General features: G+C 36.8%; 1 pseudogene; it reads left to right on the forward strand.

Moving 5' to 3' along the window:
• The first annotated feature begins 26,069 nt into the window (after window positions 1–26,069).
• Window positions 26,070–33,060, forward strand: LOC149183220 (alpha-amylase isozyme 3D-like; annotated as a pseudogene).
• The last annotated feature ends 39,029 nt before the right edge of the window (window positions 33,061–72,089 follow it).

Here is a 72,089-nt window from a genome sequence, read left to right on the forward strand (position 1 = left end):
TTATGTGTGATGAGTCGACTTTCGACGAAGAGCGAGTGTGTTTGGTTAAACATTCCTCGAAAAGTATGTGATGATGAGTTGTATGGCGACGAGTTTTGCAATGGTGCGATGAGCTAGTTGGAGAGTAAAAAAACCAAGATGTGGAAAACCGGCTAAGTATGAGCACACACACGACGAGCTATAGGGAGTGTCGAAAAATCAACGAGTTCATGGGCCAACGTGTGGATTTGGAGACCCTAGGTGGGCTGACTTACAGAGGTAGACGAGTTGGTTGGCCAACATATTATTTTGTATTATCATATGTGATTTGTATGGTCGACGTGGGTAGGTTGACCCACCATAACACATGGAGGACGCATATATATTTGAGATGGCAACTTGGGAGAAGGAGGCATCAAATTCCAAGCATAAAGCATTGAGATAACACTTGGGCGAGCAAGGCGAGAAGTAATTGAAGCGAATGTAAGGTGTAGGCAGACCAAGTGCCATAGTACTGAGTCAAGGAAGGAGAAACGAGTTATAGGTTTTAGGTAAACAGTGCTGCAGTTGGGCGGATCTACATGGTGGGTGTACCGACGAGCTGAAAAATGGGTACAAGCAGGTCTACATGGTGGGTGACCTGAAAAACTATGGAAGGCGACCTGGCGAGGTGGGCACCTCTGCCAGTCGTTACGAGCTGCGGAGGGTGACCTGGCGGATTGGGCACTCCAGCCCGATGCACTCAGTTGTGGAGGGCACTAAGTTATGAAAAGTTGTGGATGAGCTATGGGCAAGTATGCCCTGTGTGATGAGCTATGGATGGAAATGAGTTGTGACAAGTTGCGGACAAGTTGTGGGCAAGTCTGCCTGGTGTGACGAGCTATGGAGGGTGACCTGACCCGTCGGGGTAGGCACCTCTCCCGGGTATCACGAGTTTCATGACATGACATGGATGTGGGTAGCCCTGAACATAAGCATAGAGTGGGCGCTGCTGAACGAAGGGTGACTTGACCCTATGAGGTAAGCGACTCGACACGAGCAGGCTGAAACTGCTGAAAATTAGAAAGCTTGCTAAGGTGATATTCGAAGTTTCCTAGCAAGGTTTTAATTGTAAAAAGAATGAATTATTATTATTGGGAAGACTCTAATATGGGAGTTTCCCCTCCCATTAAAATAAAGTAATTCCATTGTGCATATTTATGATATGATGATGATGATGATGCAAATGTTATTCCATTGTGTAAATGATGAATTCTTAGTAGAAGTAAATAAAAATAACTAAGTGTTGAATGTTAGGCATGTTGAGCCCTAAAACTACCTCTCTTCTACATACCTTCCTAGACCTTTTTCCCACACCAGTGCCTCATAAGCTATCAAATATCATTACATATTGATTTTAGGAGTGCATTTAAGTGGTTTTCTAACTATATTTTTGTGTTTGTTATTTGACTTAGATTTTGTTCATCAGCTGTGGAATGCAGCCACCTTCCGTAGCTGACTTGTGATTCCATAGCTATTTTTATTTATCTATAGGTTACAGGTGTTGGAAAGTAAAATGAGGCAAGTGGGTAGCTTAGGAATGATCTAGACATGGGCAAGGTCCTATCTGTTCAGTCGAATTCGTAAAGGAAAGCCTTGGTCAAAAGACGGTCAAACAAGGATTCCTATAGCAAATAGGTCTCTGTTTTCAACACGTGAAAGGTCCGAGACCATTCCTAGATTCTTGGATCCCTCTTGACAGTTGTAGACCATCTCCATGATGAAAATCCAACATCCACCTTTTGTAGATTGAATGATCATGGCAACCAAGACACTGAGCTCACGGGTTCTGTCTTTTTACATGTCCTCTGCTGAAGATTCCTCACAGAAAAACAATTATTCAATTTTCTCAATAAATAACGCGTTTGTAAATGCAAATAGTTGGTCTTGTTGTTAGTATTTATGTTGTTGCTATAACGTTATCCCTATTGTTGTAACAAGAAGACATTTCCTCTATTTTGCAATATAAAACTTTGTTTTTTTTTATCACGGTGTAAGTGTGATTTTGGGTTGGGATTTTATTAGCCAAGGCCGTGCAGAGGGCCCCTGCTGGCTAGGGTTTTGTTTTTCATTTCTGTAAAGTTTTCATGCATCATTTTCCTATTTCTATTATATACATTTCATAGTTCGTTTAACTGTATATGTTTCATAATTAATTTATGGTGTTAATCTTTCATCACTGTACATGATCTTCTAGCATTCCATACTTTTACTAACACTGATCAGTGTGTTTCAAAATAGGTTATGCTCAAGCTTTTTCATAAAATTTTTGCATCAAATAGTGACATGATATTTGCCTCTCTGCTGAACTTTGTTTTTAAGCTTTTCAATTTTAGTTATTCTTTGATTTCAGTCTTATTTATTTGTTGTTGTTAGTTAGTTTAGATATCAAATTCTTCATGTTATTTGACATTATCTCTGGAGCCATGGATTAACCCCAAAAATCTACTTGGTGAGCTATCATATTATAAGTGAAGTGATTTGATTTTACTTTCGTTCTGCAAGTAGGTAGTTTATATATCAAGTTCTTCATGTTATTTGACGTTATCTCTGGAGCCATGGCTTATCCCTGAAAATATACTTGGCGAGCTATCAAATTATAAGTGAAGTGATTTGATTTTACTTTCATTCTGCAAGTAGGTAGTTTAGATATCAAGTTCTTCATGTTATTTGACGTTATCTCTGGAGCCATGGCTTAACCCCGAAAAGCTACCTGGTGAGCTATCAGATTATAAGTGAAGTGATTTGATTTCACTTTCATTAATCTGCAAGTAGGTAATTCAGATATCAATTCTTCATGTTATTTGACGTTATCTTCGGTGGCATGGCTTAACCCCGAAAAGCTACTTTGCAAGCTATCGGATTATAAGTGAAGTAAATTGATCTTGCTTTCATTAGTCTACAATTTTTGGTTTGTTTGAGTGCAATAGTTTAGATTTTATTTATGTATTTAGATGGGCAGCAGAGACAGTGATTTCGTGATCAGTATTTCATCTTTTGTTTGATTTAAATAGTTGCACGTTTACATCCCTATTCAAGTACTAATTTTATCAGTAGCATGTTTTGAGATCTTTTTGAAGTGCTAAGTTCTGGAAGTTATCATAAGAGACATAAGCCTTGTCTTAGATCTACATCCATACTTTCTCTCTAAAAGTATTCTTAAAACTTAGGGATAGAATTTCCATTTGTATTAGGAGACCGACAAGGACAAAACCCCAAAAACAAGATAAAATTGAAAACAATAAAAAGTAAGAAAGAGGTTGTCTTGCACATATACTGCGCCACACTTCATCAGTTTACGACTCTCGGATTTATAATTAATGTAGAAATTTAGGACATACTAAATTGACTAAACATTTTGGCACCGTTCATAGGGAAGTGTAACTAGGTAGCCAATCTCTTAAAAAAAAGGGGAAAAATTGATAACTTCTTGAAGTATTCTCTCCTCTTGCATGTAGTGTGATCTGGAGGATCAGAAAAGAGAGTTATTAGTTCAATAATTTCTTGAGTATGCTCTCTTCTTGCACCCATTGTGATCTAGAAGATCAGAAAAAGAATTACTAGCCCAACTAAAAAATCATTTAAAAAATTAAAAAAAAATTGACATGCATAGAGCAAGAGATTCTAAGGGAAGGTTTATAGCTAGGGCCAAAAGTTCGATTTTCACAACTCCAGCTACTTCAAGGCATAGACAAGATACACCTCCATCCCAGACTCATACTCCCAACCTTAGGTTTCCTGGAATTCAAGGGGCAGCAACTGAATTAGAAGATTCTCCCACACCATCTACTAAATCTGATCTAGGATAAGAACCTTTCTTCACTTCTATAGGGGAACATATTGCAGTTGAAGAAGTAGAATCACGTGGAGAAGAAGGAAAGGAAGAGACTCTCTCTCATCAGCCATTAATAGATGTACCAAAATACCCTAAGGAAACTATCATGGCAGAAGAAGTACTAGATGGGGAATATTCTCTATTTGGAGGAGCGGGTAGAGGTAGAGGTAGAGGAAATAATGGAGATGGTGGTAGAGGAAACAATGGAGGTAACAATGGAGGAGGTAGAGGTAATAATGGGGGAAATAGGGAAGGAGATAACTCATTTGGATTCCCTATAGCGATGAGGAAGCCGATACAAAAATGAAAAACATTTCACCATCTGTCCTCCCAAACTTTTATGGGTTTCGAAGTGACGATCCTAAAACATTTCTATTTGAGTTTGAAGTCTTGTGCCGAACCTATGACTATATGGAAGACTCTCAAAAACCCAAACTATTTCCTTCAACATTTAAAGGAGCTGATTTGAAATGGTTCATGGGATTAGTCACTCAGTCTATTAGGACTTGGAATGAAATGAAGCAAACATTTTTGGATAGATATCTGGATTATTGTATGCCCACTAATCATAAGGATGAGGTATTCAAAAATGATGCAAAAATAAGATGAGAACTTGGAGGATTTACTTGAAAGATTTCAATAAAACTTAAAGAAAACAAAAATTAGTAATTTAGACGAGGAAACATTGAAAGCCCTTCTATTGAAAGCCCTTCTATTGAAAGCCATTAGAGATGAATGTATAGATATTTTAAACATGATGGGGAAGGGAGATATTTCTCAACTTCCACTACATGACATAGCAGAACTATGTGTCCATCTCTCAAGGGGAAAATCTAAAACCGGAAAGGGGCCTAGAGATCCTTCTCTTATTAGAGAAAAAAAATATGCAACTGGATCAGTAAGTAGGGCAGAGATTGGCAATATGCTTGATGAGTTCAAAACTAATATTCTAGGGAGTCTTAGTGAACAGCTAGACACCCTTAAAATTCAAAAAAAGCAGAAAGCAGAAGCTGATGCCTTAGCCATCTTTTGCCCAAAATGTAGAAAGAAACATGCTCTAAGGGAATGCCCCTTGGATTCAAAATTTGTAGAAACATGTATGATTTTTTCAAAAAGTCATGAGACCAAGGATTGTCCTTCAATTCCCGAGCTCAAAGCTATCTTTCAAGAAGATCCGAATTCAGTAGAATCCCTTTTTTTTGTTTCAAAAAGACCTTGGCAATGCCAACAAAATCAAGGATTTAACAATCCTATGAATTTTCAGCTCCCACCAAATTGGAATTCTTGGCAACAACCTTGGCCCCAAAATCAAAATCCGTATCAATCATGGGAACAAGGGGTACGAAATCCTTACGGGAGATTTGCTCAATTTTACCAATATCCTCCATCTTTTCAAAATCAACAACAAAATCCACAACTTCCAAATCAAAACCCACAACTTTCATTTCCATTTACGCAACAACAACCTCCTCAACAAAATCAAAATTCTCAACTCTTGCTTCCATTTCAACAAAAGCCAAATCAACTACCAGCCCAACCATTACCAAATCCCAACAACAAAAATTCTCAAAATGCTTACATGGTAGAAGGACAACAATTTCCTACCTATATGATTGTTCCTCTTAATGATGTTCAACTCAGGTCTGGTAGAGTTTTAGAAAAGGAAAAACCTTCTATAGATGTTCAAGAGCAAGATGTCTTTGAGGAGGATTCTCTTAAAGTCAATAAAGGTTCTGAGTAAGCATCCATTAAAAATCAAATCATTCAAAAAGAAAAACAAAAAGAGTCAACCCCCACAACTCCTATAGTTGAGAAACCTGCATCTTTATCCACACCTCCTTTCCCTAAAAGATTACAAATTGACAAAGGGTGAAAAAACAAATCTTGTTGCCTGACTATGATTTCCTAGATGAATTAAAGAATGTGTATATCAAGATTCCATGGCTACAAGCCATTAGAGAGATTCTTATTCCAACAAAAACAATAAAGGAGTTGAGTTTCAAAAGACCAGGTAGGAAACCAAGAGATACAAAAAGAATCCACCTGGTAGGAAAAATTGCAGATATCATGATGGGAAAGATTACCATGCAGAAATATGTTGATCCAAGTAGTCCAATTGTCAAGACACACATAACTGGGATAGAAATTCCAGATACTTTGATTGACTTAGCGGCTGCTATAAAAATTATGAGTAGACAAACTATGGAATAGCTTAAACTTCCTAATCTTCCTTTTACACCCACCTTACTGCAACTTGCAGATAGATCAATAATAAAACTAGATGGTGTAATAGAAGATATTTTAGTCTCCTTAGATTCTTGGGAATATCCAGTAGATTTCATGATTTTGACTCCCAAGAGTAATCTAGGAGGGCACCCACTCATCTTAGGAAGACCTTGGCTAGCCATAGCTGATGCTTTCATTAGTTGTAGATCTGGGGATATGTACATTTCTTATGGTAGTTCAACAAAGAAATTCAATTTGTATCCTCCACAAAAAGAAACTAGAGAAATAGGGGACAATGAATGGGTCAATGATGAAGATATTATACAACCTGTCTTTACTATCTCTGATGTTAGTGAAGATAGTCAAATTTTGAACACATTATAAAATTTTGAAGCATATTTAGAATATGACCACACACAATTTCAGTTAGATTCTGATATTGAATATTTGTCATCAAGACCAATGTCTCTTTACTCTATGGAAGAGGTTGGTAGTTCTACAATTGAAAGTTTTCCAGGTAAAACATTGAATATGAACAAAAATTTGGAAAATTTACAACAGGAAAAGCTGACCAAAATCTTGCAAAAACATTCTGCTACATTTGCATGGGAGTATACTGATATGAAAGGTATTGACCCTAAGACTTGCATCCATAATATCTATATCGAGGAAAACAGTAGACCAATCAGACAACCTTAGAGAAGGATGAATCCAAATCTTAGGGAGATTGTGAAAGAAGAGCTCCAAAAACTACTCAATGTAAACTTCATTTACCCAATTTCAGATAGCCGATGGGTTTATCCCTTGGTTATAGTACCCAAAAAAGAATGGTAAATGGAGGGTGTGCATTGATTATATGGAATTGAATAAAGAAATTTTGAAGGATCACTTTCCTTTTCCCTCTATCGATCAAGTATTAAATACAATAGTAGGCAAAAAGTACTTTTCATTTCTGGATGGTTTTAGTGGTTATAATCAAATTCAGGTAGCACCTAAGGATCAAGATAAGACCACATTTACCTGTCCATGGGGAACTTTTTCATATCAAGTGCTTCCTTTTGGATTAGGTAATGCACCCGCAACATTCCAAAGAGTAGTACTAGGAATTTTTTCTGATCTAATCCATGATTATGTAGAGATATATATGGATGATTTTACATTTTATGGCAATTCATTTGAAGAGGCATTAGAAAATTTGGAAAAAGTCCTTGTAAGATGTAAAGAAACAAACCTTTCATTAAGCAATGAAAAATGTTTTATGATGTTTACTGAAGGTATTGTTTTAGGACATCATATTTCAGGGGATGGGATTAAAGTTGATAGATCAAAAGTTGAAGTCATCTCCAAATTACCTATTCCAAATCGTAAAAAAGATGTCAAAAGTTTTTTGGGATTTACTGGATATTGTAGAAGATTTATAGAAAACTTCACCGAAATAGCATCTCTACTCTTTAAAATACTTACAAAAGACTATGAATTCAAATGGATTTCCGATTGCCAATCAGCATTTGAAGCTTTGAAAACAAGAATATTTGAAGCGCCTATCTTGAGAGTACCAAATTGGAAACTTCCTTTCCATATTTCTACAGATGTTTTAGATACAGCTCTAGGGGCTGTGTTGGGACAAAAAGATTTAGTTCCTTATGCCATTTACTCTACCATTAAAATTTTAACTCCCCCTGACTTGAATTATACTGTAACTGAAAAAGAGTTCTTAGTTGTTGTTCATGCAATCAATAAGTTCAGACATTATATAATAGGCTATGAAACTTTTATTCATACTGATCATTCTACAATTAGATATCTAATGAAAAACCCATTACTAATGGTAGAGTTACAAGGTGGCTCCTACTTTTACAGGAATTCAATATTACTGTGTTAGATAGAGCAGGGAAACAAAACACAGTAGCTGATTTCTTGTCTAGGATTCAGAATACTAAAGAAGATTCACTTGTAGAGGACAAGTTTCCTGATGAATATTTATTTGTAGTAACTACTAAGACTCCTTGGTATGCAGATATAGATAACTATTTGGTTACAGGGAAACTACCTCCACATTTATTTCCTAGTGAAAGAAGAAAGATTATTTAGGAGAGTTCAAAATATTCATGGATTTCTAACGAATTGTTTAAAACAGCGCCAAATCTTGTGATCGGAAGATGTGTCAGGGAAGATGAAATGCCTGATATTCTCAAAGAATTTCATGATGAACCGTGCGGTGGACACTTTGTTGACAAAAGGATAGCCTATAGAATCCTTTCTTTAGGATATTATTGGTGGTCCCTCTTCAAAGATGCAAAACAATATGTCAAAAGGTGTGACAGCTGCCAAAGAGTAGGGAAACGTACCCTCTCAAATGAGATGCCATTACAACCACAAGTACTCATTGAACCCTTTGAAAAATGGGCTTCATACTTTATTGGACCTATTAATCCACCATCTAAACAGAAAAAAGTATATATTGGTATGTACTGATTATGTCACTAAATGGGTAGAAGCCAAAGCATTATTTTCTATTACAGAGCATTTAGTTGTTAGTTTTCTTTATGAGGATATTTTTACTCGCTTTTGTGTTCCAAGAGAAATTGTGACAGATCACGGAGGTCAATTCACATCCAAACTAGTGGAGAAGCTAATGGAAGAGTACACAAGGTCAAGCACAGAAAATATACTCCTTACCATCCGCAAGCCAATGGTCAAGTAGAGTCCACAAACAAAGTAATTGAAGGCATCATTACCAAGACTGTTCATCTACAAAGAAGAGATTAGGCAGAAAGGCTTCCTGAAGCCTTATGGGCCTACAGAACTACATGGAGGAACACAACAAGACATTCTCCCTATGAAGTTGTTTATGGGAAAGAAGTTCTTTTCCCCATTGAGTTCAAAGTTAGGACCTTCAAGATGGCAGTTCAATTGGGAATGGATCTATCAAAAGCTCAAAAGCATAGAATGGAGCAGTTGAATGACCTAGATAAGATAAGACAAGAAGAAATCCTAAGAACTTATCTAGTTCAATATCAAAGAACTAAGTGGCATGACAAATAGATCAAGGAGAAAAAATTTTGAGAAGGAGATTCGACATTGCTATTTGATTCCAAGTTCAAATATTTCAAAGGTAAATTTCAGACTCATTGGCTTGGGCCATATGAGATTAAAAATTTGTTTAGCAATGGAGCGGTAAGAATCAAAACCATTGATGAGTATCAAACTCCTCTCATTGTGAATGGTCACAGATTGAAGATCTATCATAAGCCACTCTCAAAGGAGGAATTTGTCAAAATCATTCAAGATAATTATACAATAAGGCTAGAGAAGAAGAATTCTTCTTCTCCACCAGCCTAGTCTTTGTTCTTCTCATTGTTAAAAATAAAAAATAAAATTAATTAATTAATTAATTAAAAAAAAATGTATAAGCCTGAAATCCAATCACTGATTGGTAGTCTTATACAGAAAATACAGGGCGAAAATCAGAAACTTTTAACGCCCTATATTTTCCAAAAAAAAATCCCTCTCATTTCATTCATAGTTGTTCCATTTCATGTCATTTCACTTCACTTCATTTCATTCCATTTCTCCATCACATTTCGCCAATAAAAGTCCTTTCATGTCTAGTTTTCATATATCATTCATTCAGTCATCATTCATTTCCATCTATCTCCATTCACTTGACCAAGACATATGTTCACTGTGTTAGTTTCCGCAGCTGAATTCTGATTCCGCAGCTGAATACTGATTCCACAGCTGATTGTTAATTCCACAGCTAATACTCGGTTACTCTACAGTGACAGTCAGATGTTAGCCAAGTAATGATGAAAAGCAAATGCAGGTATGGAAGAGGAAGATATTTTCAAGATGTTAGCACCTAAAGCACCAACAATAAGCAAGCAATCAAAGGTCAGTGAACGGAAGTGGTAAGATTCTAAGGTATGAGAAAAATTAATTTCAAATAGCATTTTAAAACAGATAACCTGTATAGTTGTAAAACCACCGGCTCCATTATGTGTAATTATTTGAATTGATAGCTTCCATAGCTCCTCCATGACCATTGCATAATTCCACCACGAACTCCGCATCAATTTCCAACGGCCTCATGATCAGCTTCCGAATCTAACTCATACTTAATTGTACGTCTACATTCCACCCGTTGAACTGGTTAATTATGAAGATGTAATCCTATTTGACCACGACTCTCCTCTGCCGGACTACTCCATAGTCATTTATGAATTCGCTAACGTCCACTCCATAGCCTTTTAATTCAAAATTCTTCCAAGACTCGCTCTATTTCCATACTCTCTCATTGAGTTTACGACTGGCAGTACTAGTCTGTTTATACAAACCTCCGCTCCATGAACTCATTTTCATTACATACTCTGTATTATTTCCCTTTGTTTTTGTAACTACTAATCCTCCTCCATCTTCCGCTCACACAACCATTCCACCTCCGTCAATCCATCACTTACAGTCCATCACTTACAGAGGTATTTTCAAAGCAGGAGGAAGGAATGGGCCTTCTAGTAAGAACAGAACTGGACGGGCCTAAATTCATGGAGGGTTATCCATAGTTCAAAAGCACATTAAGGAAAGTTTTGTGGCTGCAGTTTATCCAGAAATTCAAAGGTCACAATAAGGAAGTCACGAAGACATTCGCAAGGTCTTTTAATGGCATGGAAGTTGAGGTTGGAGATCTCAAATTTTCAGTCACAGAGGCATCCATTGCAGTAGCAACAGAGCTCCCACAGGAGGGAGAACGGTGGTTCAAAAACAAAGACTTTGATGAGAGGGCCTGGAGAATTAGTCTGCATAACCTAGGTATGGATATAACTATTTTCAAACGTGGAATCCCTGTTTCTACTCTAGAGGAAAAGTGGACTAGTTTATTATTGATAATTCAAAAGTTTATTACATGTGAAGGAAGGTTTGGGTCCATGTACATGTACCATATCAGGTTACTAATGAATTTTCTGGAAAATCAAACCATCAATTTGCCTTATTTCCTGTTGAATAGCCTGAAAAAGATGTCCACAACTGTACAAAAGAATCTGGATGACGTAAAGCCTCACCTTTACCATCACAGCCTTGTCAAAATTCTAGTTGAAAATCAATTAAAGGAAAGAAAGGACACATGGGAACAGTTCCTGATTAGAAACTTTTTTTAGGACCCACCTGAAACACCTGAATGTAGCTCGGCAAGGAAAAGTAGGAGAAGAAAAACAAGTGTAAACATTGAGGATACTCCTACTAGCATAGCTAAAGAAACTAGTAAGGAAGAAAAGCTATCTAAAAGTTTGACTGAGGTTAGGAAGCAAGTGAAACTAAAGGGGAAAAGAAATGTTGAAGATGTCTATCAAACCCCAGAACCTTCCTCAAAAGAGGATCAGATACTTACTGAAAGACTAATCCACCTGAAAGAAAAATTAGCTAAAGCCAAGGAAAAAGGGAAAGAAAAACAGAGTGTGGAAAAAGGAGACACCAGCTCACAGAATCTAAGGAGGAACTCTAGACTTAAAGGTAAATTGAAGAAAGTGAAAACTAAAGGGGCCCACTTCATAGACTTAGGAGGGGAAACACCAGAACACTCACCAGCAATCCTTTCTAACCATAGCCCACAACATTCTCCTTTTTCTCAACGAAATTTTGAGATCATGCCAAGAAAGTCTCCACTTGAAATAGATCTATCTCAACAATAAATGTATGATTTTATTGAATCATTGGAGAAAACTACAACAGACCAAGGCACTTCATCTACTCAGCCTAATCCAACCCAGGAAGTTTTCATCCAATCACTAAAACAAGAAGTTTTTGAACTAGAAGTCCTGAATAGACACATCAAAAGGGAAAATGAAACATTGAAAGAACAGAATAGGTTGGATAAAATTATCCATGACAACACCATGTTGCATCTGGGATTGTGGCACAAGAAAAACAGGAAATTGAAGAAAAATAACAGGAGGTTGAGCAAAGCCCTTATCAACCTCAAATACATGTGCCTAATGAGGAAGCCCAGGATGATAATGACACCGAGGAAGAAGAAAAGAAGGCTATATGTACTCGCAAAGGTCTCAGAACAAATGATCTGAAGGGAGGATGGTCATAGTTTTGGTTGCATGAGTACATGCAACACCTTCACAGTGGGGGTATGTTGAGCCCTGAAACTACCTCTCTTCTACATACTTTCCTAGACCTTTTTCCCACACCAATGCCTCATAAGTTATCAAAGATCATTACATATTGATTCTAGGAGTGCATTTAAGTGGTTTCTAACTATATTTTTGGGTTTGCTATTTGATTTATATTTTGTTCATCAGCTGCAGAATGCAGCCACTTTCCGCAGCTAAGTCGTTATTCCATAGCTATTTTTATTGATCTATAGGTTATAGGTGCCGGCAAGTAAAACGAGGAATGTGGGCAACTCAAGAATGATCTATACATGGACAAGGTCCTATTTGTTCAGTCAAATTCGTAAAGCAAAGCCTTAGTCAAAGGATGGTCAAACAAGGAGTCCTACAGCAAATAGGTCTCTGTTTTCAGCACGTGAAGGTCCGAGACCATTCCTAGATTCATGGATCCCTCTTGACAGTTGCAGACCATCTCCACGACGCAAATCCAACATCCAACTTTTGTAGATTGAATGATCATGGCAACCAAGACGTTGAGCTCACAGATTATATCTTTCTACGTGTCCTCTGCTGAAGATTCCTCACAGAAAAAAGTTATGCAATTTCCTCTATAAATAATGTGTTTGCAAACGAAAATAGTTGGTCTTGTTGTTAGTCTCTATGCTGTTGTTGTATCATTAGCCTTGCTGTTGTAGCAAGAAGACATTTCCTCTGTTTTGCAATATAAAACTCCGTTTTTTTTTATGACGGTGTAAGCGTGATTTTGGGTTGACAGCGTATTAACCAAGGTCGTGCAGAGGGTCTCTACTAGCTGAGGTTTTGGTTTTCATTTCTGTAAAGTTTTCATGCATCATTTTCTTATTTCTATTGTATATATTTCATATTTTGTTTAACTGTATATGTTTCATAATTCATTTATGGTGTTAATCTTTCATTCCTATACATGATCTTCCAACATTGCATACTTTTACTAACACTGATCAATGTCTTTCAGGATAGGTTATGCTCAGGCTTTTTCATATAATTTTTGCATCAAATAGTGACATGAGATTTGCCTCTCTGCTGAACTTTGTTTTTAAGCTTTTCAATTTCAGTTATGCTTTGATTTCAGTCTTATTTATTTGTTGTTGTTAGCTAGTTTAGATATCAAATTCTTCATGTTATTTGACGTTATCTCTGGAGCCATGGCTTAACCCTGAAAAGCTACCTGGCGAGCTATCGAATTATAAGTGAAGTGATTTGATTTTACTTTCGTTCTGCAAGTAGGTAGTTTAGATATCAAGTTCTTCATGTTATTTGACGTTATCTCCAGAGCCATGGCTTAACCCCGAAAAGCTACTTGGCGAGCTATTGGATTATAAGTGAAGTGATTTCATTTTACTTTCATTCTGCAAGTAGGTAGTTTAGATATCAAGTTCTTCATGTTATTTGAATTTATCTCCGGAGCCATGGCTTAACCCCAAAAAGCTACTTGGCGAGCTATCGGATTATAAATGAAGTGATTTGATTTTAATTTCATTAATCTACAAGTAGGTAATTCAGATATCAATTCTTCATGTTATTTGATGTTATCTCCGGTGCCATGGCTTAACCCCAAAATGCTACTTGGCGAGCTATCATATTATAAGTGAAGTAAATTGATCTTACTTTCATTAGTCTGCAATTTTTGGTTTGTTTGAGTGCAATAGTTTAGATTTTATTGTTGTATTTAGATGGGCAGTAGAGACAGTGATTTCATCATCAGCATTTCATCCTTTGTTTGATTTAAGTAGTTGCACATTTACATCCTTGTTCATGTACTAATTTTATCACTAGCATGTTTTGAGATCCTTTTGAAGTGCTAAGTTCTGGAAGTTATCATAAGAGACATAAACCTTGTCTTAAATCTACATCCATACTTGCTCTCTAAAAGTATTCTTAAAACTTAGGGATCAAATTTCCATTTGTATTAGGAGACCAACAAAGACAAGACCCCAAAAACAAAATAAAATTGAAAACAATAAAATGTAAGAAAGAGGTTGTCTTGCACATATAGTGCGCCACACTTCATCAGTTTACGACTCCCAGATTGATAATTAATGTAGCAATTTAGGACATACTAAATTGACTAAACAAGGCGTATCCCGTACTCATAAGTATGGGTGAAAAGAAAGTGGATAGTGGTGCCACACCTGCATATGTACGGTTGAAAGAAAACCACTAGGAGGGGCATGACAGATGGTGTCAAAGCTCTGGATTCTATAGGTTTTGGATGATTTGCAAACTAAAGTGAACATTTCGTGACAGTGGACATCTTTTGGTAGCAGTTGGTATTGGGTTTTGAAGCTTGATGACCATTGAGGGTAAATCAGGTGTTGGAGACTTTCTGAACAGATGAAGATGGTCGAAAGGGCATTTCAAACACTTGAAGACATGACAGATTATTGGGAAGACGAAATGCATAAACTCTATGAAGCACTTATGCTAGAGTGGGAACTCTTGATACACATGGGGGACAAGATAGTGGACATGCGGAAGGACTTGGGTAATGTTGATGGAAGGAGTGCTGAACTCGATGCACTTGATGAGAACATATGACAAGGTAATCCAAGACTCAAAGAACTCATGGATGAGTGAGTTTTACTAAGGGAGAAAATCACCATGTTGCAGGTGAAAGTCAAGGGTGTTGAGGACGAAATTAAGAGGGACTTTCTTGGTCGGAAGCACGTTGTTATAGAGCAATATGAACTCGATTACATTGACATACTTAGGGACTATCTTTGAGCCACGAAGGAAGATGTTCGGATGATTGGATCACTTAAAGTGGAAGAAGTTAATGTGTGCCAAGTAGGTGCACTTAAGCAAAAAGTGACAAAGGAGAAGCTTGATGGAGCTCAAGCTAAGCCAAGATTGAGTTTCTTAGATGAACCAAACATGGAATTGAAGTACATTAAGAAGGAATTCAAATCGAAACTTAAGTCAAAAGACTCTTCTAAGGTCGAGTTATTGGAGATGGTTGCACAGATAAGATGCAAGATCAAGCCTAGAGAGGATGATGATGCCTTAAGGCTGCGTTTTGTGCAGGTAACCATACATGACAAGAAGTTTGTTGCATTGGTTGACACGGGGGCTACTCATAGCTTCCTTAGCAGGAAAGTGACAACATCTTTTCAAAAGAAATCTGAAGTGCAGAAAGAGTCGATTGCTTCCAAGGTAGTGAACTCTACCACGAAAGTTGTGACTGGTGTTTTGAAGGACACTCAGGTGAGAGTGGGTCCATGGTTTGGGAAGTTGGACTTGAGGGTGACCGACTTGGATGATCATACTATGGTACTGGGGTAGGATTTTTTGAAAGTTGCATAAGCCATACCAATGGTGGACTGAGACATTCTCTTGATTACAGTTGGAGGAAAAACTATGATGGTTTCGATGAATAGGAAGAGTTACTTGGGATATAGACCAAGGATTGCTTCGACGTATTTATATTCCAAAGGATCTGAATGTGAAGCACGATTATTTGGAGCAAAGGGGAATTGGATGCATGAATAAAAAAACAAAGGAAATGAGGATAATTTACTTTGTTGTGAGAGCTAGAAGGAAAGATGAGGGTGGAAAGGAAGTTTCACACATCTTGAGACACTTGACAGGTGCATATTCTATGAAGGAGCTTCACCATTGACTTACTAATCAAGGAAGTTCGAGTACTTCTTCTAAGGTAGTGGCTGGGGAAGATTATGCAAGTAGAGATCAGACTGGCATAGTGGATTTTTACAGGTATCCCATGGGCATATATGACTTTCAGTTGACAGGAGACAAGCTTGGGAAGCTTGGTTGCACACATGAGGAGGTTGAAGTTTTGCACAAGTATTTGAGGAGGTAGTACCAATCGGATGCATGGGTGGATGAGAGTCAGGGAGGAAACTTCCTAGCCCTTGCTTCTAAATGGACCTTGGAGGATAGGTGTGTACAAGTCCTTGATGTTCAAGAGGACTGCACCACCATTACAAGGGGGCGTTAGAGATGAGGCTTATTTTCTTTATGGGGGTATGATGCTTGGATGAATGCGACTGTATGACAACATATTGGCATTAACTTCATGGGAAACATGTTGTAGATGGGATGATGGACTATGTCATGGACCTGAGCATGGATTATTTACACTTGGAGATGGACTCTTGATCGAGTTGAGATTGTGATAGGATGCTGAGAAATAATCAACAGTGACATGGGCAGGTTCATTCTCACGGGTTGAGCGCTACAGTTGGATTAGATACCCAAATAGTTCAATGACATGGGGGTATGCAGCGCACCTAGTTTGTGTCAGATATATGTCTTAGTTATGACTGAGATGGTGTGTTGGATGGAGTATTATGTAGTGATTCACATGATTATGATACATGATGGGGTCAGACACGATATATGTTGCACTGATGGCATGTAGTCAAGTTGGAGGGACTAACCTTCCATGATGGGGCAACATGTGAGATTGCGACAAATGTGGTTGATGGTCATGGATTGAGGAGACTTCCAGTTCATGAAATCATGAACCTTGGTGGTTTATGCAATGATTGAGCAAATATGGGTAGCATGGACATTTTGCAGATGTTGGAGCTGGCGACACTTTTTGATGATGTATGATGAAGTTGTGAGGACAACAACCATTTAAAGTGGGGGAGTATGTCACAACCACGAGCTGAGCGCACTCATATGCGATGGACGACAGTGGGAGACAAACTTCAGCTATGTGCGACGAGTCGAATTTTGACAATGAGCGGGTGCATTCAGTTAAACATGCCCCTACAAGTGTGCGGCAATGAGTTGTGTGAGTACGAGTTGTGCGACGGTGCTACATGATACTTGGAGAGTAGAAAAACCAAGATGTGTAAAATTGACTAAGTATGGGCACACGCACGAAAAGTTATAGGGAGTGTCAAAAAACTGACAAGTTGGTGGGCCAATGTGTGGAGTTGGATTCCTTAGGCTGGCTAACATGCAGAAGTGGACAAGTTGGTTGGCTGACATATTATTTTGGTATTCTCATGTGTGATTTGTATGGTTGGCTTGGGTAGGCCGACCCACCGTAACACATGGAGGACGCATATATATTGGAGATGGCAACTTGGGAGAAGGAGGTATCGAACTCCAAGCATAAAGCATTAAGCTAAAACTTGGGTGAGTAAGGCGACAAGCAATTGAAATGAAGTCAAGGTGTAGGTCGGCCGAGGGCCACAGTACCAAGCCGAGGAAGGAGAAATGACTTATAGGTTTCAGGTGGAGAATTATGTGGTTGGGCGGGTCTACATGGTGGGAAGACAGGCAATCTGAACAGTGGGCACAGGGAGGTATGCATAATGGGTCAACAGAAGAACTGCAGACAAGTTGCGGTAGCTGACTTGACGAGGTGGGCGCCTATGCCCGGCACGATGAGCTGCGGAGGGTAAACTGACAGATTGGGCGCTCCTTCCTGGCGCGACGAGCTACAGAGGGCACTGAGTTATGATGATTTTCTAATGAGTTGTGGGCAATTTTGTCCAGTCTGAGGAGCTGTAGAGGGTGGCGAGTTGCGGCGAGCTACGAAGGGTGACTCAACCCAACAGGGTGGGCACCTCTACCCGGTGTGACAAGCTACACAACATCAAATGGACGTGGGAAGCTTTGAACGAAGGCAAAAAGTGGGCGCTATTGAATGAAAGGCGACCCGATCCAATGAGGTCGGTGACCCGACACAAGCATACCGAAACTGTTGAAAGCTGCAAAGCTTGCTAAGGTGAAATTTGGAGTTTCCTAGCAATTTTGTACTTGTAATTGTACTTTTAAAAAGACTGAATTCCTATTATTGGGCAAACTCTAATCTGGGAGTTGCCCTTCCCATTAAAAGAAAGTAATTTCGCTTTGAATATTTATGATATCATGATGATGATGTAAATGTTATTTCGTTTTGTAAATGATGAAGGCTTAGTAGAAGTAAGGAAAAATAACTAAGTGTTCAATGTTAGGCATAGCCCATACTCATAAGTATTGGTGAAAAGAAACTGGGTAGCGGTGTCGCACCTGCCTATGTGCGGTTGAAATACCACCGCCAAGTTAGGAGCATCACACTAGGGGTGGTAGGGCCGATTTCAGGAATTGTCCCTACCACCCCTGGGACAGTTGGGCCGTGGGGGTGGGCAAGGAGGGAACTGACAGGTGACAATTTATTTTGTTTTTATTTTTATTTTTTCTTTAATATAAACGTTTTAATATAAAAATTTTAATTTTTTTTTTTTTTGTTTAATTTCAATGTTTTCTTTAAATTTTTTTTTAACTTAATATATATATATATATATATATATATATATATATATATATATATATTGTAAATTATGTGTTTTTTTGAAATATCCTCCCCATTTTTATTTTTTTTTTTGTTTGTTTGAGTTTTTTATTTTTACAAGTTAATTTTATTTTTTTACATTTTTTTAGTTTTTTTTAATATATATTTTATATACTTGATTTTCGTTTGTCATGTTTTTTAATTTATTTTTATTTTATTACTTGTTATTATTTTTTAATATTTTTTGTGTTTTTTTTTCAATATTTGAGTTTTTGTTTTGTTTTGTATTTTGTATTTTTATTTATTTATTTATTATTTAACTTTTTATTTATTATTATTAATATTAATATTTTTTTTCTCTACAAGGTTTGAGTAAATGCTCGATTAGCAACCTAATCCCATTATGTGCAATTTGATAATTGATTTTAAAATTTTTGTTATAATGAATTGAGTCTACTCCCACAATGCGTCAATTTCATGCTTGGTCTTTAAGTTCTCATTACAATGGGTCGAGTTCACATACACTGCATGCCAATTTGATGGTTGCTTTTAAATTTTTTGTTGCAATGTATCAAGTTGTCTTAGGCTAAGATTTTAAAATCACTATACATTTAGCATTTAAGAAAAAATTACTCTTGGTATAATAACTCTTTCATTTAGGTGTTCATTTTTAAAGTTTTTTTAGTCATAATTTTTTTCCATAATGTCATGCTTGAAATATTTTGAAAACTTAAGATTTTTTTTGTAGTCATAATCTTTAGTTTTAATTCAACGGTTGAAAAATTGTCAGATTTGAATGTTTTTCTAAGTCCTGATATTTTATCTTTAATGATATGGTTGCAGATAGTTATAAGTATTTTTCCTTTAGTGCCATGCCTGAAAATTGTTGTAATTTTAAGGTTTTTTAAAGACATAATATTTTATCTTGGATTTGTCATTAGTAAGACTTTTTGGAAGCTTTTTCGGTGGGCTTTCCTAGTCTAATTTCCCTAAAATATGATAGGAATTTAGAGAAATCACAAGCTTGATGGTAACCCCTGCACAATCGAAGTGCCCTAGTGGATTTTAAGGGTGTTGAATCCATATAAATAGTCAAAAAACCGGTTTAAATAACACAAATCAAGATTTCACCTCAAATTTTTTTTGTCGGATTCTGGCATCGGAATGTCCAAAACATTGTACTAAAGACAACTCCTTTTATATTTAATTTCATGCCTAAAAATTGTCGAAATTTTAAGGCTTTTCAAAGACATGATATTTAATCCTTAATGTCATGCTTGAAAATCATTGGAAATTAAAAGTTTTTCGGAGTCATGATATTTTATTTTTGACATCATTATTAAAAAATGTTGAAAATTTACCTTGAAGAAAAGAAAAAGAAAAAAAAGATGTTATTCCAGCATCAACACTTTTCGCTTTCAGGGTGTCTTTCACACAAAAAAATGGTTTTACTAGCATTTTTAAAAAATGTTAAAAATTTACCTAGAAAAAAATATATGTTATTTGAGCATCAACACTTTTTGTTTTCAGCCTATTTTTTCATGTTTTTTGGGGGATTTTTGGCTAGAGTTCTCATTTTGAGGTAATAGTTCTCATTTGATCAGTAACTTTGTTCAAATATTATAGTAAGTGACAAAGATCCTATTTTCACTGGAAATTTTTGGACATAATTATTTTCTTGTCTTAGTACTCAATTGGCTCATATCTCATCTTATCATCCTCAATCTGATCGAAGACCCGAGATAGTGAACAAATGTTTGGAAGGATATCTTCATTGATTTGTATATGATAAACAAACACAATGGGTCAAGTGGTTACCTCTAGTTGAATGGTGGTATAACAATTCCTTCCATAGTACAGCAAAAATGACCCCATTTATGGCACTTTATGGATATCACCCACTATCCATCACATCATCTTTAAGATAAAATTCAAAGGTTCAAGCAATGGAATATCACATTGAGCATCAACAACAAGTTCTCCAACTCATAAAGGATAAATTTACTCAGGCGCAAAATCAAATGAAACAATAGCCAAATCAACACCACAATGAAAGATGTTTTGATGTAGGTGACTGGGTATTTTTACGGCTACAACAATACAAACAAATGTCTCTCAAGCAAGCTAAGAAGGATAATATATTATGACCCAAGTACTACTATCCTTACAAGGTGTTGCAAAAGATTGGTACTATGGCATACAAATCAGAGCTACCTACATCTTCCCAAGTACAACCAGTTTTCCATATTTCATGCTTAAGGAAGATTATCGGTGACAAGCTTCTAGTTCAAACAATGTTGCCAGAACTTGACGAAGAAGGAAAAATCATATTTGAGCTTCAAGCAATCATAGGAAAAAGACCCTGATATCTACAAAATCAATCAATTTCAGTGTATCTCATTAAGTGGAAGAACTTACCCGCTGAATATTCCACATGGGAGAATGAGAATTTTACACAAAAGAATCTATAACTACTCAAGCATTGTTGACAACATTTTTTTGAAGGAGAGGGGCATGTTAAGACCCTATAATACTAGTGTATCCCCCTTATTGTTATTGTTCTGCCCATGTAGCCCCCATATTTTTATTGTTATGCCCCATAAAAGCCCACTATTGTTGTTGTTGTTCCCTTACATTATTATTGTTCTATAGCCTTTGATTAGATTGTCACCCCTTAGACTCCTATATATACAAAGGAGGTCTTTTAATTTGTATCATCCAAGAATTGTTCATTTATGTAATGTAAAGGAGGTTTCCCCCTCGAAGAGGATAATTTTTAAGTCATTGATCTATCTTTTTGTGAGTTGGTTGCATAACATTGAGACTTCAACTCATTAAATCGCATTGAGTGTTCTTAACTTAGTGAAAAGAGCCATGCCACCTCGATTAACTCCTCAAAGTTGTTTACATATGTGGAATTTCGAATTTTCTTATTTTAATCAAGGAAAAATCTTAATTGAGACTTTCTTGCTACATTTTGAACATTAAGGTAGCTTTTTGGACCCTCAAATTTTGATGTTTTGCAGTCTAAATATCCTTATACTCATTCTAATGTTTCATTGTACCCAAAACCTAGTTTAATTAATGGAGATCAATGATTTTTGATAATCTTATCTAATGTTTCTGATCCATTTACAAATTTTAAGTTCAGATCCAAGTGTGTCTTATAATTCTCAAGGTCCTTTCTCAACGACACAATTTCTGATTCCAATTTATCACGATATCTCTCTTTCTCTTGTAATTATTTCACTAAGACTTCCTCCACTCATTTGGCTTATTCTAAATGAACTCTTAAAAGCACCATCTTTTCACCCGTGTTATTCTCTTCATATTCATAAGCTCATATATCTTCTTTCTAGTTTTTTTTTATTCTTCTGAGCCTATCTATTTTGACTAATGCACTTAGAAGTTCACTTTTCATGTCAACAACTGCTTCAAATTCTTCTAATTCAGTTTTATATAGACTAGATATTTGAATTTCAAGTGCCACAAGAAGCTTCTCATCAAGGTTTGAGTTAGATTCATAATCTATTTCATATTCTAATGAGTTGCAACTATCTTCTTGTGAATACAAACTTTTCCTTTTAGAAAACTTCTTCTTGGGAGTTTTCTTAGATGTTTCCTTTCCTTTCTCTTCCTTTTTTGGCATTATTAGTTTCTCTATAAGGACATTCTGAAGCAAAGTTCACTATTCTATCACATTGAAAACATTTGAATGGTAACATACCTTTGTATTTTCCAGTGCCCTTTTGTAGTCCTCTAACAAAGTTTTCTTCCTCTTCGTCTGAAATGTGGTTGGAGTTGTCTTGGTCTTGATATTGCTTTGACTTTCTTGATACTTTAAAAGAAACTTATCTAAGTTCCAGTTGATCCATTTCATTCTAATTTTACATTTTTTATGTATTTCATGAAGATTCTCCAAGGGCAGTTCATTTCAGTCATGCATTTCTTTGTTTGTTGAGACTTTGACATCAAACCTAGGAGTAAGAAATCATAACACTTTTTGGACTATTGTAGAATCCTTGATTTTATCACCTATTCCTTTTATGGTGTTTACTGTCTCATCCATTCAAAGAAATAAACTTCCCATGCTCTCATCCTCATTCATCTTTAGATTTTCATATTGTATCTTGTATGTTTGTAGTTTTACATTTTTGACCTTGGTGTCCCCTTCATAACTATTCACAGTTTTATCCCACATTTACTTGGCTATCTCAAACTGCATTACATTAACAAATTATGATGGTGAAAGTCCACCCAAATAATGCACTGATAGCCTTACATTGCTTTCATACATTTTCTTACTAACCTTATCTATTGGAGGAGTTTCTTGGTTCTAATACCCACTCCCTACAACTTGCCAAATTTCCATGTCAAGTGACATCAGATAGGTTTTCATTCTAATTTTTTAGGAGGTAAAATTTGTCCCATTAAATAATCGAGGTATGCTTGAAAATACATCATCTTGACTAGCCATTATGTATAAGATCCTCCTTCCAGAAATTAAGATGTTACTGAAGGAACCTTGCTCTGATACTAATTGTTCAATATAGAGAGGGGGATGAATCAATATTCAAGTATCTCAAAATAAATTTTCACCTAAGTCCTTATTACTTATTTTGTTTATGAATCTAAGAGAAAAACATCAAATAATTAAACATACATAAGAGACACCATATATTCAATGTGGAAGCCCATAAAGGGAGAAAACCACGTAGTTTTTTTCTTTAAAATAATGGTTGCAAGCACCCACCTACTGGGAACACCAATCCCCTCTTTATCTTTGAATTGAATGTTGTTTATGAAAATCTCCTTTGTTTTCTATTCTTCTCCTTATTTGTCCTACCCTATGCCCATATCAACCGTTGTTGTTTCTTAACAAATAACTTTGTTACTACATCCTTTCTATTTCTCTCACACATTCACATGGATCTCATTATGTACAATACTATGCTCACTCTCTCTTCTTCTTTTTGATCTCTTGGTCACTTCACTTTTCTCCACATGAGCAACTTGTTCCATCATTATTTTGTTTTATATATACTTGATCCTTCTTATTACCATGGGTATTAAACCATGGTTTTACCTTTGGAAATTATTTTTAACTATATGAACAAGTGAATCTCCCTTATATCCAGCCTTAATCTTGGCTACCTCCTTGTTCATATCTCTTCACTAATTCAGTGGCACCTAAACCAATTGTTGCGGGTTCCCTGAGTGCTTAATGTTGGCTCCTCAAGACTGATGATGGGAACCACAACCTTAACCTTTACATTAGATTTCGGGTGGTTCGATCATTACTTTTGTCCAACACTATTGTAGCTTGATGGCCAAATGACATATGGACTTAGTCTTTAAGAATTCAAATTATAAGCCCCTTGTAACCTGGGGTGTGACCGTAGACTTAAATACTGCTCACTACTTATCACTCACCACTTTGTCGACACTTGCCTACACTTCCCTACACTTCCTATTTCTTTGACTTCCAATGGTCGATATGCTGATAAGCCCTTGAGTGCTCACTCGCTAACTCCTACAACTAGGGGTTGTGACTACTGCCTTGCTTCTCATTGCTCACTGCCCGAACTTTGAGTCTTTTCTTCTCTCTAGTGGTGATCCAATCGATCGAATGGTCACAAGACACTGCTACACTTAATAAACCTGACTCTGTCTCATGCCTAACCACTCATCACTTTGTTTTTGGATGGTGTTCATCTCCGATGCACATTTCTTGTATTAAGGTGACAACTGATGATCGACAACTTTCAAGCATTTTGTTTCTCCAAAATCAATTAACATTGCAAGGCCTTACAAAAAAACCTCTTGGTGTGAATCACAAGGCCTCCCACATGTGCTCCATGTCATGTTATAAGAGTAATGAAATCCTGTTAGATGACCCTTTTGATATGTACCTGCCACATGTCACTCACCAAACTTCCACTTGACCTATAAAAAATGTTGAATCTACCTGCCACATAAAACCTCCTCAAGTTGTTATGTCATCACTTGAGCCATGCATACCTACCACATGACATCCATGTCAATACCACCTGACATCTATGTGGAGGTGCCACTTATCCTACCACATGAGCCGACCACTGCTTGTCACTCATCATTTTGTTGTGTGTAGTTCAAGTCTCACTCAATAGTCTAATAAATGCCTAGGTGCTAACCACCAAGCTCCTAGTGACCAGAGATTGTGACCAACAACTTTACCACTTCACCACTCACTCCTCATCGCTCTTCCTCCTAAGCTGTTTTTCGATAGTTTGGTGCCAATCTAGTGAGGAAGGGCTTGCACTCGAACCATCATTAGCTAGAACGCTTCCATGGTCATATATTGTCAACCATATTTAACCATAGTCACCCATGGTCAACTATGTCACCAATGTTCAATCCCCATATTCACTTGGTTAAACATGGTCAATCTTCATCAACCATGATTAATGATCATCAAACATGGTTGACCCTCTTTAACTAGTCAACCATAGTCAAGCATAATCAACCATAGTTAACCATGGTTGACACTCATCAACGATATTCAACCACAGTCAATCATCATCAACCATGGTCAACCCTTAACAACCATGGACAACCACCATCAACCATAGCTTGACCTTATTTAACCATAATCAATTATGGTCTACTAATCCTCCCTACGCATGTTGGGTATCAATTAACATAATCATACTCACTATGCACATTGAATATCAATTAACATAACCATACTCCCTACGCACATTGGGTATCAATTAACATAACCATACTCCCTATGCGCATTGGGTATCAATTAACATAACCATATTAATAAAGTGGTTGATATACATTAATTGATATTATTTTCCACTTTTCACATACCGCTTAACACCATAATTTTAAAAAGTAAAAAATAATATTAATAAATATATATTAATCATTTTATTAAGATAATAATATTCTTCAAATACTTTTAATTTTTAAAAATATCTTCAAAAATACAATTTAAATAAAAAATAAATTTATCATCAACTATAGTAAAAATTATAGCGAAAAAAACTTGAATAAAAATTTTAAACTCCACCCAAAAAATCATACGGTGTGAGATACATGGATATGAATGAAGGAGAAATCACAAAAAGAAACTTATCACATATCATAGGGGGAAAACCCAAAAAAATCATAGGGTGTGATATACATGGATATGAATGAATGAGAAATCAGAAAACGAAACTTATCACATATCATACGTGAAAAAGTTGTTAGACAAAACAAAAGTGACTTGATATTGCGTTCTTAGGCATCTAATCCACACAAAAGTGTGAAAAAGTCGCTACACAAAACAAAAGTGACTTGATATTGCATTCCTAGTCATCTAATCGACACAAAAGTGACTTGACTAATCCACACAAGGTAGAACATAGATTCAAGTTGATTTCCAAAAGCTTATCTCGATGGTTGATTTCCAAAATATTATAGATATAACAATAGTCAAATAATTGACCACGGCTATAATCTTTTGATCGTCAAATATTCAGGAAATCAGTCATCAATATAAGGATGTCCTGCCCCTTCAAGTTAGACCACCACAGCAGATTAGAATAGAATGGCCAAGTTTCGATTGTTGTCTTTATTATTATTGTTCTCCTACATCATATTCAATGTAGCCTCTCTTGCACAAGCACAAGCTACAATGCCTCCTCTAAATACCCTCTTACTTTAGGTGAAATCACATTCATTCTTTCATTCATGAATTGTTAGGTAGGAAGGATTGATATTAATTATGCTACTGCTACGTATTTAGAATTGCATGTCATGTAGTTTTTCTTGGACTCCAAATGATGCTCTGGTCTTCATATGCTAACCTTTCGAGGGCTTCAATTAGGAATCGGCCAAGAGTTCTACTCCTTGGTATAACGTATTGAAGGGAATTGTAGACGATGCAGCGGACGCTAGCATTACATATGTCTGGCTTCTGTCGCCCTCACAATCCACCGCCCCTGAAGGTATGTATATGGATTTGGTGGGTTTCATGGTTTTTTTTAGGTAACTTATGCATTGTCCATTCAAAGAGCCTATAAAGCATAATGGAATCATATGGGGTAGATGAGAGTTGTGATGGAAGTTGTGATGATAAAAGCTACAAATTCCAATCGAAATTTGTTTGTGTTTAATTTTGAATTAGGTTATTTTAAAGCGAAGCTCTATGATTTAGACTCATCCAAGTACGAGAGCGAGCAACAAGTAAAGGATGCCGTGAATGTGTTCCACCAAAAGGGAATTACGATTATGGGAAACATCGTGATAAACCATCGGTGTAGGATGAAGCAGGATGATAAAGGATATTGGTGAGTGTTTGAGGGCAGGAAGGGGGATGGGACTCTGGACTGGGGAACCTGGATAGTCACCGTGAATGACCAGCCATATTCGTGTGGCTCCAGCTAGGCGAACATTAGAGGGGACTTCAAGGTAGCCCTGGACGTGGACCACACCAATCCCAAGATATAGCAAAATTTGTCGGAGCGGATGAATTGCTCAAGTCCAATGTCAAATTTGATCGCTGGAGGTTCAACTACGTCAACGGCTATGCGGCAAACCTGGTGGGCGGCTATATACAAAACATCACCCCCAATTTTGCAGTGTTGGAGGTACTACACACCTACATGCGGAAACTTAGTTAGAGCATGGGACTACATGCAAGATTTCATCTGCATGATTTACTCCCTGATTTGCTCCTTCTTTAACTACGCAACTAGCTAGTTCTTTTTCATGATTTACTCCCTGATTTGCTCCTTCTTTAACTCCGCAACTGACTAGTTCTTCTGCATGATTTACTCCCTAATTTCCTCCTCCTTTCACTCCGCAACTAGCTAGTTCTCTCCAGAACTTGTTGTAGGTGTTGAGTCCTCTCATTGATCACCACTATGGTGCATTACCTTGGGATCTTCACCCAGTAATGCTATATCATGAGCATTGTAACCTATTTTCTAATGAATCATTCTTTTGTTCTTTCAATTTTCTTTTAGTGTTTTTGCTCTGCAAAGCTGTGTATTCAACCTTTACTAGCTAGATTCATTTGTGTAGGTTTTCTAACGCATTTACATACTATCAAAGCTTGGAGATCAAAGATCAACAGAAAAATGGAGTTTCCCAAAGCATCAATCCTAACACCGTACAACTATCATGAATGGAAGGACCAAATGGCTACATACCTTCGCCAAAAAGGGTTATATAGGATTACCATGACTACAGAAGTGGAACGTACTTCACCCATAGAGAAATCCAAGTACCTCAACCGCATGGATAAGGCCCACGGATCCATATGCATGTGCATCTCCCCAGAGTTGCAGTTTCATCTATCTACTTGCAATACTCCCAATGAGATTTAGAAAAATGTTGAAGAACTCTACGGGAAACAGGATGAGATGAAAGGAAATCAGCTCGAAGTGGAGTTGTCGTCATTAGATCCACAGAACTATGACAGAATTCAAGACTTCTTCACCAAATATAATGATCTATTGCTGTGACTCAAGAGTTGTGGAATTGAAAAATCCAAGGAGGAGAGTCGCCAAGCTCTCTCTATTATGTCAAAGCTCGGACTAGAATACTCCATCTTTGTGTCTACATTTCATTCAGTAAGGCGCGCAATAGGTAAATCCTACACTATGCCTTCTCTCAAAGAATTCATGGACTCCCTTAATTTTGATCAAGATAAACTCATTGGCATGGGGAAAATCAAACCTCCAGAAGCACATGCACTTGATGTGCATGATGGCAACCACAACAAAAATCATAGATCTGACTCAAATCAAAAAAATCAGTAGCAAAAATACAAGGGAAAAGCGCATTCCCATGAAAAGAAAGAAGGGTACACCAAGCCCTTCAATGACTCCTCTGGCTCCATAAATGAGAAAGGGAAGAAAGGAGACAAATGCACCTACTGTCACCGATGATTCCATCTAGAATCCTCTTGCATGAAGAAACAAATTGACCAAATGGCAGAAATCCTTCAAAAGCACAACCTTGGGGACCACATCCCTCAGGGCGCCAAGAAGAAAACTGAGGATCCACTACAAGGGAAAGGTAAAAATTTTCATGCTTTAGTTGCAATTAATTCTTCCCCTGATGCATGGACTATAGATTCTGGTGCATCACATCATATGGCTGCTACAAAGGAAGTCTATTCCTCTTTGGATGCATGCAAAGGACCTCCCATCCTCATGGAAGATGACTTACCTATTGAGGTCACCGGAAAAGGTAGAGTGAAATTTTTACACGGAAGCTTTGAAGATGTGCTTCATGTTCCAAAACTTTCGGTAAACCTGCTTTCAGTTTATCAGATCACTCATTCCAGCACTGGAAAGAGAGTGGAATTCACTCCAGATCTAGTGGACATATATGACCTACATAGTAGCTCCAAAATTGCAACTGGTGAGGTAAACAATGGAGCCAGACTGTATACATTTTCTAAATTTATTGAATCTGAATCCTCCTTATTGCTTACACATGCTGATGAAAGTAGTAGGCTTTGGCACGAGAGGTTTGGTCACTTAAATTATAGGTATATGCAGTAGCTAAGCAAGCATGGGATGGTGGAAGGCTTGCCAAATATCAGTTTCTCCAAAGGAATTTGTGAAGGGTGTGTCCTTGTCGAACATCCTAGAGAAAAGTTTGACACCAGCAAGACTCACAGAGCATCCTCTCCTCTAGATCTGATCCATAGTGATCTCATGGGGCCTTTTCCTCATCCTTTCATCAACAAAGCACGGTATGTGCTTACATTTATTGATGATTTCTCATGGTATACTTGGGTGTATCTTCTCAGGGACAAATCTGAAGTTTTTGCGCACTTTGAAGATTTCAAATCACTAGTTGAGACACAGTCAGAGAGAAAGATCAAAGCCCTCTATACAGACAATGGGGGGGAATATGTTAACACAACAGTTCAAAACCTTTGCCTTGAGTCCAGCATACAGTTGCAGTACATAGTTCCATACACTCCGCAGCAGAACGAAGTTGCTAAGAGAAAGAACCGATCTCTCAAAGAGATGGCTTCTGGCATGTTGCATGCTAAGTCACTTCCTCACAAGCTATGGGCTAAAGCACTTAATTGTGCTAAGTACATCCAGAATATATCTCCTCATAGGTCTGTCAAGGATTAGACCCCCTTTGAGGCTTGGAGAGGCAGTAAACCAGAGGTCACCCACTTTCGTGTTTTCGACTCCCAAGCATGGGCCAGGATCCCCTCTGAAAAGAGGAAAGCTCTTGATCCACAGAGCTTTGAGTGCATCTTTGTTGGATACCCGGATGGTGTGAAGGGATAACGACTCCTGATTTCCTCTACAGACAAGCTCATCATTGAGAAAAGTGTCAAATTTGAGGAAAGTCTCTCACATGCACCTCAATTGCAGCATGTAGAAACCTTTTATCTACTTCATGTTAAAGATGATGACTCAATACACTCAGATGTAGATACAGAGCATGCAGATGCCGCGGTAGAGCATGCAGATGCAGAGATAGAGTCTTTAGATACAAATCCAATGCATGCATATGATGATCCACATCCAAGCCCAGATCAGGCTTCCAATAGTGAATCAACTTCCCCTGTCATAAATCAGAGAACAAGGAGCTTACGTGAGATGTATGCAAAAGACCACCCAGCTACTGGAAATGGTCTTGTGGGGGATAATTCTGATCCGCGGAAGACTAGCTCGGAGTTTATTAAGCCTCCTCTTGCCCTCACTACACTGAACCAACACCATCCTTGCATTGTCATTTGGTTCAGTCTTTTGATCCACAGTCTTATGCTGAGGCTGTTGGGCATCCATATTGGGAGTCTGCCATGGAGGAGGAGTATAACTCCCTCCTCGAGAACCAGACCTGGGATTTGGTCCCCGTTCCTTCAGGAAGGAAACTTGTCCGATGCAAATGGGTCTATAGGACGAAGAGTGCTGCAAATGGGCAAATCACCAGATAGAAAGCTAGGCTAGTAGCCAAAGGCTTCTAGCAAGTGCATGACATTGATTATGATGAGACCTTTTCTCCAGTAGCAAAGATGGATTCCATACACCTTGCACTTGCCATTGTGGTTGCCCAAGGGTAGGAAGTACATCAGATGGATGTGAAGAATGTTTTTCTTCATGAAGATCTATCTGAGGAAATCTACATGGAGCAGCCACATTGTTTCATTCAGGATTCATCTTTGGTCTGCAGACTGAGGAAATCTCTCTACGGCCTTAAGCAAGCCCCAAGAGCTTGGTATGAAAAGATGGATTCTTTTCTCTTATCACAAAACTTTGAAAGATGAAAGTCTGATCCGAATGTTTACATGCTCAGGATACATGATTCTCTTCTTATCTTAGTTTTGTATGTGGATGATCTCCTAATCACCAACAACTCGGCTTCAGCCATTGCTGCAATCAAGAGGGCCTTGCATGATGAGTTCTTGATGACGGACATGGTTCCATCACACTTCTTTCTTGGTCTTGAGATCAGCCAGGATGCCACATGCATCAAACTCTCTCAAGCTAAGTATGCACAGGATCTCCTCGAGAGATTTCACATGACTGACTGCAAGCCAGCACCGACTCCTTTTCTGTCTGGGGTCTGCTTTCAGGATGGAGGTGACACTCCATTAATTGACAGTACTCTCTACCGACAGCTAGTGGGGAGCTTATTGTACCTCACCCACTGTAGACCAGATCTCTCATATGCAGTCTCATATGCAGTAGGGGTAGTTTCCAGATACATGCAGGAGCTGCATGAGCTACACTGGAATGCTGCCAAGCACATCCTCCGATATGTGCGGGGCACCATCACCTTCGGGATTCACTATGTAGCAGGCACTACATTGAATCTCCTTAGCTTCACTGATTCTGATTGGGTGGGCAACAACATTGATCGCAAGTCCACCTCCGGATATTCACTCAGTCTAGGGTCTGGCCCTATCTGTTGGTCGAGCAAGAAGCAGGCTGCTATTTCTCTCTCTTCAGCCGAGGCCGAGTACAGAGGAGTAGTCAACATCACCATTCAGGCTCTATGGCTACAACACTTCCTCGTTGACTTGAGCATCTAGTTCCACCAGCCCATTGTCATCTGGTGTGACAACCAGAGCACTCTCAAATTTTGCAGGGATCCAGTACAACAACAGCGGACGAAGCACATAGAGATCCATATGCACTACATTAGAGACTTAGTACATGATTGGGTCATTGATTTGCAGTTCTGTCCTTCAGCAGAACAGACTGCAGACAGCTTCACCAAGACATTCACTGAGCAGAAGTTTCGCTCCCTGCGTGATCATCTTGGATTGAAGGACACAGTTGCTTAGCAGCTGTCTTTTCTTCCTCTTTTCTTTTGATTACATTATATTTTGAGGGGGGGTTTTTCCCACGAGGTTTTCCCTCTTTCCTCAATTTTAGTATAAGTTGCACTATATTTTGGTGACCTTTGACCTTAGTTGCTAGGGCCCATTTTCTATTTTTCCCCAGAGTGGTGTTCAGCGAGGGTGTTGGAGGTACTACACACCTACATGTGGACACTTAGTTAGAGCATGGGACTACATGCAAGATTCCTTCTGCATGATTTACTCCTTGATTTGCTCCTTCTTTAACTCCGCAACTGGCTAGTTCTTCTGCATGATTTACTCCTTGATTTGCTCCTCCTTTCACTCCGCACTGGCTAGTTCTCTCCGGAACTTGTTGTAGGTGTTGAGTCCTCTCATTGATCACCACTATGGTGCATTACCTTGGGATCTTCACCCATTAATGCTATATCATGAGCATTCTAACCTATTTTCTAATGAATCATTCTTTTGTTCTTTTGATTTTCTTTTAGTGTTTTTGCTCTGCAAAGCTGTGTGTTCAATCTTTACTACTTAGATTCATATGTGCAGGGTTTCTAACACATTTACACGCAGTTGGGAGATGTGGGACAAAGATAGCCTAAGAGTGGTGTATTGGGTGCACTGAACGGTTGACAGCGCCTTCGTTTTCGATTTTCCTACCAAAGGGATCCTGCCAGAGGCATTTCAATTCAATGACCTCTCGCGCCTAAAGGATTCCCGACGGAAAACCCGCTGGCATGATCGGCCTGTTGCCCTAGAAGGCAGTCACCTTCATTGAAAATCACAACACTGCGCCCCCCGAAAGAACATGTGGCCCTTCCCCACTGATAAACTGGCACAGGCCTACAACTACATTCTAACTCACCCCGGCATTCCGACCATCGTAATAATCTTCTATACTCTTTTCTTGCATTATTTGCGACCAATTAAGGTGGATATCTAGTTTAGTTAAATATTGATAACGTTGTTTTTTAATGTGCAGTTTTATGATCGTTTGGTGAACGGGTTGAAAAATGAAATTAAAAAGCTGACTGCCATACGCAAGAGAAATAACATAAATGCTAACAGCAATTGCAGAATTATAACTGCGGAGAGCGACCTGTACATGGCAGCCATTGACGAAAAGATTGTGATGAAGATCGAGCCGAGGTATGATGTAGGAAATTTCAACCCGCCTTCTCCAGACTTCCGCATCGTTGCTGCTGGGTTCGACTATTGCGAGTGGGAAAAGAAAAGCTCCTCCGCTCACTGACGTCCATCGATAGCCAAGCAGCAAAAGTATCTATTTGCATAACGATGAATCGAATAATGCCATGTCTAGTTGTTAAATGTTTGACAAATTTCCAAATAAATATCATATTTTGCCGGTACTTTTATTAACACTATTCACGCGTCGATAACCTGTTATCATCTTTTGCTCACTCATTATGAATATCGAAAATACTTAAATTTTAAACTCACCGAAAGATGCGGTATACGGATTAATATTCTCTATTTTATTAGATATGTATTTTCAATTTTACAAGTTTATGAAAAATAATATTAATATACATTATTTTATTTTAATAAATAACTTTTTATACATTAAAAAGATAATTTTAATTTTTAATAAATGTTTCTAAAATTGAAAATGTGTATGCGTTAAGCTTTAATGAAAAGTAATGTTATTATCATTTCATAGAACTTTCAAATCATATTAAAAATTATTTATTATCCGTGGTACATGCTAGGTTATAATGTATTCAAAAATAAGTTGAACGTTCAATTAAATTTATGTTTACCAATTTTTTTTGAAAAACATATATAGTGAACATTAGAACTTATAAATATTTTACTTTTTACAATTATTAAATTAAATTTATCTCATTTCCGATTGGTGCAAAAGAGAGGGATTCTTATTTAGCAATCATTACTTCAAATTCTTCATTAAATAATGACACCTCATTTAGACCATGTACAAAATGATAAGTAAAATTATATTTATTGAATCTGCAATGTGGAGGCACTTAATCTTCATCGCCATCATTCGAACCCAGCATCGAGATGGATTTCAATGTTTTGAGGTAATGAATTTGCTAATTAAATGTTTTTCGGCGCCTCTATTCTCCATCACAGTGTTAATGTTTTCGAGATAATCAATTCACTCATGCTCCTCGATGGTAGCCCATAGGATAGTCTTATGGCGATGCCTGCAATACAGATCGCCCATTTTAGATTATCTTTATTGTGAATCAGGTTCCAGCATCGAGATGGATTTCAGCTGCAATCTGTCCTTTTGGATAATCTGTGATTAAATGCATATAAGAATTTATACCCTTCTTAATGGAAAGAAATCGCTAGAAGAACAGAGGTAGATCAGTAAAGAACTAGAACTCCTGTAGTAGGTAGCAGAGGTAACTGAACTGACATTGACCGATATCACTAGAAAATAGAGGTAGCAGGAACTTGAAAGACCATTTGTAGCATCTTCACAACTGATTGAAGGTATGGCTTCCTACAATATTTGTGCCTTTGTTTTTCTCTTTGGTTTTCTTGTTTCCTCTCTGGTTTTCTTTTGTTCAATTTTTTTATTGTAACTTTCTTTCCCCTGTTTACAATTTCTTTCCTCTGTGTTGTTATGTTTGTTGTTCAGTTATATTATCCAATAACTCACTCCCACCACTAGCGTTGTGGAATGCGTAAATTACTTATTTGTAATTAAACACTAGGGCTATAAAATGCACATCGGTTATCTGCAATTAGGGTTTTTCTCACCATAGACAATTTCATAAAAACAATATGATGGTATATTAAATGTTCCAACTAATTTTAGAAATGTTGAGCCGTAAGAAACAATGAAAATCTATGCGCAATAATGAAATCATTACTTGGGCATTTAAAGTATTGATGCAGGAGACATTTAAAATTAGATTTAGTTAAGAGTTTCTTGCTCGTGTGTTTTGCTGCATTGTTCGTTCTATCAAGAGTCTTAGGCATCCTGTTCTTCAATGTTTCTCTGCTTTCTGTGTATCGGTGGTTTTTCTCTCTCGGTATGTAACCTAGCTTCTCCTGAAAATAGTTGCAAGAGATTCAAATCGGAATTAGGTATGTACCTAGCTTCTCTTGAAATTTGTTGCAACAGATTCAAATTAGAATTAGTTTTTTTTCCTTGACACTATAAATACTGTCAATTTCTCTTTTTAATCCTTTTTTTCCCATTATATCTTCTTGGCACTATTTTCTCAGTTAGGTATTCTTTCAAACCTCTTTCTTTACTTTTCATTTGTTAAAGAGAATGCCCCTTTTAGGAGTTTTTGTTGTTGTTATTGCTAGCTTGTCTCCTCCAGTTCTGTTAACATATATTGGACATTTGTCAACATTAATATCTTTTAATTTTCTATTATGCTTAACCTATGCTTTGAGACATGATCTACTGATTTTCTTTGGCATAGCTGCCAGGTTCGATTCTCGAGGGGTAGCTATTTCAACATAATTGCCTAAGTCATGCACTTGGCCTCATCCCCTTGAAGCTAATGCATAATGGCAATGGGCGTCTGTCCCTCTAGCTCAGTCTCCTCCTTTGGGATCAAAGTTATGGGAGGCTTGCTAACATCTTTAGATATTCATCAATTCCAAGAACTTGTTAAGTTTATTTTGAAACCAATGGATACTTGTATTTGAAGGTAGATGACGAACGGTAGAAGAATGACTCGACTCTATATCTCCACAATTTATCTTTCAAAATATATATATATATATATATATATATATATATATATATATATATATATATATATATATATATATATATATATATATATATATATATATATATCCTCACCCCTTGGATAAGCTATGTAATATCGTAGTTGCTTGGTGGGATTACTGTAGAAGCACATCTTGAAGCACTTATGTCCACAAATGTTGGGTTGTCAATAGAAAGGTAAACTTTGATAGAACTTGTCTCTGACATGCTCATCAATGATCAGAATTTATTCTCATTCTTAGATAGAGTGGGATTGTGATTGTTTCAGGGAAATCATGTGTGGAGGTTCTCATTTCAATTTTTAAATCTGTGAAGCAAAGAATATGCCTTTGGATTCTAGCAGTGTTTTCCTCATTTCAATTTTTAAATCTGTGAAGCAAAAAATATGCCTTTGGATTCTAGCAGTGTTTTCAACCAATCTAGCTTCACTTTGCAAAATCTAGTTATCCAAATGAGCAGAGTCTGAAGTATGTGTGTGTCTTTACTTTACATAATTTTTTTTCTCACATGTTTTATGCTCTACATTAAGTGCTAGCTATTCTCAATCGCTTTTATAATCAAACCGGGTCTACACAATTTTTTGGGGCACAATTTAGAACCTTGGTAGTTGGGCTTGTCAGTTCAAACCTGTATGTGCTCTTCAAAGAGTGTTGGAACTAGGAATTTATGTTCCCAATTTACTTTGGGTTAGATTTATTCTCATCCCTTGGATAAGCTATGTAATATCGTAATTGCTTGGTGGGTTTACTGTAGAAGCACTTACGTCCACAAATGTTCGGTTGTTGGACATTTTAGAAATGATGACAAAGGTTTGCATATTTTGTGGTAGAATCATAATAAATCCAATTTTGTTTGACCTTTCAGTTTCTCACCTACGAACCAAAAAAATACTTCCAGGCTCTGTCTATATTGTTTTGTTGCATGCAGCTTTTTATTGTGGACTACTGATGAAGGAGAATTTCCATTTAGTAGAAATAGAGTGCCTTTGCAATCTTAATAAGATTTATTGTGTTTATATGTGCACCTACATCTGTCTATGCAACTTTTAGTAAGTAAGAATAATGACAATAGGGAAGGAAAATTCTTATTTCTTTGTATTACTTTCACTAGAAAACAAATCTTTCTGTACCTAGTTTAAAATTGTAAAATGTAAAATATGTCATAGGAACTGGGTATCCTACTATTATTTTGCACAGAAATACTCACACAAATTAACTTAAAGAAAAAACAGAGGTAGGCAACGAAATAAAAAATACTCTCCAAGTCACTTATAAGTTGAGCTTTAAGAAAACCCAAGTTACAACTTACTAGTAAGCCTAACATAAAACAGAGGAAAGCCAACCAAGAAAACACACTACACTTAAATTTTTTTATCCTACTTATTTGATATATTTAAGCTTCTTTCCAGTAACAGAATTTAATCATTTGTTTAAACTTTCTCAAAATGTATTGAATACCTTATGCAAATTTATTATGCAATACTCAATGAGTATCTTGTGCAGATTTATTGTCATAAGAAAAATGAAAATTGATTTGTGTTTAGAACTTGCACTCGTCAATCTTAGTGGTTCGTTTTTGGAACTTACTAGGTGATTGGAGTATTGAACTCACAACATAGTGGAGTTCACAGTGAGGGAAGTCACCAGAAAAATAGAGGTAGTAGGAAATGATTGCAAAAGAACATTCATAGCATCTGTGCAACTGATTGAAGGTATGGATTCTTGCAATATTTGTACTTTTGTCTTCTCTCTGGTTTCCTTCTGTGCAATTTCCTCATTGTAATTTATTTCTTCTGTGTTTTTGTGTGCATTTTACAATTTAAGATGGCTACATCTCACGCTATCAATGTTTATACATCTATTTAAGTTATTTCACTAGATTTTAGTTTACATCTATTTAAGTTATTTCACTAGATTTTAGTTTTCTTTTGGTTAGCAATGGATATTATCATTCAATGGCAAGAAGAGATGGTAGGAATATTGTAGTTCCAGTTTCCGTCTCCCTCCTTTCATTCTAGATGATTATTGTGGCAAAGATTGCTTCTCTATTGTAAATGGTCTACGTTTCACTACTGTCTAACCAATATCACCTTAATTTATCTTCCCACTCTTCGAGATTGTCCAAAATCGATACATAGGCATCCCTACAAATGATTTCTCTTCTATCACCTATGGTGCGCAACAACAAAAGGGATTGTTGATCCAAGTCTTACAATCGGATATAATATCATGATGATATGTTCTAGTCAAGTTGAAAATAAATATAACCAATAGAACAAAACACGAAATCACCAAGAATATATCTATACTCATGGCCTACACATTATGTGTAATGATGTTTTTACAAAGTCTTGCTTTAGGCGAATTAGAACCATCTCACTTAACTTCTATTTCTTGTCAACAACATCATTTCTCTTCTTCATAGTTTGCTAACGTACATGGCTTTTGTGATTTTCTCATCATCTTCCTTTCTTTAGGTTCCTTCATGCTTTCGTTGTATGCCATAAGCTATTGGTTCGACATATAGAAACTTATATGGCAACTTCATTGTTTTCTTTTGTAGAGTCTTCTTGAAAATACATGGGAGTAAGAATGTCAAGTTAGTTGCATGTTCTATTCCACTTTGCTCTTGCTTTTGCTTCATTGCAAATACAACTTCCCTGTCTTGTTCCAAATTCGCCACTCTAGAAACAACAAGACACTTGCATCTAGCTACCCAATTTCAACAAAAAAATTCACGAAATAACAATATAAACATGTGTGAAACAATTGATGTTGATAATTACAAACCAAGAAAACAATGTGACAATGATGTGACTATTGATGATGTCTTGGACACCAACAACCTTTTTAGACTCAAAGCATTTTCATATAGTGCAAGCGATTGTCTTTTCAATGCAATTGAAGTCCTTTTGCATTTTTGATATACGTCCATTGAATTGTGAAATGGCACAATAGATCACTTCCTGATGTGCCTTGAACAAGGTGACATAGAAGAACTGGAATCATTCAATTATGAACTAGCACATGATGTCATGTATCAGCTTCATTGAATTTGTGACATCGAAACGTATTTGCGAAGAATGCGTCTTCTCGCTTGAAATGGTCATAAATGGTTGAATTTATCAATAGGAATTTGGTCATTAAAAAGGAAGAAGAAGGTATTTTCTATTCAATTCAGAAAAACGACAAATCCATTGCACATATTTTTCCATGATGAAAACCCATATAATGGGCACTATGAACCATTGTTGTACAAAAAAATAGCTCAATCAATTGTAATATGCAATCAATACCTTTCTCATCCCTGCAAAGATCTACAAACCTATTGGGAAATAATTAATGATAAAATGCAATACCATAGATTGTATGAAGCAACAAACACTAAATGCATTTGTGGAGATAGCATGTTCTTTGCACTTTGTGATTTGATTTCACCTGACTTTGATGTAGATTCCTTAAGACTTTATATTGTGCAGTCATTCTGCAATTCAATCATGTGTAATGAAAACACTGCATTGCATTGTCTACAAAATATCTATTAAAAGATGTCATAAAATTTCAAAAAAAAGTTGAAAATTGGCAAACATACCTTATCAATATGGCAATGCCATTTGAAAAATGTGGAATAGAAGGCAAAGCATTTTTTTTGCAATGGGAAGCAATACTATTCAAAGTAAACATACATGAAAGGTCGTCTGTAACTAGGAGCATTGTTAATTACTACCAATGCACCAACTTCCCAAGTCAAGCATACAATATAGTGTCATTTGAAATAGATGAATTCCACAACCATTACACACCTCTATCAATAGACGGACATAACAATAGAAGCAATGTACATTTTCAAATTCTTCCAATAGAAACAACATCATTACACATGCAACATCGACTTATGTCAAAAAATGCAAATGTGCATGAAGAGAAATTGCAATATCATATTACCAAATGAAAAAAGATAGAAATAATAGGGTCAATGTACGTATACTAAAACAACTATCACGGTTACAGACAAAAAATAATAAAAATTTGTGCAAACAAAAATCACAGAATAAAAATAATTGCTTATCCAAGAAAAACCCTATAACAATTTACCTAGCCAACATAGAGGACACACCTAAGCAAAAATGTCCAATATGTAAACAATTGCAGTTTCACAAGAATATGGAGAGGATTGGAAAAGACTTCGAACAAATATATCTAAATTTATCTAGAAAACATAGAAATATGGCCAACAAAGTAATTTGGAAAGTTTGCAAAACAGCACTTCGAAATGGAAAATTGCCACAATTTGTTGTACGTGAGAACATCAGGTGAAACAAACCATTGCCAACTATAACCACACTCTCAGAACTTGAAGAATGTCTTGTAGCATTAATAATTTCATTTGCACAAATAAGACAATGGGGCCACAAACGATAACAGATGGGTTTAACAGGATCGATCATCAATGTTCCTGCCCAAATAGACATTTTTCAAACTACACTGTCACAATCTATGGAAAACACAACAACAGTTGTTGTTGTGTTGAAAAGACGATTGGAATATAAAAATGCATTTCAAACAGGAAAATTTCGTGTGCAGATTTTCATGACATCATTGAAGGAACTATGCACTCGACACCTTTATATAGTTGAAAACATACACATAAATAAAAATTGGGATAGCATCCTAAAACCAACTACCTCAAACACTCCAACTGAAAATAGTGACATTGAAGACAAAGATCAAACAAGTAGTGATTCAGAAAATGAAATGGCAACTGAAACATTGGTGCACGGATACATGGGATCTCATTTCATCCATGATTTACAAGACAACTCATCGAACTTGCCCCAGCTAAAGGCCAACATCCCCTTGGAATCTTCAGAGACAAATATGCAGAAGAAATGAACTTTCCAACCCTCTATTTTGGAGACCCATGTGATGGTGACAGTGTAGAAATATTCCGCTACCAAAAAATTGCACATTGGGAGTTAATGCACCATAGTGGTGACTTTTCTTACCACACAACAAATTTGTTTTTCAAAATGTTGTGAATAATAATTGAAAAATTCCTTGCATGCATTTCAATAAGAATCAAAAAAGCAAAATTAAAAGGGAGAAAGTTACTAGCAAACAACATTAAATATAAACCAAACTTGGACAATATTCTTAAAAGTGACATTGGTTACATTGATTTTAAGAACATAAGAATTTCTCCTGATTACCTACAACAAATAAAGAAAAATACATTTTCCATGATATGTCAACAAGGCCCTCCAACATTCTTCGTCACATTTACAAGTGTTGAACATTGATGGGATCCATTGGTCAATACATTGACCAAATTACATAGCAAGAGGAAAAAAAGAAAACATATTGAAACAATAGAAGACTATAACATAGACTATCTCATAAGAAAGAATCCAGTAACTTGTACTCATTATTATAGGCATAGAATTAATGCCTTAAAAAAATTATAGTTGAAGAAAAAACATTCTTTGGAGAGATAGTTGATTACTACTTTGTAACTGAATTTCAAAATAGAGGAAGTGAACATGAACATGGATTATTATGGATAAAAAATGCACCAATATAGGGAGTCAATAGTAATTCTGACATTGAAAACTTTGCTGACAATTACTTGACTTGTAGCACAAATCACCTTGATCAAGAGCTTGCAAAAATACATGAACACCACCATACAAGAAGTTGCAAAAAGAGGAAAAAATCACATTGCAGATACAACTTCCCAATGCCATTGATGAGAAGCACAAAAGTTCTTGAACCAATTGCATTGGTGGATGAGACATTAAATGAAAAGGAAAAATTCATATATAACATCTTGGAAAAGAAAGAATATAATAACAGCAACACATTTGACGAGTTTTTGGGTGAATTGCATGTAACTGAAATTGATTACATCTTGGCAATATAAAGTACATTGAAGCAACCAATGATTTTATTGCAACGAAAACCCTCACACACTTGGAATAATAGCTTTGCCACAAATATGCCAAAGCTATGGAATGCAAATATTGATGCCCAATTTGTCCTTAATGCATATGCAACTGCATCATATTGCACTTTTTACATGACAAAAGTCGACAAATCAATGACAAATGCATTTAAAAGGATAAGAAGAGAACGTGAAAAGAGCAAGCCAAATGTTATTGAAATGATAAGCTTATTGGGCAATGCTTTTCTTAATCTCCAACAGATCTCAGCTCAACAAGCAGTCCATATAACACTTTCTCTTCCATTGAATCATGGCTCACAAGAATGCATATTCATAAACATAGCGCCAATGGGCAAACGTACGTTTATCCTCAACCCATCATTCCTGCTAAAACAAGAAGATGACAACTCAGAAAATGTCATGTTTAGTTCCATTATTGATTATCATATCAATTGACCTAATGCTATTAAACATATATGCCTTGTTGAATTTTCTTCAATGTAAAACAAAAATGGCACACCCATTTCGAAAAGAAAAAAACCAAAAGTCCTATGATTTGTGAAATACAAAAAACACATTGACTATGAAAAATGTTGTAGAGAAAAGCTTCTACTATATGTGCCATTTGAAAAAAGTGAAAGTACATTGATAAAAAACTTGCTATCATGGGAAGCTGCTTATATCTTACATGACAACAAAATAAAAACAAATGAGTCCAATTTGTTATAGACATTTTTGTGCCTCGCGACATGGAGCATGAAATGTCAATAATTACAGGGATCCTCAGTCCCTAAACATGTTGTTCTTACCCCTAAAAGAACAAGGTCATCAAACAACAGCACTTCCAATCAGTTCTCCACCTGAAAACACTTCAAAACAGGCTAATTTTGGATCATGTCAGCTGCTCCACTGAGCAACTGCGCTGAATGTCAATTGCTCCTCTTTGTACCTGCGCTGGAAGTCAAATCTAACGAAGGCTACCTGCGCTGGGCGAGATTGGCCAAGTGGCACAGTCATTCTGCAAGGTGTCAACTGCTCAGGAAGCTTCCAAACTGACACTTGGTTCATGAGATTCGCCCTGTGATGAGTAAGAGGTACTTGATCACCATGTGTAAGCAAGGATCTCCAAGTGGACTCAAGAACTGAAGATTAACTGAAGAGGGAGAGGACACAAGGCAGCTTCATGTCAGTCTCAAGCTGACTCATCCTTTCTTCTTCTCTCCTATATATAGAGCTCTTCTATGAGGTCTAAGGAGGGCTGGAATTTTGTATAAGCAAGGAGGTGCTGTTGGTATTCTGCCAGGATTATTGGGTGATTGTTTTACTAGAGGTGAAGAAGAGAGTTCTTGCTGCCGAGGAGGTGCTGCTGGATTGGGGCCAACATCATTGGTTGTAACTTCCTCTGGAACCCTGTTACTTTCTATCAATAAAGTTTGCATGTTCTTCTATATACTTGTTTTACATAGATGCTTTTGTGTTTACATGTATATTTGATGCAACCTAATCCATGCTTCAATTATGATTGCTTGTATCTCGTAGTTTGCTCCCTTTTGTTGTGCAGATTCTGTGTGTAGCTGGATCGGCTTGGAGAGTAAAGAGCTGGGAACGGGATACAAAGCGAGAAGGACAAGGATCGACTAAGCGCAAGACACCAGGTTGGTTGATCCTCTTTCTATTCTCTCTGTGCTTTCATAAAGATGAACATGAAAACTTTGTCATTCAGTTGTTGCTAAAGTCTGTCACCTTTAGAAAGGGTTAGTGTCATCCGCATCGGATACTTTTCCCCACAACAAACTGGCGACTCCGCTGGGGAGATCCTAGTATCTTGTTGTTGTAGTATTTTGCTATTCATTTCTTGAAGAAAGGAGTACCGAATCGAAAAGCTTTTGACTCTATCAAAAGCGAAGTAGAGGGTTTTGCTACTCTTGCTCCTTTGCTGAGCAAATTCAAGATTTAAAGAGCTAATCTACAGATGAATCCTTACTCTTAGTGATAGATCTTTATCCTCTTGATCATCCCTTAGCCTGTACTTAACCCATAGCATTTTATTTCAGTCAAAACAGTACATTTTTGAGCTTTTTATGACCCGGAATTCTTAGCAGACGTAACTCTCGTAAGTCAGTGCAGGCTGTCCACAGGCAGTCTGCATTACAGCGCAGGTGCTCCCTTCGGGAACTGCGCTGAGAGTGAAACTGGCAGACCAGTGCCTGCGCTGGTCCAGTTGGCCTTAGTCTAGCTCAGCTCTTCCTTTGTGTCTTGGCCCTGTTTGCACTTGTTTTTGGCTGATTGCTTGCTGGTTATTGTATTTGCTGTAGACCTTATCTCCTTGACATTATTCAGCCTCAGTTGTGTGATGAAATTGTAAACGTTCTTTCAGTATTTCTTGTTTCAGTTACAATTTCCCATTGTGAAAAGCGAACCTAGTAGCTGTGGCCTCTTAGATTGCGATCTTATGAGTTAGTGTTATTACTGTTCATAGCTGTTTAAGTTGGTTTGTTTTCACTTTATGGTTTGAATTCATATATTTTTGGTGTAAAACAAGTACCTGTAAAGCGTCTTTTCATTTAGACAATACTTGTTTGATTACGCTTCAAATTGAATTCGAAAGTCATACAACAGTTTTCCTTTTGTTAAGCATCAACATTAAAGGAAAAGAAAAGAAATACATGCATCTTGCATTTGCATTTTTGATAAGTTTGGGTGTCTGATCTAGGAGAAAGTGCATTAGTTTGTGCTTTGTGCTCTGTGTGGAAAGATATTTTTTTTCTCTCCCCTCAGTAGTTAGGATTTTCAAAGCTAAAAAGATTGTGAAAGCTTGCTTATCATTTTAGCTGCATTTAGGAATTTGTACCAATACATCTCGTGGTGATCCTAAAAGACAAACTGATAAACAAGATCAACTTAAAATATATTGAATGAATCTAAAAACGCATTGTAACATAACGCTCACAATAGAGGTCTAGGTAGAGACGTGTTCCGGCGTCGTTAAACATAGTGACTGTCGATCTCTACGAAGGTGGGTGATTCCTCCTGAGGGACGATAGCACTAATACGGATTTGAGCTCCCGCGTACCGTCGCGTATATTGGGAGACCCCTATAGGCTTTTATCCTTTATCCTTAGGAAACCGTGTCGGCCGCCCTACTGATCGCGATGCAGTGAACACAGCATTCACGAAGATCGACCACCCGTACTGTAAAACGTATTCTGTGGTTTCGCGAAAGGTTTGGCACACCCTCTGCCTAGATCTCCAGAGCAGTTTCTTTTGGCTCTTTTCAAACTCTATAATTGAAAAGGTCCAACTGAGCATTTGTCACTTCGGGCTCGTTAATACATCGAAGGCGACTAGAGTCATCTTTAGCTTTTTCTCGACTCTTAAAACATGAAAAAGCAAAGTTGTGTCTAAAAGCGTCTAATAAAATTCATTCAATACGGAAACATAATTCCCCTTTTTGTATTTTAGTTGATCAAGTAATCCGCAATCGTGGAGGAAAGTCAATTAAAACCCCGTCGTTCAGGGAGGCTTGCAGGTCGACCATCTTTGTCTCCGGAACCGAAAGTAGTACGAGCAAAGCGATCTCGCTGGACCAGGTCAAAATCTCCTTTTAAAGTTAGAACGGAAGTTCCAACAACATCTGAGATTCTGGTCACTCCCAATATTTCTGGAATCCCTGCCTCTATTGAAGAAGTTCAACGGCAACAGAAGGACAATTGTATTGATCCTAGTCTGAAAACAAGTACTTGTTTAACTGAACCAGTTCCATTTGAAACCGATCCACAGAGTCTTGTTGTTCAAACAACTGTCGCTGTCGAAACAACCCCTTCTTCGGCACCAGAAATCTATTACGGACCTGACGGTCTGCCTCTTCCTCCTGGTCTGATCGCAATAGAAGAAATCGTAGAGGACCAGCAAGCAAATACTCCAATTCATTTTGGAGTAGGTTCCACTCTTTTTCCTTCTGCATCAGAAGTTTGTCTATCGCCACAAGAAGTTCCTGAAGAATCGTTAGGAAGTTTATTGGATAGACTTAAAATGTCTGAACAACCGTCGACATCTAGGACTGTGCCAAACGACACAGCGACAGCAGAAGCTCCTGCTGCCATTCCAACGATGTTTGCCGGCATACCAGCCGTCCCGACTAGCTCTCATCAGCTAGAAGGAGTCCACCCAGGGACTATTATGACAACTTGGTCTGTTCCAGTTTGCTCTTCCGGTATAATACCCGGTAATTCTTATGTTGAAACTAGACAAATTGATCCCTTTGGGAATCATTTTGGGCCATCCAGTCCTCAAAGGCCATCTACACCCTTGAGCTCCGGATTGTTACCGTATGGGGGGCAATATGCCCTTTCACTTCCCCTTTCGGGGGGATACCCATACGGCAGTTTTCAACCACATTCAGGTTTGACTGAAGTAACGACGAGTGGTTGGGTACCTATGTTACCCCAACAACCAAGAATTGTATATTCTATGCAACAATGTGTACCTATATCTACTATCCCGACGACGCCAGCAATTGTAACCGTGTCGCAAGTTCAATCGATGCCTGTTGTATGTCAACCCCAAATTGTAATGCAACAGCCTATTGACCCTGCAACACAACCACAATCGCCAACTGCCGGGATGACACAGATACAAACGGGAACCATAACCCCGCATCTTGGTCCGTCGGTTAGTGTCGCACAGCAAAACATGGCTTCACAACCATGGATGGTGCAATACCAACAACCTCAGTTTCAACAGGTGTACCAGGGATCTGAGCAACAGATCTTTGCAAATAGTGGGCAACCCTATATTCAGAACGGGTTAAACCAACCACTTTACAGTGGCCAAGCCCACCAGCCATATCAGTCATATCAACATCAGTTGCATTATACTGGTATGCAAAGACCTACTGCTCAGGCGATTCCATCGTACCCTGGGTACGCCTCGCCAAACCTGAATCAGCAGTTGCCATTCGTGGCGACCTTAGAATTACCAGATTTACATCGCTTGACGAACGATCCAATCGCCTATGCCCATTGGTGGTCAGCGATTCCTCACAAACTTCCTTCAGACATTCCTAAATTCAATGGAAATCCGGGCGAAGACCCGTCGAATCATGTGATGACATTCCATCTGTGGTGTTCGTCGAATACCTTGAATGATGATTCGATAAGGCTTCGCCTTTTCCAGAGGACATTGATTGGTCCGGCGGCCAAATGGTATATTGAATTACCTAGAGCCTCTTTCGACAATTTTAGTTCCCTAGCCACGACTTTCTTAACACACTTTCAGTTACCTATAAGGTACGAAACTGGAACAGAGATCTTGACCAATTTCAAGCAGACAACGGCCACACATATATCTGATCATATACATGAGTGGCGTCGTCGTCGCAGAATGGTAAAGACCTATGTTCCAGATCAGCTATTAGCTGAGTGGTTTATAAAGTCGCTTCTGCCGGCAATTACAGAAGATGTGGCCAAGGGAGGCGTCGTAACAGAGGAGCAGGTTATTGCTCGTGCTCAATATTTGGACTTAGTATATACTCAGTCGGGCACGCTCTATGATAAGATACCTGACGCCCCCAGACTGGAATTTTCAATCCCTCCTCCTCCCGGATCAAATAGTGACTCTCATGCCGGTGATGGCGTGATTGGAACTGCAAACGCTAAGTCGACAAGGGATTCAGATAAGAAAGCCTGTAAGACTTCGAATCAAAAAGCAAATCAAGAGATTCTTGCTTCGGAGGTAAATGCTGTATCTACGGATAAAGGCAAAAACTCCAATCAACCAGGAAGCAAGAAGAATCAAAACAAAGGGAAGAAGAAGAAACAAGGAGAGTCATCTCCTCGAAAAACTTCTTCAAGCCCTCCTCGAGATAGGAAACCACCTTATGGGTGTCAGATATGTGATGAGGATCACTGGACGAGAGAATGTCCATACAAAGCTGATCTAAAAAGATTCTTAAAGAGTTCGCAAACTCCAGCTGTGTTAACTGATCCGTTTCCCGATCGGGGAAAAAATCTGGTTGGTAGTGGAAATGCTTCACCGTCGCAAGTGCTTATGTTATCGATATCGAAGCAACAGGATGACGCTTTAATTTCGACAAGGAACAAAGATTACGGGAATCCACAGGTGTTGAACGATAAAGGTAAAGATCAACCTAGCAGTTTGACAACAACTTCGGCAGAAGTTGTACCCCCCATCACACATGAATTAACAATAAAACCGCCAAAGGGAGTAGTACACAAGTCGACATTTAATCCTCGTGCCAGAGCGGCACAACATTATAATATAGTGGAAGATTTGGCGCAATCGCCATCTGCTATGTCGACTCTTGAAGTACTACAACATTGCCCATCCCAAAGGCAGGCATTGTTATCAGCAATTGGTGGGGTGGATCCTAAAGATTCCAATCTTGTATCCTTTGATCACAAAGGATATGATCCTCAGTTACCAGCTCAACTAGCTTTCCTCATCCAAGTGAAAGCCCTCAACAAAACTGTTCATCGAACAATTATTGATGAGGGGGCATCGACATGTATTATGTCGATGAGTTGCTGGAAAACTTTAGGATCTCCAACCTTGACACGATCATCAACAACATTAAAAGCATTCGACGGAAGGACATATACCCCTTACGGTATCCTTAGTAACTTGAGAGTTGAACTAGGGGGCAAAACAGTAGAAATAGATGTTGAAGTCATCGATGGCAATCTTGACTATAACATCCTACTGGGAAGACCATGGATTTATGCCATGGAAGCTGTTGTGTCAACCTATTTTAGGAAAATCGCATTCCCCTTTCAAGGAGAGATTACGATCATTGACCAACAAAATTTCCTCCCTAATGGTTCACAAGTTACAGGAAGCATTCCGCTGATCCATGGAAGCGACCATTCGTTTCAAAATATCGGAGTAGGTCTCCTAAAAGACCCTGCCTTAATGGGTACTTTCGCCCTACCGCCTCCAATTAATCTGGCGGAAGTGGCCACGGTGGAAACCTACAAAATGAAATCTAATCCAATCTTCTGGTTGGATTCGGAAGATTCCTAGATATTTGGTCGGCGTCGAGGATAGTTCCTATCTCAGGTCAACCTCATTAAAAAATGAAAAGCCATGAGGATAGTTCTTTTACCATGTCAACCTCATTAAAAAAATGAAACAATCCCCTTTCCAGATCTCAATGGTAAACATTCATTCCAATCAACAAAGTTGAATGCAATGAAGCTTGGGGGGCATGCACCTCGGTTGCATTATTATGCTGGGGGCATAACGAGCAGTTTTAGCACATAGTTCATGCTCGTTAAAAAATAAACGCAAGATCCGAGCAGTTTTAGCGCATAGTTCATGCTCGTTAAAAAATAAACATAAGTTGTGAGCAATCTTCCCTTAGAGTTCAAGCTCATCCAGAAAAAATGAACCGGTAAATAACCTTGGTAAATGTAACCTTTGACAGCCATATTAAAGACCTTGGTCGTGTTCTTGCAGTCTCACCTCCATCCGTTCATTTGGCCAATCGTTCATCTCCATATGTTTGTTTACCCATTTTGAGGAACAGCTGCGAAGAGTGATGCCACTAAGCCATCCTTGTGACACTGCCGTGATTGGAATATTCCAACCTTGTACCTGGAATCTGCTGCTATCCCTGTTTATCACTCGTTCCTCAAAAGACGAGTCTTCTTTGAGCTCTTTTCACTGACTCGTAAAATATGAAAAGTTTGCCGAGTTTTGGCCTTCCAGCTCGTTAAACGACCGGAAGAGCTATCCCTCCTCTAGATTTTAATCTTTTTGGACCTGAGGGATTATTGCACAAAAAGATCGAGCGCTTGTTTTGTTCGGCTCGTTAAAGCAATCGAAAATTCATCCCTTCTGTATTGTTTTATACTTTTTCGGACTTAAGGGATTAGATGACGAAAAAGGAATTCTGGAGTTGACTTTATGTACCTTTTCAGACTCTCTAAAAATGAAAAGGACCGAGTTATCCTTGTCGTTAGACTCGTTAAATTCATTAAATAGCGACAAACTTGTCTTTAGACGAGAACGAGTTTCCCTATCGCTAGGCTCGTTAAATCATAGCGATGGGCTTGCCCGAAGGGCAGGTTATAGAACAAGCATATGTTATCCTCCTCAAGCTTGACAAAAATAAAGAGGTACTGGTCAGAAATGACTGGGGAAAAATTGGGAGAACATCAAAACTTAATGGTAGCAAGTCACTCTTGAACATGACACTTTTCCTCCGTTCCACATCGGGTTGGGTTGTTTCATTCACCGGTCTCATCACCATGGTCTTCGCCAAACCATCCACATTTGGGGTAATGCTAGCGATCCATCGCATCAGTGTCGTTATATGTTCAAGAGGGGTCATTCTGAAAGTGTCAACCGTGTCCCATCCACTGCCATACATTATCCTTCATCCATTCATGATCGCCACCCTGAATCATATATCACAGTTTGTTTTCACCTCCACTAAAATCATTAGCTCCGTTCCGTGTCATTGATGTGGGATTCATTAAGGCCCTCCTTTGACAGATCGCTTCTTGTCGACTTCAGCTCATTATCCAAGAAGTTGATCTAGGAACAACCCCATCAGTACTTTGAAGCTTGCATGCCTCAATGGCAAGTTTCTCACTTCCGGCGACAGGTATACATCAATGACCTTCGACCAGAAGATTTCGCGTGGCGTTCGACGCCAAGTCCTTTATTCACGCCACGTGAATTGTACTGCAGTACCTTGAGGGTCATCGTCATTATTGGTGATTCCTCTCGCGCTTGTTAACGGTTTTCATTAATGACCGGTAATCAAGCGATGTCTTTCCATGTTCGACTTCAGCGAAATTCTCGCATGGATCGACCTGTACTTAGAGTGAAGATCGAACGAGTTTGAAGACCCCGGATCTAGTTTCATCCATCCGGGCTGCGATACATATTCAGGAAATATAAAAGCATTTGTCATGTACATCATTGCAGCAGATGATCATCCTACTCAAAGGATGATAATTCCAGCAGAGAATTATCGGTCTACCATCAGACGATCGTCTGTTCTATGTACCAAAATGTATTTATAAAGCTGAGCATGGGAATGCCCGCCTCAGCTAGATCATGAAAACAAAATGAAAAATAATGTATTGTATTGTATTGTATTACAGGGCCCCTCCTCAGCACTGGAATGAACTTCGGACCCTCTAGATAAAGCATTTCACCCGATAAACGGCCTCATACTTTAGGGGGCAACTGTTATAGACATTTTTGCGCCTCGCGACATGGAGCATGAAATGTCAATAATTACAGGGATCCTCAGTCCCTAAACATGTTGTTCTTACCCCTAAAAGAACAAGGTCATCAAACAACAGCACTTCCAATCAGTTCTCCACCTGAAAACACTTCAAAACAGGCTAATTTTGGATCATGTCAGCTGCTCCACTGAGCAACTGCGCTGAATGTCAATTGCTCCTCTTTGTACCTGCGCTGGAAGTCAAATCTAATGAAGGCTACCTGCGCTGGGCGAGATTGGCCAAGTGGCACAGTCATTCTGCAAGGTGTCAACTGCCCAGGAAGCTTCCAAACTGACACTTGGTTCATGAGATTCGCCCTGTGATGAGTAAGAGGTACTTGATCACCATGTGTAAGCAAGGATCTCCAAGTGGACTCAAGAACTTAAGATTAACTGAAGAGGGAGAGGACACAAGGCAGCTTCATGTCAGTCTCAAGCTGACTCATCCTTTCTTCTTCTCTCCTATATATAGAGCTCTTCTATGAGGTCTAAGGAGGGCTGGAATTTTGTATAAGCAAGGAGGTGTTGTTGGTATACTGCCAGGATTATTGGGTGATTGTTTTACTAGAGGTGAAGAAGAGAGTTCTTGCTGCCGAGGAGGTGCTGCTGGATTGGGGCCAACATCATTGGTTGTAACTTCCTCTGGAACCCTGTTACTTTCTATCAATAAAGTTTGCATGTTCTTCTATATACTTGTTTTACATAGATGCTTTTGTGTTTACATGTATATTTGATGCAACCTAATCCATGCTTCAATTATGATTGCTTGTATCTCGTAGTTTGCTCCCTTTTGTTGTGCAGATTCTGTGTGTAGCTGGATCAGCTTGGAGAGTAAAGAGCTGGGAACGGGATACAAGGCGAGAAGGACAAGGATCGACTAAGCGCAAGACACCAGGTTGGTTGATCCTCTTTCTATTCTCTCTGTGCTTTCATAAAGATGAACATGAAAACTTTGTCATTCAGTTGTTGCTAAAGTCTGTCACCTTTAGAAAGGGTTAGTGTCATCCGCATCGGATACTTTTCCCCACAACACAATTTCACTTATAATATCAACCCATTATGTGGTGATTTAGAAAATTCCATTCAAGGCATCAAAAACAGCACCATAGATGCCACTGATACAATGTAAAAGAAACCATTGAAAAAATTAGCGAAAAATATGACTTGGAAATAGATTTAGAACATTCTGATCACCATGAAATAAAAAGACAACTAAATATCAGATTACAGTTATCAGAGCATCCATTTCTCCTCACAAATGCAAAATATCGTAGATTAAGAAGAATTCTCAATAGAGAACAACAAGCAATTACCAAATATAGTGCAATGAAAAAGCGTATGGACATGTACAAAGCACTATATTTATTCTTGATTGGAGGAGCTAGAACTGGAAAAACATTCACAACAAAAATAATCTTCCAGATTCTCATACGACTTTATGATGCACATCATTCAACTAATCCTTTGAAACCAAAAGGTTTGATACTATCATACACATGCAAAGCTGCATATAATGCAAGTGGTACAACAATCCACTCTGCATTGCTTATGCATTTTAACAAGTTTGCCCCCACACCACTTAGCAATGAAACATTAGATGCACTCTGAAAACTCTACCATGAATTGAGATATCTCATTGATGATATTTCCATACTTGGAAGTTGATTCTTGTTTTGCATTGATGATCGATTGAGGAACATAAAACACATCCAAAAAAAAAAAACCCGACCAATCACCAAACAACATTTCTACACATAATAAGCCAATGAATGTCAGTCCCACCTTATTCACAAAACTAGACTCCAAATAAAATAACCTCGCGTCCATACACTTCTTGGGTCCACTCCTTTCCAATCCGTCAATTGAACAACAATTGAATAGCAATTGAACAACAACTGTACAACAACTGAACAACAACTAAACAACAACCGAACAACAATTGAACAGCAACTGAACAACAATTGAACAACAACCGAACATCAATTGAACAATAATTAAACACCAACTGAACAACAATTGAACAACAATCGAACAACAATTAAACATCAACTGAACAACAACTGAATAGAAATTGAACAATCGATCCTTGATTTCCTCTCACAAATCGCCTAAATCTCTCAACACACATAAACGGCAGATAATTACATTAAATTAAGTCTTCTCGAGACTTATCAATTCCATCAAATTATCTCCTTCTTAATATAAATTTTCTCCCAGTTTACATGATTGTCCACATCTCCTCCTCCATAGATTTGACTTTGACTTTTGATTAAGCGTGGTCAAATTCTCCTGCATTAGACTCCCAAGACACAAAATTTTATGACCTCCTGGTCATATGCTTCTCCTTCATCCCATAGAAATTCTACCCACTTCATCAGTGGAACTGCTTTCATGATATTTCTCTGAGCTACAACAAAACCCCTGTAGTAACAGTCTTCTATGCTACACAATACCTCACCAAGCTTCCCTCTTAGCTTAGCCTTTCAACATCTCTTTGATTCTCTCTTCTGTGGAACCATATGAGCACTTCATGCTCTAGGTTGCTAAAAGTTTTCTCACCTTCTTATGATGCTACCTGCATAACAACATAAAGATCACAAACTCGCCAACCTTTACATAACTATACCTCCTTCTTTCGCACACAAAATCTTCTTTCTACTCGCAAGAATCCTTTTCCTATTATGATACCACTATGACGCAGGAAAAACCACCTAAAGGAAATTTCCTTGGTTTTCATAATCACCTTACCGTGAACCTGTGGGTTATGGCCCACCTATACAAATCGGAAGCGTTTACATTGGTGGATTTTAAACAAAAAAACCCGACCAATCACCAAACAACGTTTCTACACATAATCCACCAACGAACACCCGTCCCACCTGGATGCACAAAACTGGACTCCAAATAAAATAAACTTGCGTCCATACACTTCTTGGGTCTGCTCCTTTCCAATCCGTCAATTGAACAACAACTGAACAACAATTGAACAGCAACTGAATAATAATTGAACAACAACCAAACAACAATTGAACAACAACCGAACAATAATTGAACAACAACTGAACGACAACTGAACATCAATTGAACAACAACCAAATAGTAATTGAACAGTAATTGAACAGTAACTGAGCAACAACTGAACAACAATTGAACAACAATCGAACACCAATCAAACAACAATTGAACAACAACTAAACAACAATTGAACAACAACTAAACAGAAATCCTCCATAGTTTGATCAGGTCACACTTGATCTGATGATCAACAACGATATCGTGTGGACCACTTGTGTGATGTTTAACCACCCTCATGGAGCCGATAAGGTTCATAAACCTTATTCTATAAATGTTTGAGCCTACCTTTGAAGTTAAAGTCCAACCTCTTTATGGCCCAATATCCATTGGATAATGTAGGCCATCAAATCCTACGATCTGTGGCCCTTCAACTAGCACACAGGATACTAAATAGCTCAACCCCCATAATTGACTATAACCCAAAAGTTTGAATTTGTGATTGACGGCTAAGATCGATTGCGGCCCTTTGACCATGATCAAGACATACATACACTCATATACCCCACGGTCTATTCCTACCCCATTCTTATTTCGCCACTTATATCCGTCGATCTAAATGATCCGACGGCTCCCTCTGCACTTGTTCGCTTATGATGGACTTCACATTTCTACCCATATTAACTCTGCCACACTCTGTTTAAACACTCACGACACTCATACAACAATTAACGAGTTTTATCATTGGATCACCATCAATCCTTACAGTGATTGATGGTTGAGTTTAATGCATTCCAAATATTCATAACCCTTGGTTCAAAATCTATCTGTCGTTGTGCTGCTATAACTTCCTTATCAAACATAGTTCTCTGATTGGCAATATGCTGGCATAATTATTTCATTACATACTCTGCTTTGATTGTGGGAACAAGCACCAGGATCGCAAGTGTAGACTCAGAGACTGCCTTTGTTATTTCTGGGTCATATGAATTTTTAAGGTTAGTCTTATTTTTCTCTGCCATTGTTAGCGTAAAATAAAATTTCGTGGAGATCTAAAGTACATGTATTGCTATTTCAATTTTTTAGAATTGAAATTATTTACTATTTTAGCAAACTCTCTAATTTTTTCTTCGAAACATTATTTAATCTTTGCCTTTCTTGGATCCCACTTCATATGTTCTACATGTTAAAGTTTTCAGGCTCTGCAATGGAACCACCTGTTGGCTATACTTTTTTACATGGGTTTCATACAATGCCAATAATAGTTAGCCTAGATTTTAGCCTAGATAATAGTTATCCAATAATAGTTAGTCTAGATAAATTATCTCCTTGCTAAGTAAGAAGGGATGTTCAATTTGTTGGTACGATTTGCACGCGGCCCATGTTCTTCTATTATCCAGAATTGTTGATAGAATTACCATACGGCCCACGTTTTTGTTTAATCAAATATCTCAATTTACTCCATGCATGCGTTACTTTTCTTGCTTCATCAGATAAATGAAATTTAGTCTCTCCCCGCAATCTGCTTCATTATTTGCTTCTTTTATTATTATGCTTTTTAATTAAAAGAATTCTCAATAGAGAACAATAAGCAATTACGAAAGACATTACAATGAAAAAGCATATGGACATGTACAAAGCACTACATTTATTCTTGATTAGAGGAGCTAGAACTGGCAAAACATTCATAGCAAAAATAATCTTCCAAATGCTCATGCGACTTTATGATGCACATCATTCAACTGATCCTTTGAAACCAAAAGGTTTGATACTAGCATACACATGTAAAGCTGCATATAATGCAAGTGGTACAATAGTCCACTCTGCACTACTTATGCATTTTAACAAGTCTGCCCCCACACCACTTAGCAATGAAACATTGGATGCACTCTAAAAACTTTACCCGAAATTGAGACTAGTTTTCATTGATGAAGTTTCCCTAATTGGAAGTCAATTCTTGCTTTGCATTGATGATCGATTGAGGAACATAAAACACATCCAAACAAAAAAAACCCGACCAATCACCAAACAACGTTTCTACACATAATCTGCCAATGAATGTCAGTCCCACCTTATGCATAAAACCAAACTCCAAATAAAATAACCTCACGACCATACACTTCTTGGGTCCACTCCTTTCCAATCCGTCAATTGAAAAACAACTGAACAACAACTGAACAACAACCGAACAACAATTGAACAACAACTGAACAACAACTGAACAACAATTGAACAACAACTAAACAGCAACCGAACATCAATTGAACAACAACTAAACACCAACTGAACAACAATTGAACATCAACTAAACAACGACTGAACAGAAATTGAACAACAATTGATCCTTGATTTCCTCTCACAAATCACCTAAATCTCTCAACACACATAAATGGCAGATAATTACATTAAATTAAGTCTTCTCGAGACTTATAAATTCCATCAAATTATCTCATTCTTAACAGAAATTTTCTCCTAGTTTACATGATTATCCACATCTCCTCCTCCATAGATTTGAGTTTGACTTTTGATTAAGCCTGGTTGAATGCTCCTGCATCAGACTCCCAAGACACAAAATTTTATGACCTCCTGGTCATATGCTTCTCCTTCATCCCATAGAAATTCTACCCACTTCATCAGTGGAACTGCTTTCATGATATTTCTATGAGCTACAAAAAAACCCCTGTAGTAACAGTCTTCTATGCTACACGATACCTCACCAAGATTCCCTCTTAGCTTAGTCTTTCAACATCTCTCTGATTCTCTCTTCTGTGGAACCATATGAGCACTCCATGCTCTAGGCTATTGCAAGTTTTCTCACCTTCTTATGATGCTAGCTACATAACAACATAGAGATCACAAACTCACCAACCTTCACATAACTATACCTCCTTATTTTGCACACAAAATCTTCTTTCTACTCGCAAGAAACCTTTTCCTACTATGATACCACTTTGATGCGGGAAAAACTGCCCAAAGAAAATTTCCTTGGTTTTCATAATCACCTTACCGTGAACCTGTGGGTTATCGCACACCTATACAAATCAAAAGTGTTTACATTGGTGGGTTTAAAAAAAAAAAAAAAACGACCAATCACCAAACCACGTTTCTACACATAATCCACCAATGAACGCTGGTCCCACCTTGATGCACAAAATCCGACTCCAAATAAAATAAATTCACGTCCATACACTTCTGTGGTCTGCTCCTTTCAAATCTATCAATTGAACAACAACTGAACAACAATGGAACAGCAACTGAACAATAATTGAACAACAACCAAACAATAATTGAACAACAACTGAACAAAAATTGAACAGCAACCAAACAAAAATTGAACAACAACCGAACAACAATTGAACAAAAACTGAACGGCAACTAAACATCAATTGAACAATAGCTGAACAACAATTGAACAATAATTAAACAGCAACTGAACAACAACTGAACAACAATCAAACAACAATCGAACAAAAATTGAACAACAACTGAACAACAATTGAACAACAATTGAATAACAATCCTCCACAGTTTGATCAAGTCACACTTGATCTGACGATCAACAACGATATCATATGGACCACTTGCACAATGTTTAACCACCCTCATGGAGCCCATAAGGTTCATAAACCTTAGTTTATAAAAGTTCGGTCCCGCCTTTGAAGTTAAAGTCTAACCACTTTATGGCCCAATATCCATTGGATAATGGAGGCCATCAAATCCTACAATCTATGGCCCTTCAACTACCATGCACGATACTAAATAGCTCAACCCCCATAGTTGACTTTAACCCAAAAGTTTGAATTTGTGATCGACGGTTAAGATCGTTTGCGGCCCTTTGACCATGATCACGACATACATACACTCATATCCCCCACGGTCTATTCCTACCCGATTCTTCTTTCACCACTTATATTTCTCGATCTAAATGATCCGACGGCTCCCACTGCACTTGTTCTCTTATGACAGACTTCACATTTCTACCTAGATTAACTCTGCCACACTCTGTTTAAACACTCACAACACTCATGCACAATTAACGAGTTTTATCATTGGATCACCATCGATCCTTATAATGATCGATGGTTGAGTTTAACGCATTCCAAATATTCATAACCCTTGGTTCAAAATCTATCTGTCATTGTGCTATCGTAACTTCCTTATCAAACATAGTTGTTTGATTGACAATATGCTGGCATACTTATTTAATTACGTACTCTGCTTTGATTGTGGGAACAAGCACCACGATCGCAAGTATAGACTCAAAGACTGCCTTTGTTATTTTTGGGTCACATGAATTTTTAAGGTTAGTCTTATTGTTCTTTGCCATTGTTAGCGTAAAATGCAATTTCGTGGAGATCTGAAGTACATGTATTTCTATTTCAAATTTTTAGAATTGAGATTATTTACTGTTTTAGCAAAATCTCTAATTTTTTCTTCGAAACATTATTTAATCTCTGCCTCTCTTGGATCCCACTTCATATGTTCTACATGTTAAAGTTTTCAGGCTCTCCAATGGAACCACATGTTGGCTATACTTTTTTACATGGGTTTCATACAATGCCAATAATACTTAGCCTAGATTTTAGCCTAGATAATAGTTATCCAATAATAGTTAGTCTAGATAAATTATCTCCTTGCTAAGTAAGAAGGGATGTTCATTTTGTTGGTACAATTTGCACACACCCCATGTTCTTCTATTATCCAAAATTGTTGATAGAATTACCATGCGGCCCACATTTATGTTTAATCAAATATTTCAATCTACTCCATGCATGCGTTACTTTTTTTGCTTCATTGGATAAATGAAATTTAGTCTCTCCCCACAATCTGCTTCATTATTTGCTTCTTTTATTATTATGCTTTTTTATTAAAAGAATATCACAAAATATAATAACCTGTGTAACTGAAACATTATCAATAAACTACAATTAAAATAAATTATATTAATTAAAAAATTAATATAAATCAACAATACATTGTTTAACTAACAAAAGAATTATGTTTAACTAAAAAAAATAGGTTTATATTTTACTTTCATCTCGTGTGTATGTCTAATAAAAATAAGTATTTCACATTTTGTTTTTAAATCAAAAAATCTATATATTTTTAACTTTTATAAGTGTTTAAGAAATATGAAATTGTAATGTATTTAAGTTTTCTATAAATAATAATATTTCAATTTTTATAATTTCATTTTCCATGTTTTTTATAGTTTTAAATAAAATATTAAATTAAAGATAAGAAAATCAACATTAATATTGGAGTGAAACATTATTTTTCATTTTCTTATATATATATATATATATATATAAGGTTTAACAACAATTTTAAGGATTTAAATTTATCTTAAAATTTAAGAACCTTAGCAAATTATATTAGTCTCTAATATGCAAACTGTAAAATGCTTAGTCATATTTTTTGTAAAAATTTCAAATTTGAGTTAAATACATTTTATGTTCTAATCATAAGATTCATTGACTAACTTTTTTCAGTGCTTTTGAATCCAATTTAACCATACTTAAACAAATCAATGAATTTAACTCTTGTTCAAATCTGCTAACTAGTACAATAATTAAACTAGACTGTAGGGAACGCTAGCTATGCGGCCTGATTTAATTATAGAATCTCAATAAATTACACCAATAAGTGTTTATTTATTATATATTAAATATTGTGCAAATGGCTTAAATGGAAGAAATTTAGAATATTTTTTATTTTCTAATTGGATAGATGAAATTAATAATTTTAAAACTTAATTGATTTAGTTTTTTTATTTTGGAAAGTATTACTAAGTGTTATTTTCACTTTACTTTATACACTATCAAAACCACATTTATTTAAATAAATGTGTTTGTATACACTGATAGATCTATAACGAAATGATATTTTAAGCTCCATGAGACTAAAAATAGTCTATGAGACCATTAGTTATCTGTTTTTCATTTTTTGTAATTCAATCCTTTTCCTTTTCTAATTCAAATTGATGATGACATGGCCCAAACTTCCAACAATCCCCTCGCTAAAAAGACAATGCCAAGAAACTGATGCTAACATGTTCTCATAACTTTATCTGATGTCTTTGAATGCATCACATTCCAAAATGAAATGTTTTTCCAATTCCACAGCCTCAGACGTGCAAAATGTACACACCCATTCTTCTCAAGCTTCTTTAGGTCTTTTCCATCATCATGTTTCACATAGAAGTTGATCTGAGTTGGTATTTAATTGAACAATAGGAACCTTTTCCCTCCATGAAATGCTAGCTCCAATGAACTATTTTTGTCGTATATCACACGTAGGGTTGAATTCCTCAAGGTAATATCTCTTTTTTCTACCCAACTCTTTTCCCCCTACCTTTATACGAAACTTCTCCATAACAAAATCCTTTAGATCCTTTGTATTTGAGGGATAGGCATTGAGGTAGATATTCCATTTTTGCATCCATGTGTAGTTTTGTTTCATCCATGTTCTATTTCTTTCACTCATGCCTTCATTGAAGATAAAATTAGGCCATCTACCTACTCTCATTTGCTCAATTCTTTTTAGATATATTATGAGCTGCACCATAGCAATTGCTTCAATCGAAGTTTCTCTTGTTTCACTCAACACTATCTCATAAGGTATTGAACTTTTTATTTTGAACTTGCTCATGATCAAGCATTTTTAGATTTTCTCAATTTGTTTCAATTTTGAGACGGGAGTGCTACTAGCCCACAATTCACACCCATATAACATCACTGGACAAACTAGGAGACCAAAAAGCACTTTAATCGTTTTCCAATCCCATAACTTTGCCTCTCTATATCTGTTTTGAAGAGAATATAATGCTTTCCACCCTCCTAAAATTTTGTTCCTTCTGCAGTCCTCTAAATTGAGTTTGTTGTTGAAATCAATCCCAAGGTACTTTTACTCATTTACTTCTTCAAGAATGTTGTCTTAAAAGAAGAAAGTTTGCTGCCTCTCCTTCCTTTTATTAGAAAAAATCATTATTTTGGTCTTGCTAGTATTGACTTGCATTCCCACTGCTCTACAAAAATGCTCAAGGGCATATAAGTGCATTTGCAATCCATGGGTCGATTTAGAAATCAATACAATATCATCAATATATAAAGAAGCTTTATCATAAACTCCCCCAACCGAACACCATCTTCGCCTTGCAGATTTAGCCACTCTTCCAATTTATCAATATATAGACTAAAAAGAGTAGGGGATAGAGGGAAACATTGCTTGACTCCGATGTCACTTCTAAATATTTTTGAATACATGCTAAGGTTCTAATTTTGACTTTCACTTCTTCATAAATTCTATGACAATGGCTCTATAATGCATAGGAATTTCAAGTTCTTCCTTTCTACGCCACAACTTATCCCTAGGGACTGTGTTAAATGCTTTTTTGAAGTCAACAAAGAAGAAAAATACTTCTTCTTTTTCCTCCCAAACCTTTTCAAAAATGTGTCTCAACCTGATACCATGATCCATTGTAGAATGTTTCGGCCTAAAACTCACTTCTCCTCTTACCCTATTTTCTTTTACTTCTGCCCACTTACTAATTTTGTCTTCTACCATGCTATCGAAAAGCTTTCCAAACAAAGGATTTATCATAATTGTTCTATAGTTGGATGGATTATTAATGTCTCCACTTTTAAAAAGAGGTATTTCTAGGTTACTTGTCCAGTCCCTTGGGAATCCTTGCTGAATGATGTTGTTGAATATTTCCATGATGTATAGTGCAAGAGTGTTCATTCCCCATTTTAGATACTCTACTTGAAGTTCAACCAAGTCCACCGCCTTTCCAGTTTTTAGCTTCTTAATTCCATTCTCCACCTCCTGTAATGTGAAGAGATTTGAATTTGTGTTGATTCTGGGGGGGGGGACTCTACCTCAGATTATTTCTCATAGAGTTGCCTTGCATATTCAAACCATTGATTGGTTGTAATATTATTTTCAATTTGCTTCTTCCTTGGTTGAAGTTCTTGTGAGAAAAGCTTTGGATTATTCTTTCTTAAATATATAAACTCTTCTCTCCTTTTTTTTCATGAAATCATATTTTTTCCTTTTTAGTATCTACTTATATAAATTTACATTCATCTTCTCCTTTCCTGCCTTTTTCAAGGCTCTCCTTGCCATTTTTCATTCCTCATCAAACCAAGCATTTACAGGAAAACAATTTGATTTTGATTTCCTATTTTTTGATCTTTTACACTTCACAGGTGCACTTTGAATTATATGTGTTAACTCATGACCGTTGAAGCTTTTGAAACCAATTTTATCCTTCTGAATTAATCTCTCTAACATTGTCTTGAAGATAGTACAATTTTCTTGAGTTAGAAGAATTTTTTCGCTTGATAGTGATTGTCGAAAGAATTGAGTTTTCATCCTATGTTTCCTTCCTTCTAACCATGATAACCTTATTTAAATTGGGTTACAGTTTGATTTAAGTCCCAAATATTCTCTCTAATACTAACTCCATCTATCTTTTCTATCAATATTTGTGGACACATCATTTAGTCAACGACACTTGCCCCATTGTATGTATTGCAAGTGAAGTTCCCATACCTTTTCCATCTATCTATACCGTTGCAAATAATTAAGTTGAAAGCCCCACACAATGTAAGAAACTCCTCTCCAAAATGATTTCTAACTTTGTCATCTTCTAAACACCTCACCCATTGGGGATTCTCCTCTTCAGTGAACCAAATAGGATTGTTATCGTGTTTGCAGCAAAGAATGCTAGCTTGATTATTTTTTGTTATAGCATTGATATCTCACACTAAAATAATTTCTCCTTATTGAGAGTACACGACAATATCTTGTTTTAAAGCTACGTATGGATCCTTGCTATCAAACCCCTTATTTTTGTAAGTTTTTGATACTTGAGGGGAAAAATAGCATGCTGCAATTCTTATGTGATTCTCATTCTATGATATTTTCAACCATAAATATTGCTGATTTCCATCTTCTTTAATTAACTGAATGTGACAACATTCTTTTCTTTCACTAAAACTAGTATTCCTCCATACCCTTGGCCATTTTCTGCTACCTTGTTCCAAACTACCAACTTCAAATAACCGTCAAACATAAGACATTTTCAACCATCATGCTCATGAGTTTCGGTGAGACAAATTATGTCTCTACCTTCCGCAATAGGCCCTAACCCAGGTGCCCTCTTCCAAGGATAACCTCTACAATTCCAACAAACTAAACTTAGGTGGACATGGGTAGGATTTGACTGTTACGCAGTTTGGCACATAAGATTCAAATTTGGGTCTTCACCACTTTTCGTCCATGCTTCTCTTGTTATTTTCATCCCTATTATTGAATTCTTTGTTTTTCCTTTACTGCCCTATTTTTTTCGGAGGCCCAAACACTGCAATAATGAGTTTACCATTGTACCACCATGCCCTTTTCCTTTCATTTCTTTCTTTTCTAATTTCTCCACATCATCGATTCTCTCCTCTTATTGTTTTTTGGTGAAATTTTCATCGAGGAAGAAGTGTGAGCCTTTCAAGAGTTTATTTTAGCCCAAAATTTGGTGTTTGTCTTGTACACTTGCCATGGTGACTTTTATGGGTCGAGGCCTCTCTTCACATATCGTCCCAAACCTTCTTGCTTGGAAAATTTGCCCTTTCCAATGTAGTTTCTCTTTCAGAAAGTCTCTTGTCAAATTGAGAGTACTTTCATTCTTCCCCTGATAATAAAGTTCTTTTTTCTTGTCATGTCTTTCTTTGTGTTTTATTTCCTATGCTCTATGATCACTTGCATCTTCTTCTTCCTATGTCCTTATGTAACCATTAGCATCTTCAACTCTAGCTTTGATTTCTTTTGGACTATCTTTCCCAGGGTTCCTTTTTTCCTTCTCTTTGGAAATTTCTGTTTGCTGAGATACTTGGGCATCTACTTGAATTTGTTTCGAAATTATCACATCCTTGTTTGTTGTTATTAATTATTTCATGTTTTACCACACTATCTTCATGCTTTGCCATTCTTGTTTTCCTGTCTCTAGAGCCTCTTGTAAAACTAAAATTTTCTCTTTTAAAATTCTATAACCTTCCATTAGACATCAGTTTGCCACTGTGATCTCTGAAACTTTGCGGTCCCTTTCCTATTCTTTCGCTTCCAAAATATCCACCCTTTTCCTGGCCTTCATCAGTTCTTCGACATACAGATCTGATGACCAAGAGGTGTAGATGTGGGGCTATAAATGATTTATTCTTCTTTATCTTTGTTTCTCTTCTTTATTTTCTTTCTTTGGATTGGTTTTCTTCTCATTTGTCCCCATTTAAGGCGAGCAAGCCTACGCCTTAAAATTCCCTCATATTGCTTTGCATTTACCCAAATCCACTTTCTTGTTTTGTCTCTTGAAGCAATTTTGATTTGACCCAAATAGTTTGTTTCCACAAAATATGATATTTCCTTGCTCTTTACGCCTTAGCTCTTCTTAGCGTCTTCCATGTTATCAGAAGACACGGCCTCTCAGCAACTCTTGGTTACTTAAAAGGAACTCCTGTGTTCAAAAGATATAGTGACGGACCAACATTCGTTTTAGCCCCTGTACTAAAGTGAAATCAATAAAGGAGAGTTTTTGCTTTTCAAAAATTTTACCCATAAAAATTTAGCGTAAAGCGGTCTCAACCCTGTAGTTAACACCAACAAAATTTCCCAATAATCATTTCACATCTTACCACAACAGCTATCATAGATTCCAACATTGGGTCTCAGAGAAAACCAAAATTAAATGTGGGTAAAATTTAAGCATACGGTTTGCAGTTCACGACCATCTATTCAAACCAAGTAGCAGAAAATATTCTCTAACCCCAAAACCATGCCCACATGACCTGGGCCAGTGTTCATAAGCTCGCACTAGTCTGATGTGGCTTGCAAATTGGGTTTCAGCTGTGTCAAGGATATCTTCGGCTGTCAAGAGTCATTACGACAATGACCTAGCGACTGACATTATCATGTTTTTCATCCTTTAATCAAAACATCATATCTTTGCAATATACAAATTCATTTAAATAAGTCTTTTTCGTCAAGGTTTTGAAAATTAAAACCAAATAGCAAACTTCGATACATCTGCTTTGCGAAAATTTTCGTATCGAAACCGGAGAATCCATTTATCACCATTGCCGATGCTCTTGACAAAGCCACTTCTCTGCTAAATCCAACTGTTATGTCCGAAATCCCCCAACGGCCAACATTACTGAAATTATTGGAGGCAAAAAGCATTAATTGTTATTATCATTGTGATTAAATTAAAATTTAAAAATATATTCATCATTATTAAATAATTTTTTATCATCATTCATATAATAAATAATATTTAATTAATATACTTATCATATTTTAATTATGAGTTTATTTATGATTATTAATATTTATTATTATTATGTTTATTAATATTATAATAATAATTATGATTACTATTTTATCAGAATTATTATTATAATTATTGTTATCATCATTAATATCGTAAATAATTTTAAGCTTTATTATTTAAAATATTTTTCTTACAATTTATTTATATACTTATAATTATTATTAATATAAATATATAAATATATAAATTATTATTGTTATTATCATTATTATGAAAAACCTTGTAAAGAAAATTAAACCTTATGAGTTTATTTATTTATTTTGAACTTCAATAAAACAAAACAATAAAAAATTCCAAAGTAAAAAGTAGTTGTTGAGAACTTCTTAAAAAATTGCAACATAAAAAAGAAAAAAGAAAGAAAAAAAATTGCAACATAAAAAACATATATTAAAAAAATGATGTAATTTAGACTCGAAGGTTGGATGTCCAACCTTTCTATTTCATAAAATTATTGGAAACACTGAGAGGGGAGGGTGAATCAATATTTTTTATAGTTGTTACTTTACTAGTTAATATCACTTAGATAAAACACAAAATTAATAATAATATGATAAATGGTTTTATTAATAATAAATTAGGGAGGACTCCAATCCTATTTACAACATCTCGCAACCTCCAACTTGTACAACAATTTGTTCTATGGCTCCAACCCGTACTTTTACCAAGCACCAACCTGGTCTTCTTAAATACTCAAATCCTTTAGTGATCTAACCCTTTCAGTTTGTTCAAGCTCCAACTTGGTCTTTTTTAGGACACTTATCCTCTAGGGCTCCAACCTTTTTCTTCAACTCTTCAAGACAAGTACGATGGTTATTCAAGGCCCTTCCTCCATATCCTCTGCAAGAAGCCTTCATAATCTTCAATATAGTTCTCAATGAATCTTCAAGAATCCTTTTGTCATCAATGACAACTTAAATTAGCAATCACAAAAGGTGTCACCAATACTCTTCATGATACCCAATCAATTTGATTCAAAGTTGATCCATGAGGGCCTCAATCATGTCTTAAGGTCTTCAAGGCTACCTCCAAGATGTCTCCAAATATGCCACAAGGTGTAAATAAGTTGCCTCAAAAGATTCCCCAAGACAATAAAGGCTTCTCCTAGGTATGCTCCAAATCATAATGCTTCATTTGCTTTAGCCTTCAAAATTACTTCTCCATAGGTGATCCGAAATTGATCAATGGATGATCAAGGATCTAGAAAAGGAAAAAATTAAAAGTTTTTGGATTCAAGTAAAAGTAGTGCCATTGCATAGAGCTCAGAAAAACAATTCCAACACAACTTGAACGGGCGAAAACCAAGTCTGTATGTGAAAATTATTCAAAGTCAAAGTTTTCAGGACAAACTCCAAAAAGTCAAAGTCAATGTTGATGTGGCAGCTGACTAGATTATGAATAGGCGTTGATGTGGTACTACTAACTAAGCAATGATGTGGCAGTGACATGCCAGCTGTCTGCGTAGTGGTGTGGTCTTATCTGCAGATGCCATGTGGCCCTATCAGAGGGTGCCACATCATGCATCTAGATTCATCAAAATTTGTTAAGGGTCCAATGGAGTTAACGAGATTCGAAACCTTGACCTCTTTGCTACAAACCCCACACCTTATAATTGAGATATGCATGTGTCTTCTTCCTGAAGTCTCTATCGCATGTATTTAAGGTTTGTAATTGTATTAAACAAAAATTAAAATGGAGGAATCCACTATTAATGGTGGCCCCGCCATACCTCCACCAAGATCTCCGCCTGACCTCCACCATATCCATTCGCCAGCATATCATAACTAACTTCCACCATATTTAATATACTTCACCATAATTGTGCTATAGTTTATCCATCTGCCATAACAAATTATCATTAATATTTAATATGGTTGTGATGTATTGTTTGGGTTTGTTATAATATGGATATGGTTAGATTAATATGGAGCAATAAGGTTTGTTTAATATATATTGTTATGGAGTGATAAGGTTTATTAATGTAATATTGTTAAGACAAATATTTTGTATTTAATAGGCCTATATTTGGTTAGTCATAAACATTATAAATATGTAATATTATTGCATGGAAAAGATATAAGTGAGCTTGGAATTTTTGAAGAGTTAATATTTCATGCAATAGAGGAGTCTTTGATCGGGTACAGGAAACAAGGCTGAGATGTTTGAAGGAACTTTCTAGGAGATCTGAGAAGCCATTTTCAGAGTCGAGAGTTTCTATAGGATCCTAAGACAGAACAAATTGTAGTAGGATTGTTAAGGGTTGTATCTAAAGAAATTTTCTTTTATGTATTTATGGTTTTGAATATTTAATATAAAAGCCTCCTCATTGAAGATCACAGCCTGGAGATGTAGGCTTGAAGATAGCCGAACTCTGTTAACAAACTTTTGGTGTTATTGTGTTAATGTGCTTTCTATTACATTTGTTGAATCACTACAATTTCTATTTTCAAGTTCTTATTTGCATTTCAAGTTCTAAAGCAATTTAAGTAGTGTTTTACAAATTCCTGCATTAATATCTTTTAAAAGTTAATAAATCAAATTTGAATAAAAGATCAGATCTTGTATCATTTGGTATCAGAGCGTAATTGATTAATAATTGTCATTTGTAAGTGTGCATGAACACCAGGAGCAAATCAAAACTTGGTGAAGGAGAACTTGTTGAAGGATATCCAGAAGATGGCTCGAGGAGAAGGACAACTCAAGGAGAAGAGATGGATAAAGAAGGAAGAAGTGATCATCCTTTTGGATCCACTGCAGACTTTGTGGATGCTTTCATGACCTTGGGAACCATGGTCAAAGAAATGTATTGAGAATTTAAGAAATCAAAAGGTGAAGACGAAAAACCTAAAGACAAAGAGGGACAACCATCACAATCCAGAAAAGAAGATGAATGCAATAAAAAAGACCCTATCACTTCTCTCTTGGCTTCATCTGAAACTTCAAAACTACTATTGAAACTCGATGTTAAGTTCAAGTTACCCATTTACAATGGAGAAGTTTATGCCGAGAATCTTGACAACCCGTTCAGGAAAATGGAGGTTTACTGTAGTGCGCAATGGATCACTGAAGATGAAGTCAAAATCAGACTCGCATCACTTCGTTTCGAAGATACATCATTGATCTATTGGCAGAGTAAGTTACAAAACGGGACTCAACTTATTGGTAAGATTTTTCCATCATGGTATTATTTTATTACCGCACTTAGAAAGTAATTCTATCCATTGGGATATAAGGAAAAAGCTTTAATAAAATGGCAAGGACTAAAAATTAAGAAAGGTCATTCAGTGCAGAAATATACAGATGAGTTTCATAAGAAGGCATTGATGCTCGATATTACTTTCTATACTAAAGCAACTCTAACGAAATACATGGGAGGATTACCTCAGCATATCTGTAATACTGTATTTATGTTTAGTCTTACTAACCTCAATGAAGTGGTAGTACAAGCAACTTACATTGAATCAGGTAAACTAGGAGTTGGGGTATCATTAGAATCAACAACCAGAAAGGAGAGCAAGCGAAAAGGAAAAGCTAAGAAATAAAACTACAACAAGATGGAGGTTGAAAATCTCTCTTGTAAACATTATAAGAATGAGGACCATGATGAAGACAACTAATGGAAATTGCATCCTAAAATGAATCCGAAGTGGATGAGAAAAGGGAAGAAAAAGGTTGCGGAAATAATGAAACCGATGAACTTAGGGTCAAATTCAGGTGACGAGGCACAAATCACGTCATTGGTTATGACCGATAAATATGATGAAGTTAATGATTCTAACAATTCAAAACACAAGTTATTTCATATAAGGGTCGTTATGAAACATACACACATCGGAACATTACTAGATAGTGGATCTCAAGCTAACCTAATTTCAGAAAAAGTCGTTAAGAAATTGGTATTGAAAAGCACAAAGCATCATAAAACTTATACTTTAATTTGGATGAGGAGAAACCATAAATTGTTAGTGACTAAGAAATGTATGTTACCATTTGCAATAACTTGTCAATTTAAGGATACGGTGATGTGTGATGTGGTAAAACTAGATGCATGTGGGATGGTCTTGGGTGGCCCGTATTTATATGATCGGAAAGAGATATTTTTAAGGGAAAAAAATAAATATCACTTGTTCAAGAAAGGAATTTAATATATTGTACATTCTCACCCCATAAAAGTAGATAAATCTCTTTTAACAGTGAAACATTTAAAACAAGCAACTTATGCCAGTAAAAATGTTGTTTTACAGCCTAAAGTACCTAAGCATGAGATCATTAAAGTTAGTCACAAATAGTGCTTAAGGAATCCAAAATTATACATCAACAAGAGTTGTAGCATGATAAGTTGAGTTTTTCTTCAGCTATGAAGAAAAAATAGGATATGGTTTCATCTATGTGAATAATTTCAATGCTGTTAATGGGTTTATGACTGTTTAGTGGTGCCTGGATATTATCATCAAATATGAATGTAGATGTGGGTAAAAATGGATTTGATATACTTTGTAGTTTGCATGTTTTACTGATGATTGTATGGATGAGTAAAGTGTACGGATTCAGAACATGGTGGACAAATACCGGCCAAGTGGGAAAACAATACCCACATTTGTTTTATGGAATTTAAGACTTTTGGTGGTACAAAAGGTCTCAGTGGGAAGAAAATGATCTGAAATTGATGAAAGGATGATCATACAATCAATGTCCTTCAAAAACATTGCTCCTTGGGGGCATACTCTGATAACATTAATTAAAGGGTGATTTACTTGGTCTCTCCCTCCATCAGAAATGACATACACCCTTGTTTCTACCCATGTATCATGGATTGATTATAATTGTCTATCCACCTTTCTAAAGATAACAAAGTGGTGTGTACATTTTCATAGTCAGGTCTCTTCTATCCTTTTGGTGGTCCATTAACTTCTTTAATCATTTTTTTTCAATAAGGAGAATGCAAAAAATTGAATGCTAGCCCATTTGCATAGATACAACGGGAAACATGCTCATCTACAACTTTTCTGCCTTGGTTATTGAATTTTCATTCAAGAGGTCTTAGACTAGGTCTTTTATTAAATATGATAGCTGGTGTAGATGGAAATGGAGACTTGGTTATGGAGGCTTGCACATGTTGTTTTCCCTTGGATAATCTCCTATCAGTGGCATCATGTAAAGATGCATAAAACTTAGGTTTTGTAGGACTTATACCTTTCCCAGGTTGGCAATTTGGACAATTTGGACCTGTGCATACCAATGACCCTACTTTAGTTTTCCTAGTCAAATTGGCTTCACTCTAGTATATGAGTCATTTCGAATGCTATTGCATTCACTACGTCTCTATTTGTATGAGCCGCCACCTGAATTTTTGCCAAGAATTTTGACATACTGCCATAAAGAAGATTTTGGATCTTTGTTGACATTTGTCCCCTCAATTGTTTCATGTCGTGATTGTTTCATGATTGTCACTCTGCCTTTATAATCAAATATGAGTTAGTAAAATCAGAACTATCAAAAAACAATTTTGAATTGCTATTTTATAGTTAATACATGTGTCTAAAAACAGAATAAAGAAAATAAAATTTCTAATATTCTAGATTGTAAATATAAATACAAATACATAGTTATATATAAATAACTTTATATATAGTCCATTTTATTTATTTATAAATTTATAAAATATATGGCTATATAATAATTATATTTATATAAAGCAAATGAAAGTTAATTAATTATATATATATATATATATATATATATATATATATATATATATATATATATATATATATATATATATATATATATATATATATATATATATTGTATTGTATTGTTGGGTGTGGAGCATGATTATTTAGAGGTCTTTGTTTCAGCCGGATGTATACCCTAGGAAGTTTGTACACCCCTCCACGCGGGCGGGGGGTGCGCGGGGGGAAATCATCGTGGCTGGGGGTGTCTAGGGGCCAGCTGTCCCCCGGCAGGGGTTTCGGGGGTAGCGCCCTCGAAGCTAAAAACAGATGTAAAATTTCCTTGTAAAAGTATATTAATTTCTAGTCAATCTGGGACGTTCATTAGGAGGATGATCTGAGGGTAGAACTTAAGTTTTTTTTAGGGTTTTTTGCCCTGGAAGGCAACCTCTGTCTCTGTATGAGGGCATTGTATTGAGGCTGTGTAATAGATGTGTATTCTCCGAGTGAGAAATAGAGAGGTGAGACTGTGAGAGAAAATAGAGGATATTATAGCGGATGTGTTGTAGGTTGTGTCTCTTCATTTTATCGGATAATAGAAAGGAAGGACTGGCTGTTCAGGGTGGACATAGCCCAAACTGGGTGAACCACATATATCTGTGTCTCTCTAGTTTTATGTGTTTTCTGTGTTTATATTTATGCAATATTCTATGCGTTCTGTTATCACAAAATCAGGTCCTGGAAGACTGCAGACTAGGAAGACTTCAAGTAACTATTTCAAACCTACTTTAGGCTGAGGCTTAGCCTCCCCAACCTGAGAGGGCTCTCTCACAAGATTAGAGATTTGGATAATGAATAAGATGGCTAACTCTATGGATTGAAATCAAATGAAAATGTATAAATGGTTGAAATTCCAATCAACAAGCATCTATTGGGCTATGGAGTCAGAGCATGTTTTAGTACAACAACTGATCAGCTTACATGGAGGTCAGGGCATAAAGAGTTTTAATCTACTAGCAAAACAGAGACATCATATAGGAAACACAGTTTATGAACACATGAAGGAAGTTAGAGCATTATCAATGAATTATAAGTAACATGTGTTCATACCACTGCAAGTGAGAAAATGAAGAAATCCATGAGTAAATAAAACACATAAAACCCTCTCTGAATCCTGAGTAGTAAAGCCAAAGTTCTGCATTAACATAAAACATACAGTGTTCTGCAATAACATAATATGCACTGTTTCTCTTGAAATTTCCAACCCCTAATACATTAG

The sequence above is a fragment of the Pinus tabuliformis genome, chromosome 3_2 (assembly GCF_031772625.1).
Source record: "Pinus tabuliformis cultivar Carrire ecotype Pingquan chromosome 3_2, CPIR1, whole genome shotgun sequence".
Taxonomy (NCBI): domain Eukaryota; kingdom Viridiplantae; phylum Streptophyta; class Pinopsida; order Pinales; family Pinaceae; genus Pinus; species Pinus tabuliformis.